The sequence below is a fragment of the Elaeis guineensis genome, chromosome 8 (assembly GCF_000442705.2).
Source record: "Elaeis guineensis isolate ETL-2024a chromosome 8, EG11, whole genome shotgun sequence".
Classification (NCBI taxonomy): domain Eukaryota; kingdom Viridiplantae; phylum Streptophyta; class Magnoliopsida; order Arecales; family Arecaceae; genus Elaeis; species Elaeis guineensis.
Window position 1 is genome coordinate 16871055 of NC_026000.2, and position 72089 is coordinate 16943143.

Sequence of the window (72089 nt, forward strand, 5' to 3'; positions counted from 1 at the left end):
GGAGGACTTCCGGTCCTCCGACCGATACCGGGAGGAGATGCTCGAATCGGGCTTCGCCTCATACCGGGTCGGGTTCGAGGATGGTCGGGACGCCGTCCATGCCTTGTACCCGGAGGTGGACGTCAGCCGCGTCGTCCCGCCGTTCGCCGAGGAAGGAGCCGAAGAAGAAGGAACGGAAGAGATGGCCGACCAGCCATCGGGAGGCGTCATCATGGTGGAGGAAGCCGTCCCGGAGCAGGTGCCGACCGAAGTTCCTTTGTCGACCGAAGCCCATCCCTCGGCGGCCGACCAAGCGTCGCTTATTGCCGAGACGCCGATCATCCCCGATCCTCCGTCGGTCGAAGAGATCGACCAGGACGGGTGATCGGCCCTGCCGACCATCTTTATTTTTGTCTTTTTTGAAAATACATGTAATCGGGCTTCGTCCCGACTCTGTAATTTCCTTTTATCAATGAATGAAATTTTCTTCTTTTCCTTCTTGTTTGTAATGCCGACCGTTGCTGCGATGTCGAACTTTAGTTGCTAACTTAAGTAAGCCACTAACTCACGTGAGTCGGTAGGACTCCGACAACTTGCATAGCCCTGAAAGCGGAATGGGTCCCGACTTTAGGTCAGCTTCGGGTAGTCGAAGTTGCCAGTCGGGTCCATCTGTTGAGTCGGAAGCCGACCGAACCTGCCAAGGTTCGGCAGCCGGACCTCCGAAGATGCACTTAGTCGATCATCGTCCGGCGCAGTGTCGGGGGCACGATAGTAAGTCGGGTCCCCATGCTCTTGCATCGGGTTTCATGTCCTTTGACAGACGGTGGCAAGCCGAGTGTCGTTCAGCCGGCCGTAGGTCGGTCGGCGAGTAGTGGGTGCGACTAAGGTCGCGTCATGTGATAGACGGTGGTAAGCCGAATATCCCTCGATCGGCCGTAGCCTGGTCGGAAGTCGCGGCAATAGCCGCGTGGGCTTTTAGCCTTTCTTCGGTCGGGGCCCGATCGGCCAGTCGGCCGATGGATTCTGTCCGAAAATTTGACCGTAGAAGGAGTATGAACTCCCGTCATCATAGATGCATCGGTCCGTGTAAGGGGCCGATGTGTCGTCGGTGCCAGGTCCGCGTCGATGCGTCGGGGCTGAGCGCCGATCAGTAGTCGAAGAGTTAGAACTCCGATTTTTCAAACTGAACTTGTATTCCGACGATTGAATTACAGAATTCACTGGTAATACAGCTTCAAGTTGTCGGCGTTCCAAGTCCGGGGAATGGGCTTCCCCTCAAGGGTCTCCAACCGGTAGGCCCTCGGCCCGAAGGTGTCAGCAACCTTGTAGGATCCTTCCCAGTTGGGAGTCAGCTTCCCTTGGTCCAAGGGCTTCGACACTTCTGCCTTCCTCAAGACTAGGTCGCCAGGCTTAAAGAGCTTTGGTCTGACCTTGGCGTTGTAATACCGGGCGACCCTCTGTCGCTATGAGGCCATTCGGATTTGAGCCTCATCTCGCAGTTCGGGGAGAAGGTCTAGGTCGGCCCTCCGGCTTTCGGAGTTGTCCGGCTCGCGGTACTGCTCGACCCTTGAAGATGGCAGGCCAATCTCGAGCGGGATCATAGCTTCTGTCCCGTAGGCCAAACTGAACGGCGACTCTCCGGTCGGGACGCGGGGGGTCGTTCGGTAAGCCCACAGGACGGAGCCCAGCTCGTCGACCCAGAGACCTTTGGCTTCGTTCAGTCGGGTCTTGAGTCCATGGAGCAGGGTTCGGTTCGTCACCTCAACCTCGCTGTTGGATTGTGGGTGCCCGACTGAAGTTAGTCGGTGACGGATGTGGAACCTGGCGCAGAAGCCTTTGAAGTCTTGGTTGTCGAATTGCCGTCCGTTGTCGGTGATGATGGTGTGCGGCAATCCGAACCTGAAGATGATGGACTTTTGGATGAAGTCCTCCATCTTCCGCTCGGTGATCTGCGCCAAGGGCTCGGCCTCGACCCACTTCGTGAAGTAGTCGATGGCGACAACGATGAACTTCCTCTGGCCTGACGCCGGTGGGAAGGGGCCGAGAATATCGACTCCCCACTGAGCGAAGGGCCATGGAGCGAAAATGGGAGTGATTTGGCTGGCCGGTTGGTGCTGGATATTGGCATACTTCTGGCATGGCTCGCACCTTCGGACCAACTCCGCCGCATCCTTCCTCATGGTCGGCCAGTAGTAGCCCTGTCGCAAGACCTTGAAGGCTAAGGACTTGCCCCCCAAGTGATTCCCACAAATTTCTTCGTGAACCTCTTGGAGAGCGTAGTCGGCGTCGGTCGGTCCCAAGCACCTGAGCAGAGGGAGGGAGAACGACCTCTTGTAGAGTCGGCCGTCCATGATCACATATTGCGACGCCGACCATCGGAGTCACTTGGCCTCCGCGGGATCTTCGGGACTGGTCCCGTCGGACAAGTACCGGACGATCGGGTCCATCCAACTTGGTTCGGACGTTAGCTGCTGCACTTCTTCGACCCGATCAATGCTCGGCTGTTGGAGGTTTTCGACGAACGTCCGACCCAAAGAATCATAGGCCGACGTTGCCAATCTGGAGAGAGCATCAGCACGGGCGTTCTCCGTCCTGGGGATGTGGGAGATCTCGAAATACTCGAGGCGGGCCACGAGATCCTTTACCTTCTGAAGATACTTGATCATGGTCGGATCTCGCACCTCGAAGTCGCCCTTGACCTGCCCCACGATCAGCTGAGAGTCGGAGAATGCCCGGAGGCTGTCGATGCCCAGCTCCTTCGCCATCCTCAAGCCCACGAGGAGTGCCTCGTATTCGGCTTGATTGTTGGAGGCCTCGAAGTCGAACCGGAGGGCGTATTCGGTGACTACCCCATCCGAATTCGTGAGCAGGAGCCCGGCCCCACTTCCCTGAGCGTTGGAGGCTCCGTCAATGTGGAGTACCTAGGTGGAGATCGGGTCTGGCTCAGAGACCGAATCTCGTCCCGGGCCTTCAGCTCCCGACCCTTGGTCGGTCGTCGGGCATTCGGCGATGAAGTCGGCCAGGACCTGGGCCTTTAAGGCAGGCCTTGGCCGGTACTGAATGTCAAACTCGCTAAGCTTCATCGCCCACTTAGCGAGTCGTCCGGATGTGTTGGGTCGGCGCAGTATGGCCCTCAGGGGCTGGTTGGTGAGTACCACAATGGCGTGGGCCTGGAAGTATGGTCGGAGCCGTTGTGCGGAGACGGTCAGGGCGAAAACCATCTTTTCCGTCTCCGAGTATCTGGCTTCGACGCCGTGGAGCACTTTGCTGGCATAGTAGATGGGCTGATGAGTCCGACACTCGTTTTCCCGAACGAGCACCGAGCTGATCGCCTCAGAAGATGTGGCCAAGTAGAGATACAAGGTCTCCCCGACCTGCGGCTTCACGAGCAGCGGCGGGGAAGCCAAGTACCTTTTCAGGTCTTCAAAGGCCTGTTCGCACTCATCCGACCAAGAGAAACCGTTCGCCTGGCGCAGGGTCTTGAAGAACGGGAGGCACCTTTCAGCTGATCAGAAAATGAATCGGCTAAGAGCGACGATTCTTCCGTTCAGCTGTTGGACCTCCTTCTTGGTGTTCGGATGACGCATGTCGAGGATTGCCTTTATCTTCTCAGGGTTGGCCTCGATCCCTCTCTGAGAAACGAGGAATCCGAGGAACTTCCCTGAGGTCACCCCGAAAGCGCATTTGGTCGGGTTGAGCTTCATTCGGTGTCGTCGAAGGGTGCGGAAGGTCTCCTCGAGATCTTGAACATGGTCCGGGATCTGCGTGCTCTTTACCAGCATGTCGTCCACGTACACCTCCATGTTACGCCCGATCTGGTCTTTGAAGACCTTATTGACGAGTCGCTGATAGGTGGCGCCGGCATTCTTCAATCCAAAGGGCATCACCCGATAACAGTAGAGGCCCTTGGGGGTCACGAACGCGGTGTGCTCCTCGTCTTCAGGCGCCATTCGGATCTGATTGTACCCGGCGAAGGCATCCATGAAGCTGAGCAGTCGAAATTCGGACGTCGCATCCACCAGCTGGTCGATCTTCGGGAGTGGAAAGCTATCCTTCGGGCATGCTCGGTTGAGGTCGGTATAGTCGATGCAGATCCTCCATTTCCCGTTGGCTTTCTTGACCATGACGACATTGGCGAGCCAGTCGGGATACGTGGATTCCCGAATGAAGCCTGCTTCGAGCAGCTTGTCCACTTCTTCGTCGATGGCCTTCTGCCTTTCTGGGGCGAAGGACCTTTTCTTCTGCCTCACCGGCTTCATTGTCGGGTCGATGTTGAGTCGGTGAGTAATTATTTCTGGAGGGATGCCCGACATATCTGCCGCCGACCATGCAAATATGTCGGCGTTGGCCGTCAACAGCTCCGCCAGTCGATGGCGTTCGGTGTCGGGCAATTGAGACCCGACCCAAACTTTTCTGTCGGGATTTTCTCCTATCGGGATCGCCTCGAGCTGCTCGGCCGGCGAACCCCGCTCTTCCTCCTCCCGTTGATCCAGTTTGTCGATTGTCAGGGGATCCTTTGTCTCGTCGTTTTGGACGGAGATTTGGAAGCATCGTCGGGCGAGCTGTTGATCTCCGCGCATCTCCCCGACTCCATTTTTGGTCGGAAACCGAACAAGGAGATGGTACGTCGAGACGATCGCCCTGAGGGCGTTCAATCCGGGTCGCCCGAGTATGGCGTTGTAGGCCGAAGGAACTTGGACGACCGCGAAAATGAGAGAGACTGTGCTTTGCCGTGGTTCAGTACCGACCGTCACGGACAGGGTGATTTCTCCTTCTGTCGTGATGGTGTCTCCGGCAAAGCCGATCAAGGGCGTGGAGACCCTACTAAGCCGATCAGTTGGTAGTCGCATTCGGGAGAAGGTCGAGTAAAACAAAACATTTGTCGAACTTCCATTATCAACAAAAATTCGTTTTACATCATAATTGGCTATTGTCGCCGACACAACAACAGCGTCGTCGTGGGGAGTCTGGATGCCCCGAACGTCGTCTTCTGAGAAGGTGATCACATCGTCCGGGCGCAGCTTTTTCGTCGGCTCCCCGCCTGTAGACGTCCCCGATCCCAGCCGCTTGGAGATCATGTTGATGACTCCAGCCGTCGGCTGGTTAGTCGGCGCCTCTTCAGTCGGCTGGGGGCATCGATCGGCAGTCGGTCGGGTCGGCGGACCCTTTCGAAACTTGCCGAGATACCCCCGGCGGATGAGATTTTCGATCTCATCCTTCAACTGGATGCATCGCTCGGTGTCGTGGCCGTGGCTCCGATGGAACCGGCATTACTTCCGATGGTCGAGGCCCTTTGCCTTCAGAGGCGGAGGCCGTCGCAGGTATTCTTTTCCTTCGATCTCCATCAAGATCTGCGTACGGGGAGCGGAGAGAGGAGTGTAGGAGTCATACCTGGGACGCACCGGCCTCGGAGTCTGTCGGCGGGGTGATTTTTGGATCTGTCGGGGTGGAGAAAGCCGACTATTGGCCGGGGGCCTGCTTGGTTCGGCGGGCTCCCGACCTTTTCTCCGCTTCTCCTTCGGACCTCTGGGCTCGACCAAGCGTCGGTCGGACGCCCCTTCGTCCGCGCGCATATACTTGTACGCGTGCTCCAGTAGCTCGGCGTATGTTCGGGGGAGGATCTTGTCCAGAGAATAAGTAAATCGGGACGACCTCAGGCCCCGCTTCATGGCTGAAACCGCCATGTCTTCGTTGAGGTCCCGGACCTCAAGCGTGGCCGCGTTGAATCGCGCCACGAAGTGTCGGAGCGTCTCGTTTTCCCCCTGCTTGAGGGAGAAAAGGCTATCCGACGTTCGCGGCGGCTTTCGGCTGGTGCTGAAATGGGCCACGAACGAGTGCTCGAGCTGCGCGAAGGAATGGATACTGCCCGATCGAAGACCGGAGTACCAAGCCCTGGCAGCCTTGCGGAGCGTCGCGGGGAAGCCGATGCAGAAAAGAGCGTCGGTTGCTCCTTGAATCGTCATGAGAGCTTTGTAGCTCTCGAGGTGGTCGACTGGGTCGGTGGAGCCATCGTATGGCTCCACGTTCGGCATTTTGAACCGACTGAGAATCGGCTCGTCGAGGACCAGTCGAGAGAGAGGCTGGGCGGTCTGGAAGTCGACGTCGTTCGAAGACTTCTGGCCGTCCATCTGCAGTTGGGCGAGTCGGCGGTCGATCTCCTCGAACCATCGCTCGTAGTCGTCCGCTCGTCGATGCTGGGAGACCCCAGGGGTGGAGCCTCCGGAGGATTCTGAAAGAGAGGCCGACGGTGTGCGCGGCCGCTTTTCCTTCCTCGCCCGTTCCAACGGGGAAGGAGAGGGCCGCTGGGACCGTCGATCGTCGCGCCGTGGTCGCCCCTCCTCCTCTCCGTGGGAGCGCTCGCATGGAGGCGACAGGGGCCGGCGCGGCCGTCGGCGGCTGCTCCTGGAAGGCATAGGTCGGGCTGCCGGTTGTTGCTGGAGGCTTTTGACTGCGTCGGTCAGTACGGTCATCTGCCGCACGATGGCCGCAATCTGGACCTCCGTGGTCACTGCAGGGCGCGGAGAGCTAGGCTCCACCGCCGGTGGGGCGGGGAGGCTTCTTCCCGGCGGGAAGAACGCCTGGCCGACCCAGTGACTCTCGATCGTTGAGCTCTCGTCTTCGTCATGCGTTCCCCTACCTGGCGCGCCAATCTGTTGCGGCCAATCGCCTCGTCGCCCGATCGCCGGGAAGCGTGCACCTGCAAAAGGAAGTCCGCACTGACCGGAGGCGGCTCCGGCGGGGACCCTCCGACGGTCAAGTCAGAGAGGTGACTGGGCAACAGTGAAATGCAGACAGAGAGCTCTGAGAAAGAGAGAGGGAGAGAGAGAGAAGAGCGAGCCTGCGTATGTGGGAGAGACGGGCGGATCGACCCCTTGCACTGTTGCCTTCCCCGGTTTATATAGTGGAGCACGGTATGGCGCCGTCATTAATGGCGCGGACAAGTGAGGAACTGTCAACTCACTGTAGACTGTCAGAGCCGCCGTGAAAACGTCATGTCGCCGTGTAGCCGTCTAATCGCCAGGGTTGACCCGGCCCCGGGCGGGACAATGCCCCTAGGTAACTGTGCCGCATGTCCGTGTCAGAGCTGACAACGTCTGGCGGCTGTACGGCGGTTAGAGGAGTCAGCCGATCCTAGGTCGGCAGCCAGCGGAGTGGCGTCGGGTTCCTCCGGTCGGTCGGCGAGCTTTATGTAAGTCGGGCCTCAGGCCCCCCGGGTTCAGTCGGTCGGGATGGATACGCCCGACACACCCCAAGTCGGCGATTAGCCGCTGGTGGCTCCCGTCAGTCGGTCGCCCCGACCGACGTTCGGTCGGCCTATCGGCCAGTCGGAGTCGTCCAACGGGGGTGGTCAGGCTGTCAGGCGGTCGGACGGTCGAGCCGTCCAGTCGGTCGGGCCCTCCGGTCGGTTGGGCCCTCCAGCAGTCGGTCGGGCCCTCCGGCAGTCGGTCGGGCCCTCCGGCAGTCGGTCGGGCAGCGGGTATTCCCCAACATATATATATAAAAATAGAGTTCTTTCAACGAAGAAGCCTCCGTCCCATATATTGAGTTGTAGGATAAAAGAGAGAAAACCACATGGACAAATCAAAAAAAAAAAAAAAATCCGATCTGGCATCTGTGCTTTTCTCCACGCGATGGAGAGAGAGAGAGGACCACTCATCTCCCCCTACCATGACTGTTCCTCCGTCGGTGCGTGGCGCTTGATGAAGCTCAAGAAGATGACCCGATCGGAGATCTCCGTCGACAAATCAAACCCCACCTCGCCGGCGGCCATGTCCGCAATCAGGCTTAAGAGCTTCGTCGTGAGTAGATCGGCCTCAACATTGAAATTGACATGTACGTGTCCATCACCCCACAGTGGCATCCAGCCAGGCTCCACATCAGTGTCGCCAATAAGGGTGCCACGATAGAGGAGGATGGTGTGGCCCTTGGCATAGTCCAAGGCGGCATAGTTGGGTTTGTGGATAAAGACCTCGAACTCGAGGGTGATGTTGAGTTCGATGCGAATGACGAGGAGAGTGACACGAGGGGAGCCGCCTTCGATGCAGGTGGAGATGAGCTTCATGATGGGGTCGCGGGGCTTGAAGAGGGTGAAGTAGAGAACAAGCACGACGATGCTGAGGATGAGGAGGAGGCAGGCACAGCCCAAGATGAGGTAGCTGTGGCGACAGAGCAAGGTGAAGGAGGATTGGTTGAGGTGGGTGCTAGAGTCGTCGGATTCAATCATGAGGGATGGATGGAGAGAGAGAGAAGTACTTGGAGTTATAGTGAGAGTGGGGTATAATTTTTCGAGGATAGAAGATGATGGCATGGTGGATGCCTTCAATACTGTGATGTAGCTACCGGCGTATCCTGACCAGCAAGGCATGAGAAAAATGAAGGATAAAAACAAAAAGCACATAAGATTTATATAATTTGATTATTAATCTATATATATAAATAAAGATAATGCAAAAACTATATCATAACATTGAGGATCATAAAATATGAGATTTCCTTACGAATCCTAACTCCCAATATATCCAATCTCTAGATACTCAAATATTAATTTTAAAATTATAAAAAATATATAATAAAATAAATTGATTTAGATTTTTTCAATGTTCCCTCTTTTTCCTCTATTTTTCGATTCCTAGCGGTCCAACTGGGTGGGAGGCTTAGAGCGATCGAACAGGATGGTTGGACATTTGCGTTGGGTATTTTCTTTCTTCTTTCCATTCTCAAGAGTCTCAATTACGAGGGAGGCTTGAAGCGGCTAAATATCTTAAAATTATATAAATATTTCAATTTTTTTTTTTTAAAAAAAACATATAGGTAGCATGTGTAGTGATGTTTTATGGTTTGTTTTCCATTATATTTTTTGCATTATCTCAACTTATAGATAAGTTACCTTAATGTTAATTGAGAAATGGCTTCTTTCTAATAATGGATCCTTATTAGCGGCCTTCTATTTTATCCATGTGCGCTGTACCTATGGTGAAATATTCTGGCCACCAATTATGGTTCTATATGGATCTGTATAGTATATACTTTATCTATCCTTTTATCCACACATGGAATGGATCAGGTAATCTAAGATTATAATTCTATACAATTCTATATATTGCCATACTGATTCTTGAGTTCCTACTTCATCATTGCTCCAATCCTCGATCGTGCTTGCGAAACAACGTGCGATGACGATGGAGAGGCGGAGGCATTCTACAAGCGTGCGGCGTGTTAAGTGGAGCTTCTGCGAGCACATGGAGATCCTGTCACTGTAGAGACCACTGTTTAAATATATATATATATATATATATTGTAGCCACATATTTTTTAGAGGGAGACCTTGCAGGCCGGTATTTCTGTGTCAACTTGACGTTTTTTTTTAAATATTATTTTTTTTAATATTTATTTTTCAATCTAACTTTTTTCCCAACTTATTTTTTAAAAATATGATAGTTTAGATGAGATGACACTGATGAAGTGAAACTGCATGTTGAACATGCGATTTTAAATAATATAAATAAAATATTTAAAATTTAAATTTAATTTAAAATTTAAAATTGAAATCGTATATTGAACATGCGGTTTCAATTTTTCAGATGAAATCACTTTTTCGAAATGCAGTTTTATTTTTATTTTTTATTTTTTTTTCATTTGAGCTCTCTTTTTTCTCTATTTTCGCATCGGACAACTGGGGGTATGATGGGAGCTTCGTCGAGATCGGGAAGGGAAGGGAGGGGAGCCGCTGGTCGGCTGGGGCAATGATCGGACGGTGGAGGTGGTGGGTTGCGGTGCCGGGGGGTATGGGGTGTGAGCCAGGGGAGGGTGGAGGTGGTTGTGAAGGGGAGGACTTTTGTGTTGGCGTGCATGGCCATCAGGGCTCGGAGGAGAGGGGAGGTGAGGTGGTAGTCGCGTAAAGCTGAGGGTGGACAATGGGTGCGGACAGCTGCGGCAAAAAGGCGGGATGGCCGCGCAGTGGCACGGACGGCATGGAGGACAACGAGGGGAGGGGGGCTGGGCTACGGGTGGTCGTCGCACGGAGCTGAGGTTGGACGGCGGGCACAGCGCAGACGGCGGTGGGGTGGGGCCGCGGTGGATCGGCTTGGATGACCGCAGTAGAGGGGCGGAACAGCATAGAGGATGGCGAGGGGTGCAGGGCCGTGGGTGGTGCGTCAGAAGGGGTGGATGCGGGTTGGCTACCGACAGAGGAAGGTCGGAGGGGCGGTGGGAGGAAGGAAAGGGAGAAACGAGGAGAAAAAAAATTATTATTAATATTTAAAAATATATTATTATTTTTAGTAGTAAATATATTTTAGAATAATATTATTAATCAAATAATAATAATAATAATTTATTATTAATCAAATAATAATATTTTATTATTTATAAAATAATAATTAAAAAATTTATTATTTATTTTTTTTTCATTTCTCTTTTTTTTTTTTTTCCTCCCACCTCCCCCCCCCCCAGCTGATCTTTCTCTACAGCTCCACCCTCGATCATCTGTTGTGGGCCCCACATCGGTTCCATCCCGCTGTCGCAGCTGTTTGCGCTCGTTTCTACATTTCGTCCCTCTGCTATGATCGTCTGTATCGCACCCACAGTCTGCCTCTAACTCTGCACGATCACTATCCCACCTCTTTTCTCCTCGGGGCCCCGACAGCTGTCCATGCGAATATCAAAATCTCCCTGAAACTCCCTCCACTCTCCTCTGACCGCTACGCCCACACCCTGGCACCGCACCCCACCACCCTCACCACCCGATCATTGCCCCAGCTGATCGACAGCCCCCATCCCCTCCCTCTTCGATCTCGGCCTCCACTCGTGCTTCTGAATGTCCGGTATGAAAATAAAAAAAAAAAAAGCACTAACAAAACAAAAAATGAAACAATATCTTGAAGGTGCGAGTCCATCCGAAAAATTAAAATAACACGTCCGACATATAATTTTAATTTTAAATTTTAAATTAAATTTAAGTTTTAAATATTTTAAAATCTCACGTTGAACATTCAGTTTCGAGAAGAAACCGCACCTTCAACATCCGATTTAGATTGGGAAATAAGTATTAAAAAAATAATATTTAAAAATAAAATCCTCACGTCTCTCGCTTGTGTCCACCGTTTTAGGTCCGCTGAAAATGCCGAAACGGCCATAAACCCGAGCGAGAAAACCCTGCACACCCCGTAGAAGAGCTCCAAGCTTCGAATTCGTCGTTCTCGTGGAGGAAGAATCCCAGTAAAGACATGCTTCCCTCCTCACAGAGAGAAGAAATTCAGCAATGTTGACGACGATCGGAACCCTCCTCCCCCGCCCCCTCCCTCGCCTACTCCCCTCGCTTTCCTCGACCCCCACTTCCCTTTTACACGACACCGCCGCCTCTAGGGTTTCCGATCCCAGTACGCTTGTCGGCGGAATTAGGGCCTCCCTCGCCCGACTCTACTCCGCGTCCTCCGGCGGGTGGGGCGGTGGAGGCGGAGGCGGAGGTAAGGACGCCTGGGGCGACTCCGACCAACCCAGATCTGACGGCGGCGCCGGTGGTGGAGGAGGAGAACCGATTCCCGGCCTCGATTGGGGCGAGTCCTCCTCTTGGTCCACGGGCTTGACCAAGGAGCACTTCGATGGCGAGGCCGTCGGGCGCCAGGTCGCTCCCGGAAGCGAGCTTAAGGCGGTGGCGAGAGCGATGGATGAGGAAGATGAGATCTTGAGGGCGGTAGAGAAGGATAACCGGGAGAACAAGGCGTTCGTGGATGGGTGGGGGGATAGGATGATGGAGACCTACCAGCTTCTGAAACAGGTGAGGGAACCTGGGGCGAGGGGGGCTTATCTCAAGGACTCGGAGAAGGCGGAGATGTACCGGCTTCATAAGGAGAATCCAGAGGTGTACACGGTGGAGCGACTGGCGAAGGACTACCGGGTTATGAGGCAGAGGGTGCATGCCATCCTGTGGCTGAAGGAGATGGAGGAGGAGGAGGACAAGAAGCTAGGCCGGCCTTTGGATGACTCTGTTGAGATCTTGCTCGATAACTTTCCAGAGTAAGACACAAAAATCCATGCTCTTTGGTTAGTTTTCTTGAGCTGCATGTTTTGAACATACGTTTTACTGATATCATTTTAAAATCTTGATCTTTTGCTTTGGTTGGAAGACTATCTTTTGGTTGGAAGACTATCATTTTAAAGTGGGGCATTGGTGGCTTGTTTCGACATGAAAATGCTGATTAGGTGTACGAACAATGGCCATATGCTTTATGATCATTTTGGTTTTAGATCAGTAAGTATAATCACAAATGCAGTTGGGAACATGTGTTGCTCTTATATTAGGTGCTGCTGTCAATCACTGAACATGTTGCTTTTATAAACTATAATATTGGATGGACGTTAATGTAATGTGACAATTTTTTTTCCAAATATATTTGATAAAAATGGATTGTAGTGACAGTTATGAAGTGAGAGGAGGAGTTTAGGATATGAAGTGATTTCCCTTTTCATTAAGTGGAATTATTGGTTATAATTGAACTTATGCAAGTAGGATGGCACAACGTAGAATCCAATCATAAAATTACAAGCACTACCCGCTGAGGTAGGAACTGATAGTCAATTAATTGGTTATTCTAGACTAGTGTCTCACCTATGAAGAACTTTAGCATGGATGTTGTTGACATGTGAAGAAAGAACATTATGGGTTATGATGGGTTAAAAGGATAAGAAAACAAATTACTCAAGAGTATCACTATCCATGAGATGTTTGATTATTTTTATTTTCATTTTCATTTGAAGAAGAAGCTGCTATGTTTCATAAGGTGGCTTAATTACATTCTAATAGCCACTATAGATCAGCTGTATTTTCCATCTTTCTAGTTGTAGAGTTGAAATTTGAGCACACTACATTTACAATACGAATTAATTATTTGGCCTCCAGTGAATGATGACTTTTTTTTCAAAAAAAATATATATAAGCTGACCTTCTTGGTAGAAGTGTCTGTTGGGTCATAAACATCCATACATGAAAGGGATTAATTGAGACTTACAAGAAGTTAAATTTCAATTCTCTGACTTGCCTTTTTGGTATGGATTTTTAATTTAGGAACATGCTTTGGAAGGATGGAAGTTACATATTATTTCAATTATGAAGGAGGAGTGTATTCACGTGGTAAAGATGCAAGCAAGGTCTTCTATGAAGGAAAAGTTTCAAAATGGAATGCAATGAAGAACCTTATAAAGCATAAATTCCACTAATGATTGGTAAATTGTCACAATTCATCTAACCCTTGTTTCGAGGCATAAAAATTATTGATGAATCTACCAAACATCTCTAGACCCATCCATGATGGTTGGTATTTGTTAGGCAAAAGAAGTAGTTAATTACAAGGTACTGCATTGGTCTAATGATTTCATCCAAATTGATGTAGCTCTTTTTGGTCTCTGGATGGGGGAAGAAAGCTACCTGGTTCAGACATGGTGAGAATTTATGGAGGAAAGCATTGACTGCAGACCATCTAGTCAAATGCAAAGAATTCTCCTTGGAACCTATCAAGGTTGTATTAATCAACATTTTAGTTTGTCATGTGTATATTCTTTCCTATCAAGGCTGTGTTAACCAACATTTCCGTTTATTATATGCCCATTGTGAAGCACATAATGCTGTACTGTTCTAGCTTAAAGCAAATGCAATGATATTATTTTCCATAAACTTATAAGGGCATATGTTTGGTGGCTTAGGATACTGTATAAACTAAAGGTTGAAGGTGGTTAGTTGTGAGGGACTTCGTGGAGATTGATAAGGCTCTCCTATAGAAATGTTATGAAGATCATACAATCAAAATTATAATTTATGTCACATGCAAATAAAACATTATACATATATGTTGGAGGTGGATTGTACTAATCTGATATTTAGAATTTATAAGGATGCTAATAGAGTTGATGAAAGACGGATTGTGATATATAAGGAGGGTTTCAGAATTTGATTTTGATTGGCATTGTTGCAGAGGGATGACCTTGGCCTCGTGCTTTGTTAGACCTTCTATTTCAGCATCCAATTTAGTGCCTAAAATGAGCTGTTTTTTGTATTGGGAGGCTGGAGGGTTGAGAGTGTGTTCTTTATATTGAAAAGCAACTTGCGTGAAGAGGTTTGAGATAAAGAAGTAGAAAAAGCTTGTACTTGCTTCTGATCATTATGATCAATAGGAGTGTTAGTGGAGATCAATAACCTCTAACCCAATCCAAAGCTGACCTGAAACATAAGGTTTGGGCATGAAAAATAAATCCAACAAGCTATTGGGCTGTGTTGGGATTTTGAAATTAGACCCAAAGTCTTATCGAGTCAAATTTGGGTTATGGTAAATCCATACCCGCAAATACCAAAACCTGATCCAACTATTTGCATGCATATATACACACATACTGGCAGAGATAAGCATATAGATTGTACGCATACATGTCTATATGTGTATCTATCATTTTTATTTTTAATCGTCAAACAAGAAATCAAATAGAGTATAGTGAGACTGTAACTTTTCTTGTTCCACCAAATTCCTATCTAATGTCATGTATGGTAGTCTTTTTGCAGTATATTTATTATAATTTAATATTCATACAGAGCTTGATAGTTGTGGTATCTTTTTCATAATTTTATTTATTTATTTTTAGTGAATGTTTACAATAAAAAGATAGTAGTTGAATAGAGAGCCTTTATTCATTTATTTTTAGTGAATGTTTACAAAACAAAGATAATAGTGGAATAGATGCTCTCTTTTAGATACAATTTTTTTATATTTTTATATCATTATTTTTCCATATTTCATAGTTTATGAGGTTGCATTTTGATTTATTAAATAATTTGAAAAAACTGTCCAAAAATGCAGCATAGTAGCTTGTCGAATACCCAATTTCTAGCCAAAACTGGAACCAATATCCAACCTTTCCTGGGTCCAATATTGGTTACGGTGTAGAGTTTAGTTCAATTTGGATTTGGGTATGGATCTAGCAAGTATGTTTTGGGTTTGTTTACAGATATGGCCAAACCTGATTCGAAACCCAGGCTGCTAACACCCCTAGTGATTAATCTGTTAAATGATTCTGGATACCCTGGGCTAGTGTTGTCAAGAGCAATGGTGTATAGGGTGTCTCTTCTGTTGAGGTGCTTGGGCATATTATTTTTGGTGGACATGTGTTTTATGGTTTTTGTAAATATTAATTGTTCAAGTTTCATATTATGTTGTTTGGAAACTTTGGAATATACATTTAGAAATATAAATAATAACATTTAAATAATCAAAATGTATTTTATATAACGGCCTGGTTGTATAGGAATTTTGCTTAGTCCATCTAAGATGTCTCTTGCTTTGGATGGCCTAAGCAGTTTGATAACCTTGTACTAGGGCAGCAATCGGGTCAGGTTGGATCAACTATGGATCATGTCTGATATAGATCGGGATGAAAAATTGTCAACCCTAACTTGACATTTATCAAACATGTCAGGGTTTGAAACTTGGATGTAATTTGTTTAATAAATAGGTAACCCGACCTGGCCTACTTAACCTGTTTGATAAACAGATCGATAAATCAGGTCTGTATGACCTGTTGACCCACATTAACCTGAGTAACCCATTTTCATATGTAAAGAAATAACACAAGGAACTTGTTTGATATTATAGCCAAATCATGAAAAAGATCATCTCAAAATGAGAGGAAAAACTAATCTTAGAACATGAGTTTTAGTTCAGGTCACAAATTTAAACATGTTAACCTAGATATTACAATGAAATCATGCAAAAACCATGTCGTAATATTTATTTCAGATTACAAATTTAAGTATTTTTTAAAACTATACAATGATAAACAAAGAAAAGGATTTGCTTTGTTCTTCTAACATTTGCTTTTTTTTGTTCCCCTTCTATCATCTTCTTTATCAAAGATGGAGCACCTTCCTCATCAGTGACTTTCTGCTCTTTTGCTACTTCTGGATCTCCCAATGCATAGTCCAGGCCAATAGCTTTGGGGCTTCACTCTCCCAGTCGTTGGCATCAATTTCCTCACTGTCGTCATGATGAAATTGAAGAAATACGGCAAAAGGAGATTAGAATTTTGAATGAAATTTTGTGATATAATAGGTGAAATCTTTGAAAGAAAATCAAGAACTAGATCAAGAATGAAGACAACATTTTGATCAATCCGAGAGAGAGAGAGAGAGAGAGAGAGAGAGAGAGAGAGAGAGAGAAGGAAATTGATTGATTGCGCTAGCAGTGATGGTGGGGAGCAGCCAAGGTTAAGGATGGAATTGGTGGCATTAGGGTGGCTATGGTCATCATAGCAGGTGATGGGCTAAGACTTGGGGAACTGACACCTTTTTGGTCTTGGAGTGGCTGAATGGAGAGAAGGGATTTGGGAGAGGAAAATGGTATAAAGTGAGAAGGGAGGGGGAACTAGGGTCGGCAGTTTCAAAAGCGGGGTCTCCTGTTGCTAACAAAAAGGGATGGGATGGGATATGGATGGCTGTAGATTTGTTTGAAGACGCACACAATCATGTGCTTTTGTCTTATTGCTTGAACCTTTGGGGGCAAGATCGGTGACTTGAGGTGCCTGGACTCCTCGAAGTGTGGCACACATTCTGCACCCGAATATAAATGGGTTTATGTGGTTTAAATGGGTCAAAACTCATGAATCCAAATCCGATCTGTTTAACAAATAGGTTGAGAGAGTTGACCTCTTTAACATATTTATCATAAACTTGGACTTGTTTAATGCAGGTCGGATATGTGTTGGGTTGATGGGTCAGGTCATAGATTGCCACCCATATCTCGTACTTGGGTATGGAATGGGATAGTAGTGAAGTTTTTCATTGCAACCCTTCCATGATTTCTTTCTAGAAGACTTATCTCCTGCTTCTTATATTTTTGTATGACGATTTCCAATAATAGATCTGAGGCTAGTGATTGTGGGTGCAGGGAGGATGATGGTGTATGCCTTCCTATATTAGGCTTGCACGAAGAGAAACTTGAAGAAGCTTGTTGCTTAATTTTGATCTCTATGATTTCACTGTGATCCTTTGCTAATTTAGTTCCAATTTGGGAACTTTTTCCTGCTAACATTAGAAGCATTCGCCTTGTGAGACCCTACAGCACCTTCTAAGATTCTAGCTTTTGTATGGATGGCTATTTGTGGTGGGAAGTACTTGCAAAAAATGGGAACTATATTAGATAGGAAATTCTCTTATTCTTTTGGTAAAGGTTGAGTCCTTCTGGCCTTATTTTTCAGTTTCAACTTTTTATGATCTCTTTTGCCAATGTTGATGCTCTTGGTACCATCGTCGGTAAGAATGCTTCTTTGCTTTTGGCTTAGATGCCACCTCCAAATGGAAAGATGATTATGGAGGATGTAAACTTCATATAATATCTAGTCAGAGGTGTGGAAGGATATGACAAAGGTTTTACTTGAAGTACCATTAAGAAAAGGCACTAAATCTTGGCCTGGTTATGATGTGTTCAGTTCCTGTTATTGTTATCATCTTGTTAAGGATTAGGAAGTACTTTGTGCTGCTTTCTTTTCTCCTATCATAGCCACCATTTCGAGACTTTGGAAATATTTCCTTTGTTATTTTCTAAAATAGTTTCTTACAACTGGTTAACTTCTCAATGTATTGAATATTAATTTCAAGAAGCATTCAGCAGTGCCTCTATCACTTTAAGACAATATTGTGCGGTGGACTAAGTTCTGATCCCACTTCTCCCATTTATGTAGAATATAAAAGGCATCTGGTATTAGGAGCTCAGTTTGGGGTGTATCCTGAAAAGTCACAATTTCTGCACACAAGATTGTGATCCATCTTTAATTTGTTTTTCATATTAATAATAAATTTGCTGAATGCACTTTCTTTTTTCCTCTTGCAGATTTTTCAATTCCCATGATAGGGAATTCCATGTAGCTTCCCTTCCTTATAAACCTGACTTCAAGGTCATGCCTGAGGGCTGGGATGGCACCACAAGAGATCCTGATGAGGTTCTCTATGAGATCTCAATCAAGGAAGACCAAATGCTATATGAAGAATTTGTTCAGCGGTTGAACTTCAACAAAAAGAAAGTAAGTTGTATTTTCTTTCCATCATTTGTACCTGTATTTAGCTTAATTAAACCAGTTGGTTCACAAAAACCTGAAAAGGTCACTTTACGTAAACCAATTGTTGTATTTAGCTTAGTTAAACCAGTTGGTTGACATAAACCTGAACAGTTCACTTTATTTAAATTTGCTAATATGGAAGTACTTATAATGAAGGCGCGAGTTGTTTTTGGGATAAGTAATTACTCATATGAAATAATAATTGGAATTTTGAGTTTTTACTGATAAACATGCTGAGCCAAGATCTGAATTAACACAATTTAAGCTCCGCTGATCAGATCAACTCCCAATTGATACTAAGTTAACCTGGAAACTATTTTATGAATTTTCATATTTTTCATATTTAATGCAATATCAAGAGCACATAGACCTCAATGAACAGTCCTTGGCAATCCTTTTTTTTTTAAAAAAAAAAAATATATGCTTAGTGACAATCAGCCAGTTTTTGTTGATTATATCTTTCTGGAAATTGCCTGCACACTGTTTTAGGCGGATCAAAGAAACTGAGTTTAAGATGTTGTGACATGCTTTGAAAGGATAGCTTTTTGTTTTTGGTAGAATTGAAAGGATAGGTTTTCTACGGCACTTGCACGCTGAAATTTGCTTTGGGAGTGGGAGCAAGCATACTGATCATTTGGTTGAAGTTTGTGTCTATGATAGCATTACATACACATTTATGTCAATCGATATGATAGTTGATTTATGAACTGAGTAGTAGCTCAGCTGTAGCAGGGTTGAAGTCTCTTGAGATGTGTTATCGCTCAAGAAAATTTGGCCCAAATACTCTTCCGGGGAAAACTCAGGTTTAAATCCCCAATGGGGTGGCAGGACTTTGATGCCGCCCATTCTTTTAAAAAATGAGAGAGAGAGATTTCATTACTATGTTTTAATTTAGTAATTATATCTCCACCCTCTCCAGTCTATGTTCATTTACTTTTCCTTCCACCCACTCTTCTCAACTATAGTACAATGATACGATGTATTTCCATTTAAATATCTGATGCTGAGACTAAGAAAGGGTGAGAGCAGATACTGAAATTGGATATTTTTGAAATCCTTGAGTATAGTGAATCTAGTTCTGAGTTGACCACTGTTAATGTGTGTGATTGTGTTTGAATGATGCCAGAAATTCTCTTTCCAAAGCAAGGACTTGTATTTACACTAGCCAGTATGATTTGAGTTTATATTTGATCAGTCCAGGCTATCTATGTATTATCTATGGGGGGATCCAGAAACATTTGTAGTAGGACCAATGTTTCAATCTATGTTTCTATTACATAATATATTATGTTTTGTTAGGTTTTAACTATAGGTACAAAATGGAAATTTTGAACGAAACAGCTTCAGAAGATACTACTTGATTGTTCTCTTGCAGTGTTATTTTCTGAATATGAACATTTGGTTTAAGGTTGGAAAACAGAGGCATATTCTCTTGATAGGCTAACATTGGACCAAGCTTGCCTTAAGAACTGCAAACCATACACTGTATATCTATTGGATCCTTTTCAAATTGTTCTGAACCTTCTGCTCTCTGTAAAACCTTTTCATCTTTTCCTCTTCTTTCTCCAGGTGGCTGGGGAGGTAAAATGCCACAAATATAGCAGGAGGCGACCATCAGAAGGATGGAGTTTTACCATAGAGAAGCTGGGTCCTCATGGAAAACGTGGAGGTGGTGGTGGCTGGAAGTTTGTGAGCTTGCCTGATGGATCGAGTCGTGCGTTGAATGATATGGAAAAAATGTATGTGAAGAGGGAGACACCAAAGCGCCGGAGGAGAATTATCCCCCCTTTTAAATAACTATGACAAGTTATTAATCGGTAAGTTATGCCACCTCATCTGAGTTGTATGCCTGGAAACCAGTTTTAACACATGACCTGTTTGAAGGCCTAAAATATACTATCATTGGACATGGGAGGAAAAGCTTCACCTCTCACGGCGAAACTGTGGGTTATTTGAGGGGCATGTTGTGCTGCACTGAGTTATCCAACTTGCATCTTGCATCTGATAATGTGAAGTCAAATTTCAATGTTATTTGATGGAAATCTTATGCTGGCTGTAGGTTGACTGTAATATCAACCTCCATCATTGAATTCTTGCTCTCTAACTCAATTAAACAGATTTTGTCTCCAGAGGGAAGAACTTTCATGCCCAGTTGCTATAGTAATTTTTTCAAAAAAAAAAATGCTGTACTAATCAATTGTGAATGGCATTAAAAAAATTAAATTGCAATACTATATTTTGGACAAACTACTTTCAACCATTATTTTGCTAAAAAGTGGACAGCCTTAGGGGCAAACTTAATCTTATCTCTATCAACTTAGCAACCTTGTCCCTAAATTTTGGGTTGGTGTTAAAACGGTATCTCTTCATCTTCTGTCAATTCGATGCCAATTATTCCACATTTGTTGTTTAGGTGGTATCCTCCTTTTTGCCTTCCAAGACAATTCTGAACCCATTATGTTAATGAGAACCTTTGGATCGTTTTTCACAATTTAGGTATTTTCTTTTGTATGAAATAAGAATACCCTACAAACTAATCGTATGAGTGATGCGATAGAATTTTTCTTTGTAAACTTTCAACTTATGTAATGATATTATTCATTTGTTAATGAAATGATGTATTAATTCATCATTATAGCTGCATCTTATCATGTTTAAGATTATGATGAACCCTATGGATTAGGATAATGGTTTTAGGACCATGAAGAGTTCATATCTGGGAAACCTAAAATTTTAAAATTTTAATTCTAAATATTTTTGATTGTAAGAATATTGAGTCGGGGATCAATGTTTCGGATAGACTGGCACATTCTATGTATGTTTGATGGAGAGGGTGGCTGATTTCACAAGTTACTTGTGTGAGACACTAATACAAGGATGTGGGTGCTCATTAGAAAATGAGTTCACTGAATTGACTCGTCGATTGAGAATATTTTATGGAGCCTTACTTGCATGTCAAAAATAGTTCTCTGTGAGAGTTGTGCAAGTGATCTTTAGATCTAAAACCATCATAGAATCTTGTGCACATGAATCCATATTTTGGTTCATATCTAGGTATGACATTAAGAACATATACGGGATGTTCTGGATATGGAGTGTGTATGGAGGTTGTGAGTCAGTTAATAAGGAATCGATCACTCTCAGTAAGAGGTGATGATATTTTGTGCATTCTCATCTGTAGATGACTCAGAAAGTCTTTGGCTAAAACAGGATGAAGAATAGAAAGGATTTCTAATACTTCATCATCGAAGTCATCACTGATTGATGGAGAATCGACATGAATATATATTTGAGTTTGACATGATTCCATACTTATAAACATATTCGGGATGCGGGATGATCGAGAGATTGAATTGCACGGTAATTTGCTACTGAAAGATATATTTGGTATTTTTATCAAATTCTACATCTTATGAATAGTCATGATACGTTGTTAGATGTTAATCTTGACTTGTAAGTTTGATCGAATTAAATTCATCAATTAGAAAGAGTTCTAATTGCTGAATTTAGATTAGCACGATTTGGATCTTAATCGATTAGGAGTCTAATTAAATTAGGTCAACTTGTACTTGGATCTACTGCTGGCTAGATGTGGAACCCAATGGATCACACAGATAAAGAAATTGATCAAGGACTCATTTGATATGGTTGATTGGAATTTTGGATCTAATCGGGTTTCCGAAAAACATGTTAGCATGTGTGGAAATCCTAGCTCTTTGAATTGGACTCGAATTTGATTTGAATCGGATTCGAATTTGATTTGAATCTTGCTTCTTGATCAAACCAAATTGAGCCATGGGCTAATTTGAATTTGGATCTGAGTGTGGCCACCATTGGATGGCGCTACATAGCCTTGTCAGGTGCCATAACCAAGAGTCCAAGCTTGGTTGGACTTTAGGCGCGCAAGTAGTTATGGGCGTGCATATTTTGGCATGAGGAAGGATTGAGAGTCCTGCTTTGGGTTTAAGACCAATGTGGTAGCCCACATCACGCTCCACTCTCTGACACGCATCTCAAAGGCTGAGATGGATTTTTTTGAATTTTAAATGGCGTGAAAAATTTTTAGAATGAAGGCTGCACGTACGAAAGGAAAGAAATCACGTGACTCATCACGTGAAGAGTCCTTCTGCCATGAGGCAAAAGATGGCGTTCCATATATGATATATCTGTCATTTGAATCTTTATTTAAATAAAGATAAACATGACAAAATCTCAGAATTATCTGAAAGTGGAAGGATGCCTAAACACCCCTTGTTTGTGCGCATGCGCAGTGAAAGGGGAAGGGTCACATCGCTTGGAAGAGTTTTTCTGTTTGAAAGGTTTCTTCCTCTGACACGCAACCAACTAGAGGGGCGTGAGGAAGAGATGTGACTCTTCTCCTTGATAATAATACCTAGGTGCACCGAAATCCTAAAATTCAGGAACCCTTGATAATAACAATCAAAGTATAGATCTACAAGAAATATTAGGAAGCATACCTTTTGAATTCTGATTTGGTGAAGAATCATTTTCACAAGGCATACAAGTGTCTGCCCTCCAACAATGATCCATACAGGACTCGATCCAAGGACAGCACTCCCTCTTGAACTTTGCTTCAAGAGTTCTAGCTCCTAGAACTCGAATAGCCTTGCACCGATCTGATTTCTTCAAGAACCTGATCTTACTCTTTCGAAAACTCCTCTGGACTTCTTAAACCTTTCTTTTAGACCTTCTTTCTTCCTTATTAGAACATCTTTTAGGCTTTTCTTAAATATAGAAAGCCTTATTCTAAAACTAGAGAGATGTAAGAAAGAAAGGATAGGACTTAGACTGTTTTTGGAAAGTTTTTTGAATGATCTGAAATCCAGCACCGTGGGCTATTTATATGAGAGATAAGGGCGCATGGGGAAGAGTCACATCTCTTCCTCACGCTCATCTAGTAGGTTGTGTGTTAGAGAAAGAGACCCTTCAAACAGAAGGACTCTTCCAAGTGATGTGACTCTTCCCCTTTCACCGCGCACGCGCACAAACAAGGGGCATTTAGGCATCCTTCCACTTTCAGATAATTTTGAGATTTTGCCACGTTTATCCTTATTTGAATAAGGATTCAAATGGCAGATATATTAGATATGGAACGCCACTTTTTGCCCCATGGCAGAACTCTTCACGTGATGAGTCGCGTGATTTCTTTCCTTTCATGCGTGCAGCCTTCATTCCAATAATAACACCTAGGGTTTCGGTGCACCTAGGTGCAACTAGGGTTTCGGAACTCAACAGTGGTATCAGAGCCTACTGTGATGAATACAATCAAAGGTTGGAATGTGGTTTTGATTGTGATTAAGCTAGGGTTTCGGTTTGGTTCAAGTCGGATCAAGAGTTTAGTCCAATTGAACATCCAAATCCTAATCTATCTTAGAGATATGTTTAGATGCCTTACTTTAAATTATTTTATCACGATTTAAGTATGTTTATGCATCATTGAGAATGGTTAAAGATAAGATGTGCATGAGACCATAACGTCCTCGAAAAAATTATATTAAGTCGTAATGTCGGGAAACCAATAGCTAATCGTATTTTGGATTCATTGATTAATTGGTGTCTAAGGCAAGTGCCAAAAATGGTTATTTAATTAGGACCGTTGCGAAAGTACAGAAAGTCTCCTACCTATTTATTTAGCCAATTTGGTCAATTAAGTTTCGAATTTGGATTGCTTAATGTTGAGGGTACTACATATGTCTTCTTTCATGCTAAGCCAATATCATGTCAAAAACTGTAGTAGGTTTGTTGTGCAATCACAAGGCTTACTATGGGGATTAATGTGGGGTTGTCTTGGTGTATAGTAAATGCTTACGGCATATTTGGATGTGTTGCTTTGTTGTACAACTACAAATACAGCATAATTCAGATATGACTATGAAAATGAAGGATTTGACTTAACTAAAATATTATAGTTTATTGTGCAACCACAAAGTTATAGATGTTTTAGAGGTAAGAATATGTTGAGAATTGTATGAAATGCAATTGGTAGGGCTGGAAGTGGGTCGGACCAGATTATACCCCCGCCTGGCTCGGCTTGAATTTTTTTCGGGCGTCGGGTCGGGCTTAGGCCCGAAATTTTCTAAAGGACTCAGGCCCGAGTCCGACCTGAGTGTGGGTCCGAGCCCGATCCGAACCCAATTGGGTCGGCCCGCTCGAGATCGAGACCAAGACTCGACCCAAACCCCTCCCTCTCCATCTGTTTCTTTCTCCTTCCTCTCTCTCTCTCTCTCTCAACTTCGATACCACCTCCAGATCTCTAGGTCGAAAGGAGATGGGGACTTGGGAGCGACGATCAAGGCCCGAGGGAGGGGAGGAACGGCGGTCGCGGCCTGAGGGAGCAATGGTTGGAGGGAGACGGGGGCTTGGAAGCGACTGTTGAGGTCCGAGGGAGCGATGGTCGGGGGGAGAGGGGGTCGGGGGGGGAGCGGGGGAGCGACGGTCGGAGGGAGTAGCGGTCGGAGGGAGTAGCGGTCGGAGGGAGACGGAGGTTTGGGAGCAGCAGTCAGGGGGAGAATGGGAAAGACCGGACAGAAGAGGGAAGACTGGAAGAGGGGTTTTTAATTGAGATGGAGTCACGGACGAACAACGGGATGGAAGAACCGAAGAAGGATTTTAATCGGATTGCCATTCAGACCGGGCCAATGGTCTGCTCGAGCCCAGCCCGAAAATAAAATGGGCCCTAAAATCAGGTCCTAGTCCGACCTGAATGATTTCGGATCGGACCCGAAGTCCAACTTAAAGCCGACCCGGCCTGATGGGCCTCGGGCCGGTCCGAGCCCACTTCCAGCCCCGAGGCCCGAGCCCACTTCCAGCCCTAGCAATTGGAAAGAGTTTTCTACTTATGAACTCATTAAAAATTTGTTGTGCAACCACAAGACTTTTATGAAGAATTAGGATCTTAACCTCATTAAGAAACAAATAAATTTCTCGCTTGCCATAGGTGAGGGCTATGGTATCTAATAAAATAGTGGGAGATAATTAGACAGAAGACCTCATCTAGTTATGCATGTCATCATGAGTGGTCTGCTTATACTATTGTTCTTAATTCATGTAGATTTAATTATACATTATGGCAACTTCACTCTCATTGCATGGCATCATTGATAAAAATAAATTGACCGGTTCGAACTATGTGGATTGGTTGAGTAACTTGTGAATTAGATTCGCATAGGAGAAGATCTCCTATGTTTTGAAAATTTCTGATCCTGGTTTAATCAGTGAAGATGCTTCTGAGGAGGATCAGATCATATATCAGAAATGGCAGTCTGACAATATGGTTGTTAAAGATATTATGTTGGCTTCTATGAGCAAAGAGTTGTAGAGGCAATGTAATAATCTAGATCCTTATTCCATACTCCTTAATCTTAAGGAGATATATGGAAAACAGAGCTAGAATGGTAGCATCTTCTGAAGGAAGAAGACAAATAATGTTATTTCAAATTTTATCTGTTATTTTTGTCGTAAGTTAGAACATTAGAAGAATAATTGCAAGAATTATCTTGCAAGCAAGGTGTAAGTCTTGTACCAAAAGGTGTATATATAATATAAGTCTGTTTTTCATAGAGTGCTTTTGACTTTGATATTTGGGTATTGGATACTGTCTGTGGTTCGCATATCTGCAATTCATTGCAGCGACTATAGAATATCAGAGGGCTGAAAAGAGGTGATCTTAAGCTTTTTGACGTAAGTAGAGAGTCCATTAGCGCAAAGGCTGTGGGAATCTATTTGCTCAATTTGCCTTCGGACAAAACTTTAGAATTCGAATAATGTTATTATATATCTAAGATCATTAAAAATATTATTTTTGTACTTTTGTTATTAAAACAATGTTATAAGATAAAGTTAATGGGCAATGATTGCTCCATTTTCTTTTCTAATGAATATTATGGCAGTGGTTATATTGATAATAATTTTCTAAATCTTGCACTCAATGAAAATATTTTTCATATTGGAAGAAATATGAAAAGAAAGAGAGAAAATGTGAATATCACATATCTCTGACATTGTCGTCTTGATCACATTAGTGAGTTAAGGATAAATAAGTTGTAAAAAGAAGAGTTCTTTGACCCTTATGATTATGAATCATTGGAAACTTGTGAATCTTGTCTTATAAGTAAGATAACTAAGACTCTTTTCTCTGGACATGGAGAGAAGGCAATGGGCTGTTGTCCTAGTACATTCAGATATATGTGGGTCGATGACAACTCAAGTCATAGGAGGATACTCCTATTGCATCACCTTTAAGGATGATGTATTAGGGTTCGGTATGTGTTCTTGATGAAATATAAATCCGAAGCCTTTGATAAGTTCAAGGAGTATCAAAGTATGGTCAAGAAATAAACTAAAAAAAGTATCAAGGTTCTTCGATTTGATCGAGAAGAAGAATACTTATCCAGTAATTTTTTTGATCATTTTAAGGATAAAAGTATTCTTTTTGAATAGATCCCTCCTTGTATACCACAGTTAAATGGTGTAGCAGAAATGAGGAATTACACTTTGATGGATATGGTGCAGTCCATGATATGCTTCACCGGTCTTCCAATATCACTATGGAGATATGTTCTAGAAACTGCTGCATATATATTGAACAGGATGCTTTCGAAGTCTGTTGCTGATACTCTATATGAGGTATGGAAGGAAAGGAAGGCAAATCTAAAACATCTTAAGATCTGAGGCTGTCCTGTTTATATCAAAAATATCTTCGAACATAAGCCAAGTGCTAGATCAGACAAGTATAGGTTTGTAGGATATCCCAAGAAAACTAATGGATACTACTTCAATTATCCTATTGAATAAGAAGTGTTTGTTAGTAGGTACGTTACTTTCTTGAAAAAAATTCATTCGAGGTAGTGGAAGGAATGTTGAACTCGAAGAAGTTCAAGACCTATAAACCATTTCAGAAATACTTGTGGTTGGATCACAAGGAGATCCTTAACCAGAAGTACCTAAGGATGAGGTACATCCACAATACACACCTCCTCTCCGAAGGTTAGATAGAGTGCGAAAGGTACCTCTAAGATATGGTTTTGTTATTGGGAATGACAATAAGATCAACATCATTAAGGATGATGATCCACTGATCTATTTAGAAGCTGTCATGGGTAGGACTCACACAGGTGGCTAGACGTCATGAAATTCAAAATAGACTCAATGTATATCAACTAAGTGTGGACTTTGGTTGATGCGCCTGAGGGTGTGGCCTCAATAGGATGCAAGTGGGTCTTCAAGAAGAAGATCGGAGTAGATGGCCAAATCGAAATCTACAAGGCTAGGTTGGTGGTGAAGAATTTCAGCCAAAGGCAAAAAATTGACTATGATGAAATCTTCTCACCAGTGGCTATGCTAAAGTCCATTCGGATTTTGCTTGCTATAGCTGTATACTATGATTTTGAGTTCTGACAGATGGATGTCAAAATCGTTTTCCTTAATGATAATCTTGAGAAAGAGGTCTATATGACTCAGTCAGAGGGATTTGTCTCAAGTAGGAAGTTAAATCAAGTATGCAAGCTGAGAAAATCAATTTATGGATTGAAGCAAGCTTCGAGGAGTTAGAACATCCATTTTAATATGACAGCCAAAGAGTTTGGCTTTATCAAAAATAAGGATAAACCATGTGTGTATCAGAAGACAAGTGGGAGTGCTATTGTCTTTTTAGTTCTATATGTCGATGATATACTAATTGCGAATGATGTCTCAATATTGCAATCGGTTAAGACTTGGTTATCAAATAAGTTTTCTATAAAAGATTTGGGTGAAGTATCCTATATACTGGATATAAAAATCTATAGAGATGGATCTAAGAGGATGCTAGGCTTGTTCTAGTCTCGGTACATAGATCTTGTGTTGAAGAGGTTCAACATGGAGGCAAGTAAAGGAGATTATTTGTCTGTAAGACATGACATACGTCTCTCCAATAAAATATGTCCTAAGACACCTAAGGAGAGGAAGAGAATAAGTGAGATTCCTTATGCTTCGGCTGTGGGATCGATCATGTATGCCATGCTATATATCAGGCCTGATGTAGGTTATGCTTTAAGCATAGCTAGCAGTTTTAAGCTAATTCAGGGGAGGATCATTGGAAAGTTGTGAAAAATATTCTTAAGTATCTGAGGATTAAAGATATTTTTCTTGTATATGGATGAGGATTAGAGTTAAAACTAGAGGGTTATATAGATTTTAGTTTTTAATCTAATCCAGATAATAGCAAATCAATATTAGGATATGTGTTTATTCTGAATAGTGGAGCAGTGAGTTGGAAGGGTTTCAAGCAGCAGACTGTAGCTGACTCAATCACAGAGTTAGAGTAAATTGCTGTTAGTGAAGCCATTAAGGAAGCTATTTGGATGAAGAAATTCATCAGAGAATTGGATGTGGTTCTTAAGATAGAATGATCAGTGCCAGTTTATTGTGATAACATTGGGGTCGTTGCTTAAGGCAAGGAACTTCGGTCTCATTAAAGATCCAAGCATATCCTCAGATGCTTCCACCTCGTTCAAAAATTTATCAAAAGATAAGATATTAAAATGAGTTGATACTAAGAACAATATAGCAGACCCATTCACTAAGGTCATACTGCAACAGCTATTTGATCGCTATCTCGATTATATAGGATTGTGATACAAAGACGATTGGCTTTAGTGCAAGTAGAAGATTGAAAGAAGAGTATCCTACAAGTCAATCGCATGAGTGATGCGTTGAAATTTTTGTTTGTAAACTTCTAATTCATATAATCACATTATTCATTTGTTAATGAAATGAGACATTGATTCATCATTATAGCTGCATCTTATTGTGTTTAAGATTTTGAATCCTATGGATTAGGACAATGATTTTAGAGTCATGAAGAGTTCATGCTTATGAAATCTAAAATCTTAAAATTGTAATCTGAAACATTCTTGGTTGTAGGAATATTGAGTTTCAGATAGACTGATACATTTTATGTATGCTTGATGTAGAGGATGGCTGATTTCACAAGTCATTTATGTGAGACACTAATACAAAAATGTGGGTGCTCATTAGGAAATGGCACATCCTATGTATGCTCGATGGAGAGGGTGGCTGATTTTACAAGTCACTTGTGTGAGACAGTAATACAGTTTATTGAATTAACTCACCGACTAAGAACATCTTATGAAGCCTTGTATATCAAAAGATGGTTCTTTCAGTGAGAGTTGTGCAAGTGATCCTTAGACCTGAGATCATCATGAAATTTTGTGCACATGAATCCATATTTTGATTCATATCCAGGTATGACATTAAGGACATGTACGGGATGTTCTGAGTATGGAGTATGTATGAAAGTTGTGAGTTGGTCAATAAAGAATCGATCACTCCTAGTAAGAGATGACATCCTGTGCATTCTTATCTATAGATGACTCAGAAAGTCTTTAGTCAAAGCAGGATGAAGATTAGAAAGGATTTCTAATGCTTCATCATCGGAGTCATCATTGATTGATGAAGAATTGATATGAATATGTATTTGAGTTTGACAAGATTCCATACTCATGAATATATTCGGGATTTGGGATGATCGAAGGATTGAATTGTACGGTAACTTGTCACTGAAGGATATATTTGATATTTTCACCAAGTTTCACATCTTCTAAGTATTCATGATACGTTGCTAGACGTCAATCTTGACTTGTAGATTTGATTGAATTAAAGAATTTAATTCGATCATCAATTAGAAAGAGTTATAATTGCTGAACTCAGGTTAGCACGGTTTGGATTTTAATCGATTAGGAGTCTAATTAAATTAGGTCAACTTATATCCGAACCTACTGCTGGCTAGATGTGGAATTCAATGGGTCACACATATAAAGGAATTGACCAAGAATCCATTTGATATGGTTGATTGGAATTTTGAATCCAATCGGATTTCTAAAAAGCATGCTAGCACATGTGGAAATCCTACCTTGAATTGGATTCGAATTCGATTCGAATCTTGCTTCTTGATCAAATCAAATTGAGTTATGGGCTAATTTAGATTTGGATCTGAGTGTGGCTGCCATTGGATGGTGCCGCATAGCCTCGTGGGGCGCCATAACCAAGAGTCCAAGCTTGGTTGGACTCTAGGCACGCAAGTAGTTGTGGACGTGTGCGTTTTGGCTTGAGGAAGGACAGAGAGTCTTACTTTAGGTTTAAGATCTATATGGCAGCCCACATCACTCTTCACTCTCTGGCATACATCTCAAAGGCTGAGATGGATTTTTTGGATTTTAAATGGCATGGAGAATTTTTGGAATGAAGGCTGTGCGCACGAAAGGAAAGAAATCATGCGGCTTATCGCGTGAAGAGTTCTTCTGCCATGGGGCAGAAGGTGGTGTTCTATGTCTGATATATCTGCTATTTGAATCCTTATTTAAATAAGGATAAACGTGGCAAAATCTCAGAATTATCTGAATGTGGAAGGATGCCTAAACGCCCCTTGTTTGTGTGCACATGCGGTGAAAGGGGAAGGGTCGCATCACTTCGAAGAGTCCTTTTGTTTGAAGGGTCTCTTCCTCTAACACACAACCAACCAGAGGGGCGTGAGGAAGAGATGTGACTCTTCCCCATGCACCCTTATCTCTTGTATAAATAGCCCACGGCACTGGGTTTCAGATTATTCCAAAAACTTTTCAAAAACAATCCAAATCCTATCGCTTCTTTCTTACATCTCTCTAATTTTATGACAAGGCTTTCTATATTTAAGAAAAGCCTAAGAGAGATCCTAACAAGGGAGAAGGAAGGTCTGAAAGAGATGTTTGATAAGTCTAGAGGAGTCTTCGAAAGGGTGAGGTCAGGTTCTTGAAGAAATCTGACCGGTGCAAGGCTATTCGAGTTCTAGGGCTATAACTCTTGAAGTAAGATTTAAGATGGAGCACTATCCTTGGATCGAGTTCTGTGTGGATCACCGTTGGAGGGCAGACACTTGTGTGTCTTGTGGAAATGATTCTTCACCAAATCAAAATTCAAAAGGTATGCTTTCTAATACTTTTTGTAGATCCATGCTTTGATTATTATTATCAAGGATTTCTGGGTTCTAGGATTTTGGTGCATCTAGGTGTTTGAATGAAAAATTTTAAACATTTGGGCTTTCCGCTGCATCACCAGAATCTAACATTATGGTCTTGTATGAACTGAACTCTGTCACACATCCATTATAACTTGTTTTATCATCGTTGACTACTAAGGATTTCGCCTATCTGGCTCACTGGATTTGCCATGGCCCTTCGAAATTTGAGAATGGATGACCGAACGATAGAAAAAGGTTTGCGTTTGACAACAGGTGAATCACAGTGAGCCAAGGGGCCATGTTCATCGAAATTCAATACTGTTGCTTTTTTGGTTTCTTGAGCTTAGGACTGTTGGGTTTGTATGTTGCTCGATCAACAAGCATTTGGCCATCCTTGGCATTCTAAATTTGAACTTTGAGTTACTTTACCTAGCAACAAATATAATTGAAAATTTCCTTATCTGGAAACATGTAAATACAAAGTCTAGTTTTGATAATTGAGTGACTAGCTTCCCGACCCAATTATATCTGGAAACATGCAGGACCTTTTTGATTTTTCATGTCCTTTGATTACATAGATATTTTGCTAACAATAGTTGAACAGCTGCCCTTTTTTGGATTTTTATTTTTATTTTTGATATTTTGCTGTTTCATAGTTCATGAGTTAGTATTTTGGGTGCATTAAATGATTTTTAAAAAAAATTCAAAAATGTAGTAAAATAACCTGTTAATTAACGATTCCTACCCGATGCCTGACCTTTTTTTTTAGGCCAATATTGGGTATGAGGATAGAATTTTAATCAGGTCTGCGTTTGGGTTTGGTTCTAATAAAATATAATTCAGATTTGGGTATGGATATGATCAATCCTGCTGACACACCTAGCTGTTCAGTTCTCAAAACTTAACAAGAGGTTTGCAATTTCCCTCACCTAGTGGTCTATCGGACCTTTCTCAAAGGCACAATCCTGATGAGGTAATTAACCGTGTCTTGTGACTACGCAATTGGGGGACGAGGTGCAATAAATCGTTTTGGTGGACTCAGAAAGCAATGGCGATTGACTTGGAAAGCAGTGGATGATAATCCTCGGTGTCTGCATTGGAAATTTTTTAGTTGTCTGGGGATCAGACTACTGCTTGGGTGGGAAGGGAAGGAACGGCATGCTCCCAATTTTGTTGGATGATTGTGGGCATCCAGTCATAGCTAAGGCTGTATCATGCAAGTTGGCTTCCCAAGGGTTTGAGCCTGGTAATGTAAGACTCTGTACCATGGAACCGAGCTAGTGTAATCATTTCTACTGGTTAATGGTTTATGGTGACACAGGAAAGTTATCAGCATTTCCTAGTTTTCATCAAGCTCTGCGCTCCTAAAACTTGGTTGGCTATGGACTGCAGTTATTGGTTTGGAAAGGTTTTCAAAGGATATTTGTCAATCCTCTCAGGATTGTGCCTTCCTAGCTCAGGCTAGTAAATAGAAATCAAAGAGCTACTCTTGTATGAAGAAAATCCTCTGGTTTGGGATGGCTCTATAAGACACCAACAAAGATATCCGAGACTACGATATATCCATGGGCAAGGTCCATTTATATTGTACTTCAATGACAACCACCAACTAAAATTTGTCATCTGTTCATGGTTACTCAAGACTTTATACTCTGCAGTTGGGCCCCTACAGGTCATGGAAGTAGAGGTTGCAATGTCTTGATAAGCTGATTGAGGCATGCATTGCGAGCAAAGACGTGCTTGAATTCGTCACCTGATTGGATTTATGGCTTGAGTGGACGATAAAACCAACTACAAAGGAGTCCATTCGTATGATAGCAGGACTGATAACAATTTTCTAACTCCCAACAGAGGTTCCCTTGATTAGAAAGAACAAAGAAGGTCCTTGATAGATTGTGACTCCACGCTGTGTTGGCTGCGGACATGGTCATTTAAATTTTCTTTTGTAGGTGAGTTGGCTTTTTCGCCTTGCATTGAAGTGGACCTGGCTGCCTTCTTATAGTGACAGGACAAGGAGGGTCCCATTGGACTTGTCTTGTTTTCAGTCACAAAAACAAACTTATTTCATTCATTCTTTTTAGCTTCCCATGATCTATCTGTTAGCCGCCATTTTTGCTGCAGTTTTCTTCGTCTTCTTCTTTTTTTTATTCCTTTACTGTTGCTAATCAAGTTACATTCCATAAAATTCATTTTGTTTATTACTTGGTACGTAAATTTATCCCGTATAATCTGCTAGGAACATGTATCGTGATCCATTTATATCAGTAGTTAAGTTCATCTGTGGTGAATATATGTTAATAGATGAGGATTTTTTTCTCCTGGCAGACCAACCAGAATATTACCTAAAATCATGACTGCTCTTTACAGTACTCTGACACATCCTGTTCATTTCCATATTTGGCCAAGTTAAAAAGAAACCAATTAGAGACTTTACTGAAGATGACTGTGACTTCATTTTACCTTTTTATGCTTTAACTTGAACTGGAGTTTGTGAAAGAAGAAGATGATATGTCTAAGATGCATTACCAGGACCATCACCATGGCCAATCAAACTCGGCCCACATATGTGCTCTGAGCATTATGAATCTTTCTCTTGTGATCTTTTTTTAAAAAGGTTTTTGTTCTCTTTCAGTGCAAGAAAACTATGTGGATTGCTTCTGAGGGAAAGTGAAGTTTTTGGGAATATGTGTGATAAAAGTGGAGTGCTGATCCTTTAATTACCAAAGCTACTATATTCGAAATGCTTCATGGCCCTTCTCGGTCATCGATGTCAGGGATTTCGGTAAAAAGATGTTTAATTGGGTATGGATCTTTGTGCTCTGGCCTCGCTTGACATATGGCCGATCTGGCTCCACATGACATGGGAAATGGATACCCCACCAACAGGGGCTAACATCAAGTCATCACTTAGTGGAATGATTAAGTTCCTTTTGTGAAGGTTACGATCCTCTCTCTCTCTCTCTCTCAAGAATCTTGTGGTTTGGTACAGGCCAAAATTAGTGCTACTAGCAAGAATCCATTTATGAAAGAGACATTGACATGAGGTGTCACTACCGGCGTTGATAAATTTTAAATTCATCAGAATTGAGTGCATCAGATAATTTGAATTTTTCTGCGATTCTAATCAGAGATGGACGCTTAAACGAAATATTGATTCATTAATCAATTCCCAATTCTTTATGTATGTGGAGTGTGGGCTTTGAGAGTGAACTCTGGTCATATGCCTCTGATCTGAACGCAACCACCTGTCCATCAAACGTGTACCAAATCATTTCGCAATCAGAACGGTTAAATTAGAACATCTAGAACATCAACCATCACCTAACTCATTTATCTCCATCTTCTATTTCAATCTATCCTTACCTTATTTTATGGCAATTTTGATGATGCATGGCTTGGAGTGATATCCACACATGCTTCCCATATCTTGGTTCTAATCATGTATCTGCAAACATGAAGTGATTCTGATCACCAACCACTCACCTTTATAGCCACTCCAACAAGTGATGGACAACTAACTATATTCTTTTGATGGGTGATTGATTTGACATCCAAGATTCCTTCATCATAACCACAACTTTTTTTCTATGCTCTTCTCTTGGCATCTGATTAGTGTCGCATTTGCACACCCTTTCTATGTGGCGTTGGGATTCCATTCATGTGAAAAATGTTATAGATGAAGCATTTGTATAATTTTTTTTAAAAAGTGCTTAAGCTTGAAAATTTTTGATGGAAGGTGACTGATAGCATGGTAAATCATTTGTTTTCTAATGGAAACTATTGTTGTGGCTCGAGTCCTCTGAACAGTGTGACCACGCCTTTTTTATATGTTTCAACTCTTATTAAATGGTTGCGAAATTTAGGCAGCAGTATATGCAAGGTCTGTATATTTAACAAATTACTGTTTGATGTGTTCTTGTGATAACCAGTGAAACCAGTCAGCTAGGTTGTGTCTGTGACTGAAGACAATGATTAATTACCAAACGCTCAACTGAAATGTTCGGATAGAAAGTGATTAATTACTGAGAAAACACTCATTTAAGTGACTGTTGTTTCTTCTGCAATTTTTACAAGGTAGCTTCCATGACAAAATCATCCGCCTAGTCTAATTGCTTGGTCAGCTCAATCTAAATTTTATTGTGATTTCTTTGATTAAATCCATGTGGATACGGTCCACACTAACACACATCGAGATTTGTTTTACATATTTTAATTGGTTTAGACTATGATGAAAGATAAATCTCCGATAAAATGATAGGGATGTATTAGATGGTTTGATAAAATTGAGCACTATAGAATTATTGTGGATAAAGTCCAATTTCAATCTTTGTGACTAATTCAGAAACTCTATGATGGATAAGACATGTTATAAAAAGACTTCAACGAATTTGGTCCCCAATCCGATTCGAGAGCTTGTGAGATTCTCTCCATCGGGTATATTCGGATAAGGAATTGAAAAATTAAGATGCTGCTCGAAGATAATGAGGAGCATCCAGAATTGATTTTTTTATGATTGCAGATCGTTGCAATTTTTTGATCGTTGATTAATTTGAGATTTGAGCAACAATCATTGGAGGAATGATTATTTCCGCATTAAAGATTAAGATTTTTATCATTAATGGTATCAAAGATATCTTTATGCTATTTTGTTCAGTCTATGATCTTGATACGATCTTAAAAAAAAAAAATTGTATATATAATTATGAATCATTGAGATACAATTAGAAACCTAATCAGCTTCTGGGGCCAGGCCAACCTATTCAAGGCGGTGAATTATGAACAAACAAGCAAGCAAGAAGAAGTCGACCATGCGAAGAGCAACAGTAGTAAACAGATTTAGTTTGCAGATATAAATTGCCGAAAATTCAGACTTTAAGCGCTTCCAAAACAAGCGAAGTATTGACTGTTTTGTCTAACATAATCAATCCTTGTCGATTGTTTTCCCACAGATCCTTTCGTTATCACTTCAGGCATTGGTGGGTGGTGTCCACTGGTGTCTGGTCCTGCCAACATCTCACATGGTAGGTGATGCCTCGCTTTTCTATAGATTAACCACATGACCCTGTTATTTTGATGAAAATTAACCACATATCTTGTTAAAATTTTGGTATGTCGTAGCCATACATGCATGTCCTGGGTCACCACCACATAACTATATTGTGCAGATAACTAATTATGCTGATGCTGATGCATGCTTCTAGGTATACAGTACATGAATGGCCGCCACATACTCAAAATTTTAGGAGCTGGGTGTCAACACAGGGTATACATCCCCTGCCTAATCAGTGGAGCTTATAATTTCATCGTGCATTCCTAAGATTTAGAGATCTAGGATCATCCATGGTGCGCATTTTGCACCATAAGGGTGGTACAAGCTTGGATGGCCATCACATCATCCATTTTAGAGATGGATGGCTCTCTTTTATCTCACCTACATCTTGTATTGCATTAAAAAAGAACTCGTTCAGTTTCTCAAGATAAAAGAGAGCTATCCATTTGGGAAATACATCATGTAGCAAAACTAGGACCGAGGCAAATAGTGTTCAACCAAGTCGCATCAGCAAGGCCTTTTTGGAATTTACTTGTGTTGGTTGTAAGGTGAACTTAAGGTCCATGCAAGATCAACTTGGAGTGGTTACATTCTGTAAGATTGTCAATAATCCCATAATGGACCATAAGTATTATATGTGTTGAGAGAGAGAGAGGTAGATGGTTGCATTTATTTTTTTTTAATAATTGAGAGCGTTTAGTAGCTGATCCGTTGATGAGTGGGGGGAGGGGGATGGTGGGGGAATTAATTTTGTGGGCTTTTCTAAAGTCTTCTTTTCTTAAGGTTTTTCCAGCCACACTTATTATTATAAAAGCTATGGTAAGGCGTCTTCACCTAAAGAGGGTGCACCGTGCCCTCTTAGAATCTCTATATAAAGAGATCAAAATGGCTCAGCACCAGAGCACCTCCAAAGGTCTTATGGAGATGGGGTTGCTTCTCTTTCTTGCTCTCTCTTTTCTCCTTGCAACAGCATCTTCTCTCATAGACGCTCCCCTCAGCTCATGCTCTTCCAAATTCAAGAGTAATCTTCTCCACCTTTGCCTTCTGATATATTGATGTTTCTGAACTAATCATGTCTCTTTTTATAAGATACTGAAACCAGAGTTGAATTTTTCTCTGATATCTCTTTCATCCTGTGTCTCTTGTATTTTTTTTTTTCTCTTTAAGCTCTATATGCTTTGCTCACTTATTTATAAAAGTATGAGATTTTAGCTAGTTTAGCTGAGATTGTTGTGACCCAACCGAGGCCCCTCCTCTCTCTCTCTCTTTCTCTGATGAAATATAAGAGTTCTGATCTGCCTTTGATAATATAATAAAAACAGAGCCTTTTGTAGTTTGAATTAAATTAAAAAAAAAACATGCTAGTGTTTTATAAAGCCTAAATAAAGGGTGATTTTGCTGGAAAGAAAAAAAAAGAAGCTAAAAAACAATGGGTAACCTCAGCAGCAACTTAAACATCATCATCTCGCCGACTATATCTGATTTCTTGGATTGGCTAAATCTTGATGAAGCAACGAAAATATTTTATCAGAATTTCGTTGCTAGAAAGAATTTTAGGTAGTATTTTGGAACATTAAAAAATATTCACAACGTAAGAAAAAAATTATATCCTGTTTCTTTATTGGAAAATTGGTTGCTTTCTTTTTGAGAAAATAGAAATCTTTAGAAAATCTCTGGATTTTTTATTGTCTAAATGCGAAGTCAGCATAGTAATCTGGTGCTTAGTCAGGAAGCCATCAAAGACTTGACATAAAGTAAGCTTATCATGCTAAAAGAGATCATTCCCTCTGGAGACTTTGAGCTATTTATTTCTATGGTATGAATCATCGGGCTATTAATAGGGCAGGTCTGGAGGCAGCACTTTCAGATCTTTTACCGCGCCTAAGTTGAAAGACCTAGCCAGAACAAAGTTAAATTGGTCGGAGTCCCTGAATCTAGCCACTTGGAAGTCACAAACTAAAAACCCAGCCATGTAAGGTAAAATTCTTTACGACATAATGATGTGACAGCATGCAACGTGACAAATCTTCCTAACAAAAACATATTACCCTGTGGGTAAAGCGGCCCGCCCTCTGTAAGCAATTTTTTTACATTGAGATCGTGAAGGCTAATGATTGAGATTTGCCAACTTATACGTTGTGATAGTGGTGCTCTCGCCGCTAAAGCTCATCATCAAATAAAACATAGACGCATGTACATAAATACTTAGATAATGTATATAGTGAACCAGAGGGTGGTTGATTGGATTTTAGGGTAGATACCATCAGTTCTGGTAAGATAACTGTTGGATGTGTCCTACAATTTTTAAGTTATTTACATATCAAAAATCATATGATTTAGGGACTACTAGTTTATATATAGGATGGTTAAAATGATATATATTATTTTTGTTATTTAAACTGTGGATTCTTTGTCAATAGATATACAGAACATGACCTGATCTTTTTTGGTATGTAAACATTTTAGAGGATATTCAACAGCTTAGATTATTGAAATTGGCCCTTTGTCACTTGATCAAAATTGATTGAAGCCAGTTGAAATCTAGTCAATCAGATTCTAGTTCACATCTTTCTTTGTCTCTATATGTTTCTTAGAGAAATTAAGAGAGGTCCCCTACAAAAAGTTATGGATAGGAGCAACATAGAAAGTAACCTCCGCAAAAAGTTGCAAACGGGGATTCAATAACATTATTGGTGTAAAAGCATGCTACTTCATTGTAGACACCTAAATGGAATCCACTTTTCTTAATTGAAACAATTTATGAGAGAATAACTGAATCACAAGATACCATTGCAGTGCCGAGAAATTTTATGTGGATATGAGTGGGGTGTTAAGAAATTTCCCCTTTTTTTTTTTTAAATTCCTTTTCGAAGTTAAACATTCCGTGATAAACATACTCATGAAGCATGCATTGTTCTGTCATTATATTCAGAATTCATATCATGAACATAGAGTTGGACCCAACTACCTATTAAACTGATGGGTGTGTTTACTTCCAAGCCAACTTGGTAGCCTCACGCTATAATGTAACCCACCTAATTCACCAACTAATTACTTGATGTCCTTGCATCACAGCGGACCACCACCACAACCACCATCTCAACGGCTCCGGCCTCCACCTCGTCCTCCACCACCCGCGGAGCCCCTGCGCCCCCGCCACCCTCCACCACCTCCCCTTCTCCACCGTCCTCTCCCACGACGACTCCCGCGCGCAATTCCTCGCCGCCCGGCTGACCAAAACCTCCCACCGGCCGAGATCCCCCCTCCTCAACCCAAACGCCGCCAGCGTCCCCCTCAGCTCCGGCATGCCGATCGGCGCCGGCAACTACATCACCCGCGTCGGCCTCGGCACCCCCTCCACCTCCTACGTCATGCTCGTCGACACCGGTTCCTCCCTCACCTGGGTCCAGTGCTCCCCCTGCCGCGTCTCCTGCCACGACCAGGTCGGCTCCCCCTTCGACCCCTCCGCCTCCGCCACCTACCGCTCCGTCTCCTGCTCCGCCCCCGAGTGCGACGGCCTCGAGTCCGCCACCCTCAACCCCTCCGCTTGCACCACCTCCAACGTCTGCATCTACCAGGCCAGCTACGGCGACAGTTCCTTCTCCGTCGGCTACCTCGGCAGGGACTCCCTCTCCCTCGGCACCGGCGGAGTCTTCCCCAGCTTCGTCTACGGCTGCGGCCAGGACAACGAGGGCCTCTTCGGTAGGTCGGCCGGCCTCATCGGCCTCGCACGTAACAAGCTATCCCTGCTATCCCAGCTCGCACCAAAGTTCGGCAACGTCTTCTCCTACTGCTTGCCCACCACCGCGTCCACCGGATATCTCTCCATCGGGTCATACCCGCCGGCGCCGTATGTATACACCCCCATGGTCTCCAGCTCGTCGGACGACTCTTTGTACTACGTCAGGCTCACCGGCATCACGGTCGGAGGGAAGGGGATCGCGGCGGCGCCGTCGGCGTACACCACTGTGCCGACGATCATCGACTCGGGGACCGTGATCAGTCGGCTGCCGTCCGATGTCTACTCGGCGTTGAGCAAGGCGGTGGTGGCGGCGCTCGGGGGGCGTGCGCGGGCGCCGGCGTACTCGATACTGGACACGTGCTACAAGGGCAGTGCAACGGGGCTGGTGGCGCCGGAGGTGGACATGGCGTTCCAAGGCGGCGCGACGTTGAAGCTGCCGACGAGGAACGTGATGATCGACGTGGATAGCAGTACGACGTGCCTGGCGTTCGCGCCGACCCAGAGGGTGGCGATCATCGGGAACAGGCAGCAGCAGACCTTTCGGGTGGCGTACGATTTGGCGAGGTCTAGGATTGGGTTCGCCGCCGGTGGGTGCGGGTGAGGGAGTCGTGGCTGTGATGGTGGTGTTGGTGCTGGTGGCGGTGGCGGTGGTGGGGATAGTCTGGTAAGAAAGACGGTTGTGCATAGGCTATTCTTACTGTGAGGAATAGGGGAACTTAATAAAGCACCAAAACGGGGATATGGTATCATCGGGATATGGTATTCCAAATGGAAGGTGACCATGTCCATGACTGAGGGACTATGTATCGCAGGCCAGTGAGCTGGCCAATATCTTAGCCATTAGGTATTCGAAATCAGACTGCTGCAACGTGTACAAATGGGGTTACCATTTGTGTTTTGTGTGTGGGAATAATGGTTTTTGTCACGTACAAAATGACGCGTAGCTAACGTGTATGATTTTATTGTTTATTTATTCTTGCTTAATTTTATGGTTGGAGGATGTGGCCGTTTCTCGCTCTTGTATGGATAGTGGATACTCTGCGACCGTTGGTTGAAGAAAACTCCTATTTTAAAATTTTAGGATCATCTGCTAAGAATTCTGCCACTCAAATTCTAGGATTAATAATTCCTTCAAAGAATTAAAATTTTAATTTTATAAATATTAAAATTATGAGATTATTGGCATCTCAAAAAACCCTTCATATATATCAACTCATCTTGTCTTACTAGCAAATTACTTGCGCTATACAATAAGCCGATATTAAACGATCATAAAAAATATTTGATAAAAATATAATAATAATTTTAAAATAATAATAATTTTTAGTTGGAATTATATTTTTTTAAAAAAATATCATGATTTTATTCCTCGTTCTTGGTGACATATTGTCATTCAACATAAAATATATAATACTATCCGATATCATAAACAGTTATATATATCAAGTATAAAATACTTGAAATTGTTATGTATGGTAGGATTCAATCAATGTAGGTCAAAAAATCAGAAAATACATCATCAATATTTGTCAACAAGGGCTTTTTTACTCAAATTGGAAAAAATGCATAGAAAAATTAATTTGAAAGAATTAAAAAGAATTAAAATATATATATATATATATATATATATATATATATATAATTAACATATCATATTATCTTATTGACACACTAATTTATACTAATATTATATAATAATTAGATTATTAAAATATTATCATTTTTTCATAAATTAAAGTAAAAGAAAAGCCAATGTAATATAATTTCCTACAATTTCTACATAATATTTATATAAGGACGCCCACAAAAGAAAATTAAAAATATCAAAAATATGCAAGTGACTGCAGACAATTTCTATGCAATCAAGCATTTTTAAAATTAATTTTTGCATAATTTTTCTGTGGGGACAAGTACGTAATAAAAAGGTGTATGGAGCTTTTATGTGTTTGAAATGCATAAAAAAATATTAAACGATCATAAAAAAATATTTGATAAAAATATAATAATAATTTTAAAATAATAATAATTTTTAGTTGGAATTATATTTTTTTAAAAAAATATCTTGATTTTATTTCTCGTTCTTGGTGACATATTGTCATTTAACACAAAATATATAATACTATCCGATATCATAATAAATAGCTATATATATCAAGAATAAAATACTTGAAATTGTTACGTATGGTAGGATTCGATCAATGTAGGTCAAAAAAATCAGAAAATACATCATCAATATTCGTCAACAAGGACTTCTCTACTCAAATTGGAAAAAATATATAGAAAAATTTATTTGAAAGAATTAAAAAGAATTAAAATATATATATTTAATTAACATATTATATTATCTTATTGACACACTAATTTATACTAATATTATATAACAATTAGATTATTAAAATATTATCATTTTTTCATAAATTAAAGCAAAAGAAAAGCCAATGTAATATAATTTCTTACAATTTCTACATAATATTTATACAAGGATGCCCACAAAAGAAAATCAAAAATATCAAAAATATGCAAGTGACTGCAGACAATTTCTATGCAATCAAGCATTTTTAAAATTAATTTTTGCATAATTTTTCTATGGGGACAAGTACGTAATAAGAGGGTGTATGGAGCTTTTATGCGTTTGAAACGTATAAATTACTCTATGTGACCACCCCTTTAAATAACCAACCTCTCTCTCTTCCAACTCTTCCATTCCACTGATTATCCACCTTTGCCCTTTATCTCCTGATGTCTCTTCGATTTTCTTCTTCTTCTCCCTTTGACAGCCTATTTCTATGTCGAATTAACTCCTATCGTCCCTCGTCGGTCGGATCCCGTCGTTATGGCTCGATTTTACCATTTGAGGATGCACACCAGAGAGGCTCATATCTATGGCTGCGGATCCGTCATTTTCTCTGCTAATGAGGAAGTGCGCCATCGGCAAGATGTGCTACCCATGGGTCGCTGTGAGGGTTTCTGTCTCTGATACCATCTCTTATCATGTTCTCTTTTCCCTTCATTCATAGTCGGCCACTCATGATTCACTTTTTTTCTTCTTTATTTCTCTTTTCATTTTTTCTCTTGTCACCCACCTCGAACCCCAATCCTAGCCCTCTTCATCACCATCCCCATCTCCATAATACCAACCCTGACCCTAGCCCTAACCGTAATCGAGAGCTCTCTACAACCCTATCACCATCTCGATCTTTGCAACCCCAACCTTAACCTTAACCTTATCCCTTCCCTCTGCAACTTTCTCAACCTGAAATCCTAGCTTTCAACACTGTCATCCCCATCTCCGTGGATCAAACCCTAAACCCTAGCTTTCTCAACCCAAAACCTTAGCCATCCATGGACCAAACTCTAACCTAACCCAAACCCTGGTGCTAATTCTAATCCTCCCCACTACCATCCCGATCTCAGCCCTAGCCATAACTTGAACCCTTACCATCCCAACCCTAACCGTCCGCCATCTCCACCTTTGTCATCCAAACCTTAACCTTGACCCACTGCCATCCCCACTTCCGTGGACCAAACCCTAATCCTAACCCCAGCACTAATCCTAACCCTCCCCACCACCATCCCAATCCTAGCCCTAGCCTTAACCTAAATCCTTACCATCCATGGCTCTTCCCAATTGAAGACCCTAGCTCTCTCCTCCATCATCTCCACCTCTATCGTCCAAATCCTAATCCTAACTCTAACCCTAATCCGATTGCTGATCCTAACCCCAATAGGAATCTAACCCAAACCTTAAATCTAACACAAACCCTATTGGTAATCCTTGCCCAAACCTAGCCATCCAGGCAAATCGAAACCAAAAACCAACTCAAAAACTCCCAACCCAAAACCTATTAGCTCAATACCCGACAACCCAACCATCCAATAGCCCGATACCCACAAACCAAAATCCAAAAATCCGACATCCCAATAACCCACTATCGGATAGCCCAATATCCAACAACCTGGATCCTTATACCCGAATCCATAGATCCGAACCTGTTAGCTTGATTAATTAAATTGGAACTACTCAACCTAAATCTAAAATTCTAAACTAATCCTATTGAATCCAATCCCCAATCCGAAACCTAAACTAAAGTAAGAGACTAAGGGGCTATTGAGCTTTAGCAACAACCATCCTGATGCCTCTTCTCTTTTTTTCTTTCCTTCACAACACTATGAAGGGCTGCTAAAAAAATATCCATGGTGATTTCTAGGAATGGAAGGCTGCTGTATGCAGCAACCTTTCCAAATGATGATCAATAGTAGCCACATATACACGTTGATCATCATAACTCTATCTTCCACATGATGTAGCATGGAAAAAGGAAGGTTGTCAAATGATGTAGCAACCACCTGTAGATTTGATGGTAAAACATAGATAAACCTTATCTCGAGTTGGATCAAAATCCTTCCTTTCTCAAATGGAGCAGTAAGGGGAAAGGATGGCTACAAAATACTTATAGTAACCACCCCATACAACCTAAAGAGTTCAAAACAAAGAAAAAATTTTTTACAAATAAAACTGTAGCTACAATGAAGAAAATTCATCAAAGAATTCCTTCTTCCACACATGCTTGCTGCTTATGATCCAAGAAGGACATATATAATCGCCCTCTCTTTTACGAACTGTCCACCATCTGATGGGATCTTTTGCTCCCCTGCCTGAATAGTCTCCTCCATTGAATGGAATAGAGTCACCAGCACATGTGATTCTCTATCTAATTAAATCCATTAAATACTTTTCAAACAGCGTATCATCTAACAATTCAAAAACCTCATTTCTCTCGACCATCAGTCAGAAAGAACTATCCGAGAATCACTCTATTTCAAAAGTAATCCCATCCTACAATCAATATCTAGTCCTATCTCCCATCCTCTTAAATGATAATCTTTGTTATCAAGCAAGTAGATTCAGAGCATATATATATATATATATATATATATATATTTTAAGTGCTAAATGTAAGCTTCTAATATTTTTTTATTATTTCTTAAATATAGTGGGTTCAGTTGTAAAATGAATTGTGTAGGCTATTTGATGTATGACATATGGCATCTTAGATTTGTAGCATGTGGTATCTTGCATGTGCAGTGTTTATCATATTAAAAAATTATTAATTTTTTTTTAATATATTTGTATAGATTTGTATGGAAGGCAAAAAGCAGCACACAAATAAGCCTTTTGGTTTGGAGAGGACGGTCCGTAATTAATTCTAAGACTTGTGATGTTGGCTTGATAAGACGTTTGCATTAGTTTTAATACTGGTGTTTATGAATGATTGGAATGTGAAGAAAATGTCTTGCCAAACTATCGTCCGGTTCTTCTGTTATTGATTGCATTAAGAGCCGTAGCAAAATATGTAACGCAACTGAAATCACTAGCAGCCATCATCACATAACCTCATGTCCACAGCAATGGATGGTGATGTGATGCAAGATATTCATGGGCCTGTTTGGACGGTTACAAACACTGTTCTCGAATAGCTTGCATCTCACCTAAAAAGAGTGAAACTAGTAAGGCGGCTGGGCAACGGTAGGACTGAGCTATATGTATGTATGTATGCAAGGCTTGACTAACCTGACTAATTCCAATCTGTAATAGTAAGACCCTATGTATATAATCGGGTGTATATTAGAGTTTGGAGATTAATGATTAGAAAAATGCTAAACACCCCACACCATCATGATCATTATATTCCGTATCAATTCTCGACTGCCATACTGGAGAATTTGAATAAATATTGGATAATAAAAGAGAATGATCGGCGAAGAACTCATTATCTTAAGGTTGTATTTGGTAGCTGACAATCTATCCAGATTGTTGATAATTTAATATGATAATCTGAATTATCTTATGGAAGATAATCTGGATTATCTTGAGGAGGGGTGGTTATCTAGATTAACACTTCTTTGACAATATTACAATAAAAATTTTGAACAAAATTATTCTTCAAAATAATCATACAAAATCCATTACCCAACTCTCCCTCTCCCTTTTACCCCCCTCTCTATGTGCGCCCTTGGCCCACGGCTCCTCGATTTCTCTTTGCCTGCCCGTGGCTTCTCCACTCTTATCCCCCACCATCACTTGTGGCTCCTCTACATCCGTCTCCAACACCCTTATGGCTCCATACACGTTTGCCCCCTCTCCACTTCACAGTGCCCGCAATTCACGACTTCCCTCTGTCCATCATTTTTTTGTGCAACCACGACACCAATATCATTTTCGTTACTTCTCATCAGAAAAAAAGAGGAGTATTAGGATAAAATTATTTAGGATGTTTTAGAAATTTGATTTTATATTTTCCATAATCTGATTATCATATCAAATATAGTAATCGATATTACTGATAATTTAATGGTGGTAATCTATCTTGAAAGCAATCCATATTATTTTTTAAAATTATTTGGCAATACACCAAATGCAACATAAAAATTTTATAAAATAAACTGTAATTTTCCATGTCAAGATTAAGGACGCACAAAAACTTGAATGACGATAAAGTAGGATAAATTATAAAAATAAAAAGTAGAATATCCAATATCCCAATGGCCTGGGTAGAAAGGCACCTTGTGTACAAGATTTAAAGATGGTATAAATACGAATAGTAAAAGTCTATAAAGCAGGTGATGCACCAAACCCATTAATAACCAGTGGTTGAAGGGGCCGCTACCTCTACCGTCCTTTGCAAAGTGTGCTCCATTACGAAGGATATGAGAGCGACTCCTAGGTGATTGGTGTCACGTCGACGTCGGCTCTTGTCGGATTCCATGCACCCAGCGGAGCCCATGCACTCCCAACGGTGGTGGCTGGAGATTCTTGACCTGCTCCTAAAACGCCATCAGTGTGGCCTTTGAGCTAGGTGAAGTATATTCCAGAGGATTTGTACGCATGCAATCAAATCGAGTTTGAGCCAAGCGTTTAACTATTCGAGTTCAATTTAAAAAAATATTCGAGCTTAATAAAATTTTTTTGATAAAATTTTTTTTTACAATAATTATCATATAAAACTCTTCTAGCAAGAACAAAAATAATCAATGACTCTACGATTGTTTGTGATTTATATCCCAATATATAGAAAGATGTCAAACATGTTCTAATCTCATGCCCCATTGCAAAAGATTCCTGGTCCCTCATTCAAAACAGGATCCCTGCTATATTTATAGTTGACTCTTTCCAGAATCTAGTAGATATATTATCTGCTGCCCATATAGATGATAACTGCAAATCTGTTATAGCAACCTTCTGTTAGTTGTTATGGGAGAATCGCAATCGAAGGATCTTCCAGAGCCAATCACAGTCAGCTGTTTAATTAATCAAAAGAGTACATACTTATTTATTTGTGCAGGATACAGAGGATAGTATTAGGTATAATGCTCTTCCGCATCGTGGTGACTCTATACTGCTCAATTTGGGCAGGCCAACTTCTCTACTTATTGCTTGGTCACCACCTCCTTATGGAAGCCTTAAGATAAATTTTGATGCATCTGCTTTGAATGGAAAGGTGGCCGTGGGTTACGTAATTTGTGATAGTAATGGTCATCTTATCAAAGCTGCTGATAAGTCACCTTGCTACCCCATTGGCTATGCAGAAATTGTAGCAGCTTGGATGGGATTATATGATGCGCTAATTGAGTTAGGGGCAACTTATATCTATATTGAGAGTGATTCTTCTTATGCCATTGATACAATTAATAAAACACATCTACTGGTTGATCAGATTAGTCCTTTGCCGTTAGATATTTATTGCCGAAAATAATCGAATCCTAACATTCTTTTCAATCATATTTATAGACAGACAAATAAAGTAGCTGATTTTGTTATCAAATATGCTCATCAAGGTGACTGTCTCTGAAATGGATCAGTGCTAATTCATTCTGAATTGCTTTTCTTGTGGCATGCAGATAGAAGTGGAACAATGTTTGAAAGGAATAACTAGCAGATGTTTTGGTTTGCGCTAGGCCATTGGCATCATTTTAAATCTGAAACAGGAGAAAATATATGCGACAGCCGGTAATATCAAAAATTTTCTGCCTGAAGTTTTCTGTTTTTTTTTTTTTTGTGAATATATAGGAGCCAGTGGCTATACACTAAAATAGGAAGAAGAGAGTTTACATAAGAGGTAGGAGAAAAGCCAACAAACACTTATGGCACCAAATAACCAGGGATTATAATGTAAACAACATAGCACACAGTACATATATTAGCCTCTGCTAATAGCTAATAAGATACTAGAAACCTGGCATCCTAGTAGAACATGCAGCCTTAGCGAAACCAATTCTCCAGAGCTCTCCAATTCAGAAGCGCACTCATCCAACTATGCTTGGCAACCTGCCTGAGACTGCTGAAATTGAAACAAATAAGCATGAAACTCCCCAATCAGTAGAGAAGCTGGAGAAATTATAGCATTGATCAGAATTAGCTGTTGCTCTGAAGAACAGGGAGCTTCTGAATACAATGATGAACTTCTAGGAGGTTCAAACTATTAAGGACAGCAGCTCTCGCAATTCATATTAACCTGGGAACTGAAGTAAGTAGTATTGTGCCCTCTACAGGCATAAGCATCTCCCCATGGCCAATAGTATAATATCCACTGAAAAACCCAATCTAAACGCCTGCAAAACAGCAAACGAGTTAAATAATCAACTGTACCCAACTGCAGGAAGGAGCCCCTGAAAATGCTCACAGGCAACCCCGGAAAACAGAGCTCGCCCTCCCATTAGGAAACTGTAAGCAGAGTATTTGTCCACTGAGACCTGAAACCCTCTTGGAGATTGAAGTATGCTTCTCAAATTGATCATCAAACAAAAACCATAACCAGCATAGAAGACCTTGAACTCAGAGCCGATGTCAATAAAAGCCCCCCAACCATAAAAACCACACAAGCATATAAGAAAGCAGAGCTGATAATGACATCGAAAGCCTCCCAATCCCGCAGCCACTTTAAACATCCAACAGGGACCAAACTACAATATGAAAACAGTGGACAAACAAACATCATAAAGATATGGAAGGAATACATAGTCCACAACATCGGCATCATCATCGTTCATAGGCAATCCCCCAAGAATCCGCTTGAAGGATCAGAATAAAATCTACGGAAAAAGGGCTAAAAAGTTTGCAAATCAAAATCCGATTGAATAGCCAACTTAGCGAGAAAATCAGCCACCTGATCACCCTCACGAAGAGTATGAGAAAATTGAATGGTCTGGAAACAAGTTTTCCAAACATGGAAATCTCTCAATAAAGGCTCTGAATGATTGGACCCCGGAGCAGTCAGCCACTGAATGACGGTAGAAGAGTCCTCTTCAACCTAAAGCTCACTCACATGCAAATCCTTTAAAGCCACAGCAACCCCAATCCAGGCCGCCACCAACTCCGCATGGTACACCGGGCCACCATGTAATTCCCCCCCCCCCCCCCCCCCCCCCCCCCATCCTTAAAACGCTGCCTTGAAAGTCTCTAATTATGAAGGCAGCTCCTGCCTCTTGAGGTGTAACAGATGCATCAAAATTTAGCTTCAATACACCCATGGGAGGAGGGAGCCAACGAACCAATTTGGTATTTTTAACTGTCGGAAGGACTGACATAGAAGCTCCCAGCGCCACGGGTTACTTTGAGTGCATAAGAAAACCATCCCCCACAGATCATTGTGCAACAAATATAAGGCTCGGCACAGAAATTCTGTTCTTAGCTCTATGGATGGTTTTAATATTTCTGTTGTTAGTAGTCGTATGGTATTTATAGTTGAATAGTCTATATATAATCTAGATGGGATGTTGGATACTGTAATATGGGATGGTGTTTCAGGTTTTTATTAAAAATCCACCTCTTTATCTTAAAAAAAAAAAAAAAAAAAGTTAAGTCGAATCGAGGAGCTCTTTTCCCGAATAATACAAAAAAAAAACTTTTTTACCAAAATATATTCAAACCAAACTTATTTACCAAAGTGATGTAAGAGGGAAAAACGCCATTTTGAATGGCGTTTTTCCCCCTGCCACGTCACTCTCCATTTCCACGGTGGCATCGTCCCAAAAAAAAAAAAAAAAAAGGAAGAAACGCCATTTGGAATGGCGCTTTTAAAAACGCCATTCCAAATGGCGCTTTTAAAAACGCCATTTTGAATGACGTTTTTAAAAACGCCATTCAAAATGGCGTTTTCCAATTTTCCCACCCAAAAATAAAGGAAAAAATCGTGGGAAAATGGAAAATTTTGTTTTTTAAAATTTGAAATTAGTAAATAAATTAAAAATTTTAATTTTGATTGAATTTTAAAATATAAAGATTTGAATTTGTAATTCATTAAAAAAATTAATTTAGATTTTTTATTTCAATTTTTTTTTAAAAGATGTCCAAAAAAATCTTAAGAAATTAAAAAAAAATTATCATAGAAAATAAAAAAAGAGAAAAAAATATGAAAGAAATAAAAATTTGAAATTAAATTGAAAAACATCATTCGAAATACTTGTCTTCAAAATTTTTAAGAAAATTAAAAATTATAAATTTTTTTTAAAAAAAAAAAATTATAATGTAAAAATAAAAAAGAATAAAATTTTAAAGATAAATTGAAATTAAAATATTATTTCAAATTACTTTCTCAAATAAAAAATAATAAATTAAAAAAAGATTCAAAAAAATTTTAAAAATAGGTTAAAAAAATTTTATAAAAATACAAAGAATTGAAAAAAAATAGAAATTATAATTGTAATTGAATAACAAATTTTTTATTTTTTAATTTTAAGAAATAAGAACAAAAATTTTTAAAAAAAATTTAAAAATGACCTTAAAAAATTTATAAAAAGATAAAGAATTGAAAAAAAATAGAAATTGTAATTGTAAGGAAAAAAAGGGAGGAAAATTTAATTTATAACTAAATTAATTTAAATATTATTATTTTAAAAATATTTTAAATAAAGAAAAAAAGGGAGGAAAATTTAATTTGAATTAAATTTTGATCAAAAAATAAATCCAGTGTAAAGTTAAAAAATAAGAAAAAATGTGGAAAAAAAATTTTGTAAATTGAACTTTAGAAAAAATAATAATTTTTTAATTAAAAAAAAAGAATACGTAATAGAATGCTAAAAAGAAAAAATGGAAGAGAAATGAAATTATAATTTCAAATGATAACTATTTTAAAATAAATAAAAAAAAGTATCATAGGAAAATAAAAAATAACAATAAAATAAGAATTATAATTATAAATTTTAAAAAAATTTAATTTTAATTTAAATTAAAAATTATCATTTAAATTATTATTTTTATTATTTAATTTAATTTATTTATTAAAAGATTACAAATACATAATATAAAAAATTGTAAGAAAAGTAGATTTATATTTTTTAGTCGACCCCATGAATCGACTCATGGCTAAAAGAGTTTAACGGCATGCAAAATTTTTGACTGCGACACTCTGTGAGTCGATCCCTTGACTTTCTTTCTGGTAATTTTTATTTTTTAAATTTTATAAATAGAGGAAGAGAGAGGAAGAGGGAGAGAGGAGGCAGCTCACCGTCGTGCTGTCGGAGAGACGCCGGAGTAGGGAGAAGAGGGAGAAAGAAGAAGAGGGAGAAGGAGAGAAGAAGGGGGGAAAAGGAGAAAACGCCGTTTCCTTCGGTGTTTTTTTATTCTTTTTCTTTTTTCTAAATTTTTTAAATTTTTTTTCATAATTTGTTTAATTATTTGTTTTAATTTATTAAGTTTTTTAATGAGGATAGTAATTTGAATGATAATTTTTAATTTAAATTAAAGATAATTTTTTGTTTTAAATTATAATTTCTATTTTATTACCATTTTTTATCTTTTATTTACTTTTTTTATGATATATTTTTTAATTTAATTTGTAATTTTTATAATTTAAAAATATAATATTACTTTTCTTTCATTTTTATGATATATTATGTATTCTTTTCCTTTACTTAAATTTGTAAAGGAAGAAGGAGAAGATCGAGAAGGGAGAAGGAGAAGGGAGAAGGAGGGGAAAAATGGGTTTGGGGAGGGGAGAGAATGGCGTTTTCTCTTTTTTTTTATTTTTTAATTTTTTTAATATCTTTACTTATCTATTTATAATTTTTTAATAAATAAATTTAATTAAATAATAAAAATAATAATTTAAATGATATTTTCTAATTTAAATTAAAATTAATTTTTTTTAAAATTTATAATTATAATTTCTATTTTATTATTATTTTAATATTTTTTTATGATATTTTTTTAAAAATTTATTTTAAAAATTTTATCATTTCAAATTATAATTTCAGTTTTCTTTTATTTTTATCTTTTTAGCATTCTATTACGTATTCTTTTTCTTTACTTAAAAATAGACTTATTTTTTCTAAAATTCAATTCAAAGAGCAACATTTGATATATTATTATTTACGTTATAATTTTTATAATCCTTTCAGCATAACATTTTCTCTCCTAATATTCTGAGACACGTTCGAGTATGTGTATCCATATGCACCAATCATAATATCCAATCATTTAAAATTAAATAATATAAAATAAAATCAATATTTAATATTATTTAATAGAATAAAAATGTCAAACGTAAAAAAAAAATATAACAAATATGAAAAAATACTAAATACAAATACAACAAAGACTAAGTCCCACAAGAACGTCGCGGCGCCCATGATCGTCGCGGCGCACAGGTATGTGGATCAACACCAATCGCCACCAATGTTCCGGAACCTGTTCTCTCCATCTCCCGCAATATCTGAATCCGCTCGTCCTCATCAGTCGTAGATAAAGCACGACGAGCGTCCAACACGAGATCCGACATAGAATAAGTCTATAAAATAAAAATAGAACAGTTAGTATAAAACAATCAGTATAGTGTACAATATAAAACAAAAATATAACACAAATAACATAAAGTAATTTTCATAATCTTACCAAAAGACGTACAGTAGAACTCTCGCCCTCGTATCCAGAAACTGCATACTGAGACTGTCCAATGACTCGCACCGTAATGCTAAAAATCAAGTCATGTAGTCATCAGTATATGAACGACCTCTCAAAATAGGATCACCATGAACAATATGATCTCGACGTGCATCCCAAATATCGATGTACTGTGCATGTCTGATACGCCAGTCGATACGAACTCTCCCTCGTCGATCAATACGATGAAGTCCCTGGCTGATATCAAACTGCTCTGGACCCACAACCAATCGAGACGGGACCCACCGCCGGGAGAGACGGGGGCTGAGGACCGCCGTCGGGGCGCGGGAGCCCGCCGTGGCCATCGGGATGCGGGGCTCGGCCCCGGGAAGTACGGCCCGCCGGCATAACATTTTCTCTCCTAATGTTCTGAGACACGTTCGAGTATGTGTATCCATATGCACAAATCATAATATCCAATAATTTAAAATTAAATAATATAAAATGAAATCAATATTTAATATTATTCAATAGAATCAAAATGTTAAATATATCAAAAAAAATAATACAACAAAAATGTAAAAATACTAAATACAAATACAACAAAGACTAAGTCCCACAAGGACGTCGCGGCGCCCGTGGTCGCTTGGACCTTCTCAGGAAGGTCCTCGCCGGCTGCTCCTGCTGTGATAGCTCCTCTCCTATATCAGTGGAGGAGATCTGCTGATCATGCTGCTCAGGAATAACTGATGCTGTCGGATCATCTACGGACTGAGAGACCCGTTCAACTCTCTCATCTGGATACACAGATGGACCTGAAAAAAAAGTATCATACTCATGTGGCCAACTGGTACCCGGTGATGGCATCTGGGGGATGTAGGACGAAGAAGACGCTGCCATCTGTGGATGAAAAGACGGTGGCATCTGTGCAGCATCGAATGATGACATATGCGGAATATGCGGTGATGGCATATGTGAAGCATATGGTGACGGCGTATAACTCATATCTGGCGTCCGAACTGCTCCATACCAAGGCGCACAGGTATGTGGATCAACACCAATCGCCCTCAATGCTCCAGAACCTGTTCTCTCCATCTCCCGCAGTATCTGAATCCGCTCGTCCTCATCAGTCGTAGATAAAGCACGACGAGTGTCCAACACGAGATCCGACACAGAATCAGTCTATAAAATCAAAATAGAACTGTTAGTATAAAACAATCAGTATAGTGTACAATATAAAACAAAAATATAACACAAATAACATGAAGTAATTTTCGTAATCTTACCAAAAGACGTACAGTAGAACTCTCGCCCTCGTATCCAGAAACTGCATACTGAGACTGTCCAATGACTCGCACCGTAATGCTAAAAAACCAAGCCATGTAGTCATCAGTATATGAACGACCTCTCAAAATAGGATCACCATGAACAATGTGATCTCGACGTGCATCCCAAATATCGATGTACTGTGCATGTCTGATACGTCAGTCGATACGAGCTCTCCCTCGTCGATCAATACGATGAAGTCCCTGGCTGGTATCAAACTGCTCTGGAATGCCCTGAGTCTGACCAAACTGCCGCAGGACACGATCGGGAAGATGCCACTCTACCACATCAAAACAAATAAGCGGCACCCTAGCAGTCCATATGTCGTGTCCAACTGTACACATCTGCGGCAGTATAGCCAATATCCCATCTGTATATGGCTCCCACAAAAACTGATATAATATAGTTAAAATAAAAAAAATTAATAAAAATTTATAATAGATTATGAATACTGTAAATTGATATTTGTAAAAAATTTAAAATTTACCCGTCTAGATATATCAACTAATGTATCCAACTGGCACCTATAAACCCGTGCCACTCTTGTCGATACGTGATGAACGTTGAATGCAACGTTCCATCTGTTTCACAATGTACTAATATTAAATAAATTTAAAATAAAAAAATTTAAATAAAAATAATAATATTTCGATACCTGTATCCTAATGGTCCGTCTAGTCTGAATGGAACATCAGGATCCTGCTGCTCTGATGGCATCTCGAGCAACTGTCGTCGTAATGGACTGATAGTCGGCATACGCTCCCATACCCAAATCTGCAAATTTTAAAAATTAAATAAATAATATATTCAATATCAAATATAATTAAATATTAAAAATAAAAAATTTTAATTCACATACCTGCAATAATACAAGATAACCGCCAATCTCGCTCTGATCAGCATAGGCCCCCCGACACATAGCTCGGTATAGACAAGCTAGTACTGCACTGCCCCAACTGAGTCGACGAGCGAAGTCTAAATCCTCTAATAATGACAAAAACATCAACTTCATCTTATTCGATGAAGTATCAGGTAACAGGACACCACCTAACAATCGCAGCACCTGACCCCTAACATATTGCTGCACCATCTCCTCCGGTGCATCATCCGCAATATGAAAATGACGATAACGATCATCCAAACACTCAATCCTGAGTCGTGAATGATCGAAAAAATGTGCGTCGGGCTCAAACCCTAACAATCGCAAGCACAAAGCCTGCCACTCCGGAATGGTAAGTGCGGGATCAACTCCGGTAACTGGATCTCCATCAACTGGTAGTCCAGTAAGGATGCTGACATCCTGTAAACTGATGGTCGCCTCACCAAATGGAAGATGAAATGTGTGTCTCTGGACGCCATCTCTCAAGCAAAGCAGTAATAAGACCAACGTCCATCTGTATACGACCGATCCGATATACTCCATAAAATCCCAGATATCGTAAATAATCTAACACTCTATCTGGGATATCCTCTGTCCTCCAGAAATCTGCATCGGATCGTCGTAGACGAAGATGTCTGGACTCCTGCAATAAAATATAATAATTAGATAACGTATATGATTTTTAAAATAAAAATTTAAAGAGTAAAAAAGATTGTAATGCTTACGCCGCCATCTAAAATAGTCTGCGATCGATGATGCTCCTGCAATGTAAGAATACTGCTGTCTCGAGGACCGGGATATCGTGGATCGTAAGCCATAATACGCTGTCTCAAGCAATATTATCACAGATATATTAAAAAAAATAAGATAATATATTTAAATTTTTTTTTAAAATATAATATTATCACACAATACAACTTAAACACAAAATTCAGTTCATTTCAACATATTTTATATATATTTTATACGGATAACGTAGAATATTATACATTGATCAATTGACAGGTCTACATTTTCATGAAATACAATATATTTAAAAATTTAAAATATAATTGAATCTAATTAAATAAAGATAAAAATAAAAATAATTAATGAGATAAAAAAAAACGAGCGTCGGAATCCATGGACCCCACCGTCATCGCAACCCATCGCATCGGAGCCATCACCATGCGGGGCCCGCCTTCAGGGCATGCGGCCCCACCGACCGTCTGGGCCCACCGCCGAGACGCGGGGCCCGCCGTCAGGGCATGCAGCCCCACCGGAAGAGGCGGGGCCGAGGACCGTCGTCGGAGTGCGGGCCCGCCTTGGCTACCGGGACGCGGGGCCCACCGTCGGCCGTCTGTGGCCAGCAACTGAAGAGAAGGGAGAGAGAGAAGAAGAGAGAGAGGAGGGCGCGGGGCCCGCCGTCGGGGGGAGCTCGCCACCGGCCGTCGGCCAAGGAGAAGGGAGAGAGAGAGGAAGAGAGAGAGGAGGGGGCCGGGGTCCACCGTCGGGATGCGGGGCCCGCCGCCAGGATGTGGGCCCCACCGTCGGGAGGCGCGCCCCGCCGCCGGCCGTCTGTGGCCGGCGGCCAAGGAGAAGGGAGAGAGAGAGGAAGAGAGAGAGAGGAAGAGAGAGAGGAGGGGGCCGGGGTCCACCGCCGGGACGTGGGACCCGCCGTCGGGACGCGCGGCCTGCCGCCGGCCGTCTGTGGCCGGCGGCCAAGGAGAAGGGAGAAAGAGAGGAAGAGAGAGAGAAGAAGAGAGAGAGGAGGGGGCCGGGGGCCACCGTCGGGACGCGGGACCCGCCGCCGGGACGCGCGGCCCACCGCCGGCCGTCTGTGGCCGGCGGCCAAGGAGAAGTGAGAGAGAGAGAGGAAGAGAGAGAGGAGGGGGCCGGGGGCCACCGTCGGGACGCGGGACCCGCCGCCGGGATGCGCGGCCCGCCGCCGGCCGTCTGTGGCCGGCGGCCAAGGGGAAGGGAGAGAGAGAGGAAGAGAGAGAAGAAGAGAGAGAGGAGGGGGCCGGGAGCCACCGCCGGGACGCGGGACCCGCCGCCGGGACACGGGACCCGCCGCCGGCCGTCTGTGGCCGGCGGCCAAGGAGAAGGGAGAGAGAGAGAGGAAGAGAGAGAGAGAGGAAGAGAGAGAGGAGGGGGTCGGGGCCACCGCCGGGACGCGGGACCCACAGCCGGGGCGCGCGGCCCGCCGCCGGGACGCGCGGCCCGCCGCCGGCAGTCTGTGGCCGGCGGCCACGGAGAAGCGAGAGAGAGAGGAAGAGAGAGAGAGAGGAAAGAGAGAGAGAGAGAGGAAGAGAGAGAGAGGAGGGGGCCGGGACGCGCGGCCCGCCGTCGGGACGCGCGCCCCGCCGCCGGCCGTCTGTGGCCGGCGGCCACGGAGAAGGGAGAGAGAGAGGAAGAGAGAGAGAGAGAAAGAGAGAGAGAGGAGGGGGCCGGGAGCCACGGCCGGGATGCGGGACCCGCCGCCGGGATGCGCGGCCCGCCGCCGGGACGCGCGGATCGCCGTCGGGACGCGCGGCCCGCCGCCGGGATGCGCGGCCCGCCGCCGGCATGAGAAAAAGAGAGAGGGGAAGAGGAAGAGAGAAAGAGGAAGATGGAGAGAGAGGCGGGAAGACCTCACCGCCACCGAGACCTCGCCGCCGTGCCGCCGTGCCGCCGTGCCGCCGGAGAGACGCCGGAGAAGATCAAGAAGGGAGAAGGGAGAAGGGAGAAGAGGAGAAAGAGAAGAGGGAAAAGGAAGAAGAAGGGAAAAAGGTCCTGGGAGGGGAAAACGCCATTCTCTACGGCGTTTTCTCCTTTTTTTTTTTTTTCTTTAATTATTATTTCTAATCTTTTAATAAATAAATTAAATTAAATAATGAAAATAATAATTTAAATGATAATTTTTAATTTAAATTAAAATTAAATTTTTTTAAAATTTATAATTATAATTTTTATTTTATTATTTTTTTTAGATATTTTTATTTATTTATTTTAAAATATTTATCATTTGAAATTATAATTTTAGTTTTCTTCCTTTTTTATCTTTTTAGCATTCTATTACGTATTCTTTTCTTTTAATTAAAAAAATAATATTTTTCCTAAAGTTCAATTTATAATTTTTTTTTTCATATTTTTTCTCATTTTTTAACTTTACACTGTATTTTTTTTTATCAAAATTTAATTCAAATTAAAATTTTAATTTTCCTCTCATTTTTTTTTCTTCATTTAAATTAGTTTTTTAAATAATAATATTTAATTTAATTTAATTATTTAAAATATTATTTTTTATTTCAATTACAATTTTAATTTTTATTTCTTAAAATTAAAAATTATAAACTTTGTTCTTCAATTACAATTACAATTTCTTTTTTTTTTCAATTCTTTATCTTTTTATGAAATTTTTTAAGGCTATTTTTAAATTTTATTTGAAAAATATTTCAATTAATTTAATTTTAATTTTACAAAATATATTTAAAAAATTTTTTATTTTAATTAATTTTTATAATTTTTTTTAAAAATTTTAATTTATAATTCTTATTTTTGGTGACTTCTTAAAAATTTTCACTATTTAACTTTTCCTCATTTCTTTAACTTTTTAATGTATTTCTTTTTTATCAAAATTTAATTCAAATTTAATTTTTTTAAGTCACATTGATAAAATACCCTAACAAAGAAATTATAATTAATTTAATTTTATTTTATTCTTTTATGATATATTTTTTCAAATCTTTATATTTTAAATTTAAATCAAAATTAAATTTTTAATTTATTTACTAATTTCAAATTTTAAAAAACAAAATTTTTCAATTTTTCATTCAAAATGACGTTTTATATTTAAATTAATTTAGTTATTTAGAATATAATTTTTAATTTTATTTATAATTATAATTCTTATTTCTTAAAATTAAAAATTATAAACTTTGTTCTTCAATTACAATTATAATTTCTATTTTTTTCAATTCTTTATGTTTTTATAAAATTTTTTAACCCTATTTTTAAAAAAAATTTTAATTTTTTTAAAATAAATTATTTTTAATTTCTGAAAGTAATTTGAAATAATATTTTTATTTCAATTAATCTTTAAAATTTTATTTCTTTTTAATTTTCAATTATAATTCTTTTTCTTTGATTACCTCAATTTTTTTTTAAAAAAATTTTTAAGACAAATATTTTGAATGATGTTTTTCAATTAAATTTCAAATTTTTATTTCTTTCTCTTTTTTTTTTTACTATGATAATTTTTTTTTTCCTAAAATTTTTTTTGACATCTTTTAAAAAAATTTTGAAATAAAAATTCTAAATTAATTTTTTTAATGAATTACAAATTAAAATCTTTATATTTTAAATTTCAATCCAAATTAAAATTTAAATTTATTTACTAATTTCAAATTTTAAAAAACAAAAATTTCTATTTTTCCACGATTTTTTTCTTTTTTTTTTGGGTGGGAAAATTGAAAAACGCCATATTGAATGGCGTTTTGAAAAACGCCATTGAAAATGGCGTTTTTAAAGTCGCCATTCCAAATGGCGTTTCTTCATTTTTTTTTTTTTTTTTTTTTTGGGATGATGCCAGCGTGGAAATGGAGGGTGACGTGGAAGGGGAAAAAACGCTATTCAAAATGGCGTTTTTCCCTTTTGCATTAGATTGGTAAATAAGTTTCCTTTTGATATATTTTAGTAAATAAATTTTTTTTTTATATTATTTTGAAAAAGTACTCCGAATCGAGACGAGCGGAATCAAATAATATTCCCGTATGAAAGCTGCAAGCCTTGATAAGACTTTGATGCAACTATTTGAGATCACAAACAACTATGGTACACACCGCATGCCAGAAATTTTCGCCCACCAATGGTCCCTTTCTTTGTGCACCAATCAATAAGCCCAAAGAAAGGCCCAAGTAATGTAAAAATCTCACGTAAAAGAGTTATAAACCTGATGTACTAAGTTCTCTATCCTTGCGCCAGACGGGTGCTTCATCCTCTCCACCGAACCAAAAAAAGATTGTCAAATTTTGTATGGTGTATAGAGTGGCATTTGGAGAATATTTTTTGCCTATTGTATTGCTAGTGATCTCCGCTTTACGTATACACATCGGCTCTAAATAAAATATAAGTAGAATTAAAAAATTCCATAATTTATTAGTGTATTCGCAAAAGAGAATGCTATTACAAGAAGATAAGATATAAATGGAAAAAGCTATCACAAATCCTGTGGTTATGTCGTACAAAAGAAGAATCAGTCAGAGATTCTTTGATACCATGCAGCAGGGAAAGTTGTCCTAAATGGACTAGCGGGCGAAGGCCCGTTTCAACTGGACTACCGCTTATACGATGATATTATAATCTCTTAACTAAAAAGATGTAAAAATACAATATTTTCAAGATAGAGATAGGATGTAGAGGTGTAAGATGTTAGCTTTGTATTTTCTTTCTATCTAAGATGCCCATTTAGGCCTAGAATAAGAAATTAGATAATCTAACTCCTATAGGTTATATGTGTTGGATTAGGGTTTAAAAAAATTTCTGATATAATTTAAAAAACTAAACAAAACTAACAAAATTTTATTGTAGGAAAATTATAAGTGACTTATAGAACAACAAAAAAAAAGAATGATAAAATCTAAAAGCATATTGGATACTATCCTAAGGGCCTACATATGTATTTTGATTTTTTTATGAAAATTACTAGAGATAGCCTATATTTCATATCTGTGGTCATATATAGATATTCTCATATAGATGAGCTCCTTTAGGGATGTGTATAGTGTCACATCTCGAGGAATATCTCTTGGATCTCATTTAGAGATAAACTTTTTCTAACCACTATATAGGAGTACTAATTACTATAGAGATGGGATGGAGTTTATGACTCTTGTATCAGATAAACTACATAAGCTCCTTGACTAATCAATCAGCTTGTTATTACTATATTGAATCTTCTTCAAGGGATCTTCTATCATAAAAATTGGATTTTCATTATTGGAAGGTCCTTTATAAGCTAAATTCTATCTCTTTCGATGACTCTAGAATCTTAGTCCTATTTAATTTTAGTTTGTCTATCAAGCATGATACTTGATAGGTTTCATCAAGAGTATATCCTCCTTTATGGATCTTTCGGATTAGATTTTGGAACTGGTGAATCTGATCATTGACGGATATATTATCCATCATTTTAAAATTATGAAAGTCTGAAATGATGAATCTCATAGCCTCCTCATTATATCTGATATAGGTTTCTTTTAAAGCTTGTCAGAATTCTTTCAAGATTTCATATTTCCTATATATGTCATATAATTTATCTGATAAGCAATTAAATTGAGTTTTGTAGAAGATTGTTGGAGGAAATTCAAAAAAAAAAAATCAATTTTTTTTTAAATTTTTTCTCTAAATATTTTAATCTTGTCTTTTGATTTATGGTGTCATTAATCTCTTCATTACCATGTTTTTAATTTCTGACCGTTAGGCTCTTAATTACAAACCTTAATGAGTTCGTACAATTCCAAATGGTTATGTGCATTTAATTTTATTTTTATTTTCTAACTATTGGGCTCTTTATTAAAGGCCTTATTGGGTCAATAAAAATCTAAACAATCATATTGGATGGCTATAAAAGGATCATCTTGACATTTAATTTTACATATCCCATTAAAGCCTCTCGCTCTTTTCTCTTCAAGTCTTTTTTCTTTGTGATTATTTTCTGGGTGCTAAAAGGATTTTTATTAACCTCCTCTATGGTCGAGCTTGTAGACGGAAGATTTTGATCGTATTTGGAATGATTTTTCTAAAATTTTCTATACAAAGGATGGGAATACGTCTCAGATTGTTGGAACACGGTTTAAAGAATTTCTGATGTGATTTTAAAAACTAAACAAAATTAACAAAACTTTATTGTAGAAAAATTATAAATGACTTATAGAACAGTAAGAAATAAAAATGATCAAATACGGAAGCACGTTGAACACTGTCCTGAAGTATATTCCTATCCCTCATGTAGGAAAATCTAGAAAAACCATCTTAAGATATGACCAGAATCCTCCATCTACAAGTATTATCATGGAGGAGATTGATGAAGATCTTTTCAGCATCCAGAAAAATAATCACAAAGAAAAAAAGACTTAGAAAAAAGTTAGAAGGAAGAGAGGGAGAGGTTTAGATGGGGTATGTAAAATTAGATCTCAAGATGGTCTTTTTATTGCTATCCAATATAAGCGTTTATGATCGTTTGGATTTTTATCGACTCAATAAAGTTTTTAATATGGAGTCCAATAGTCAGAAAATAAAAAAGAGATTAAATGCATATGATTATTTTGGACTTTTGTTGAACCATTAAGGTTTGTAATTAGAAGTCTAATGGTCAAAAATAAAAAACATGATAATAAAGAGATTAATATCATTATAAATATTTAAATACTAAATTAAGAGATAAGGTTAAAATGTTGAAAGAAAAATTTTTAAAAAAATTAAAATTTTTTTTTTAAGATTTCCTCCAACAATACGATTACAGTCGAGGCCAAACTGTGCCACTGGGCAAACAATAAGCTGGTCCAAACTTCCGTCTAATCTAACCTTTTATTTTGTTGGCCCATCTTAAGAAATGGGTGAGATGGGCCATGAGATTGCCTGGGCCTTACCTGTGGAAGGGTATCATCACTTTAAAGGTCAAAGTCTAATTATTTTATTAGTTTGATGATGATGATGATAATGATGTGATGAAGAGTAGGTTGTTGTAGAAGGACAAATATATTGAAGTTTCAAAGTAAACTAAGAATATTTAACAATTTCTTTTAATAGATCTTATTTTACTTCTTTGTTATTTTTTCCGAGAAAACATGAACAAGATTAGAAACATGATTATCAGAGCAAACAATGCTAAATCTTAGATGAGAGCAAACCCCAAAATGACATAATGAAGTAATTGTTTCAGCTAACAATGGATTTGCCGTTCCGGTATGAACAAATGATGTACTAGGGACGGGTTTTATCTATTGTGTCAAAGAAGGTTTCACCTTCCTTTGCACAGATCCACCATTGAATTATACAATGGCCACTTCAAGATGAGTGCAGTGGCTGAATGACAGATTCCCGAATGCTTTGAGATCTATACAGGGCACAATCCAATGGTCGACATCATGAAATAAGATCAACCATTCGGATACAACCTGAACCCGGTGTAGTAATTAGATAGATGCTTAACAAGTTTTATCAACAAAAAACTGTCACCCACCGAATGGATTATCTATTTGGGCCCATCAACTCTCTCACAGTATTGGGCTTAAGGTTCAAGAAGCCCATAAGAAGACGACACCACGCCGTGGACGCATGAATTCCAAGTTTCGAGTAGTGCGACTTCATACTGGAACTTTACCATCCTATGGAAATTTATTTACATATACTTACGCATTCCAAGTTTCGACTAACATGAGTGCATTGGAGTGGGTATATCTCAATGTGCCAGGTGGCTCACCCTTAGGGATGGCAATGGGTAGGGTTTGGGTCGGATAGTATACTACCCATCCCCAAACCCGAACTTAATATCCTATACCCAAATCCTACCCGATACCCAATCGGATAAGAAAAGAGATACCCATTCCCATACCCAACAGATTCGGAGATACCCGTGGGTAACCCATTTCCCCATATCCAATCCATACCCGCCCCATACCCAATCCATACCCGTCCATTCTATACCCAAAAAAAAAGTAAAATAATTTGATGCATATTATCAATCAAAAATAGAATTACGAATTATATATATATACATACATACATACGCACATACACACCTATAACACACACACATACATGCATACATATATGCATGCATACATATACATACATACATATATATAATTATATATATATATATAGAGAGAGAGAGAAAGAGAGAGAGATCATATATGTGTGTGTGTATATGTGTGTGTGTATATATGTATATGTATGTATATATATATATGTATGTATGTATGTATGTATATATATATATATATATATATATATATATATATATATATATATATATATATATATATGTATATGTGTATATATATATATATGTATATGTATATATATATATGTATATGTATATGCATATGTATATGTATATATATATTCGGATATGTGTGTATATATATATATATATATATATATATATATATATATATATATATATATATATATATATATATATATATATTCGGATATGGGTTCGGGTATTACCCATACCCATAGGTTCGGGTCGGGTTCGGATAGAAAATAGCACTACCCATACCCTACTCATATCCGTACTATAATTTTCGGGTTTTACCCAAACCCAGTCAAACTCTATTTTTCGGATTTGATCGGGTTCAAGTAGGGTGTATATCCATCGGGTCGGATTAATTTTGCCATCCCTACCCACTCTTATTACATGGACCAGGCCCGGTGGAAATCTCAGGGCATATATACACGGTGGATAACGGGAGCCTCTCATTTGATCTTGAATTATTTAAATACAAAAAGATTGAAAAATTTTTTGTGCCTTATGGGCGTAGAAAATTCGATGTGGAGTGCACTACTTTATGTGATTGATCCATGTAATCATCATTTTTCAATACGTATTTAATGTCTGTAGTTTTATTTTTTCGTTTAAAAATTTTATATGATGAAAATATCTACGCCATTTGAAAAAAATTATGACATCCTATAGTATATTATGACTTTTTATATGTAGGGTGTTATAATATGGCTCAAAAAATTATGACATCTTATGCATATTATGATATTTGGCGTCAAATTATGACTTTTGGTACGTAGGATGTCATAATATAGTATAGGATATTATAATATGGAAGGGGCATTTTTGTCCAACCACTTTTCAACGTGCATTTAATATCTGCAGCTTTATTTTTTCATTTAAAATTTTTGAATGACGAAAATATTTCTATTTTTTGAAAAAAATTATGACATCTTATGCATCTTATGACATTCTGTGTTATATTATGACATTTTGTGGATAAAAATTATGATTTTTTAAAAATAAAATATCATAATATGAACATAAGATATTATAATTTTTTTAAAAAATATATATATTTTTATTAATCAAAATTTTAAATAAAAAATAAAATTATATATATTAAATATATATTAAAAAAATAATAATTATATAGATTAATCGGATAAAATATTATCCTTCACGTGAGGTTTTCTGCACCGTGGAGCACGAAGAATTTCCCCAAGAAGGCAACGTGGTGAGTAACCATCGTATTGGTCCAATAGGTCCAATCCATCTAATAATTAGATTGGGTACCATTGCAACCATATTTATGTCGTACCACGGGGTCATGCCCATCTTGAGCTTGTACCATGCAAGCGGCATCGTGTTGTCCTTGCGGGCTGAAAGAAACCTTGATAGCTCCCTTGATGTTCACGAATGACCCTCCAAACTCAAGATCTTAGAAGTACCATATTAGATTTTGAATCATCCAAGTTTTGACAAGCGTTTAATTTTTTTTTTTTTTTTGCCATACATGTTTAGTATAAGTACATTTATTAAAATCAGAAAACCAAACATCATGAAAGAAAAAAAAGAATAATCTTATAGCTAGCCTACAAAACTTCACCAAAATTCTCCGTCACATTGGCAAGCATACGAATCCTTGGCCAAGGAGAGTTACTACAAGTTCCAGATTCACTCAATGAGCATTTGAGAGATGATTACGGTCTTTATTATCAAACTTTGATAATAGATTTCGTTAGATGTGCTATTGAGGTGGGTTGGATTGGGTCCAGATATCACCTAATGAAAACCTTAACACACAATGTATTAGTGGGTCTGGGTTTGTATTTGGACACAAACCTTAGCCATTTGGATCGGGGTCATACTTGTATGATTGTAAAATTGTAAAACCTATTTGATTTATATGTTGTGTAGACAATTTGACCTGGGCAAGAGTACTAAACAGGTTTATGTGTTGTTTATAACAAGTTGGAGTAAAATGGTGTAACCTTTTAGTGGAAACTGACATAGGATTGATCGCTGATGGTAGGATTTTTATTTTTAGGAAATTATGATCCAACAACCATCTGTCTATCTGCCGATCCTTTTCAAGCAACTTTAATCAAGATTCATGTCTTTTTTGAGACATCCTCCATCGATAATTTTGATCAGTGGTCAAACTACACCGTAACCTTCTACATCTCCATCTTTGAGTTCTTAAGAGGACCATTAAAGTATAAATTTTTTATTCTACCCAAGAAGAAAGTATAAATCTATCATCAAACCTATAAATCACCGATTCATCCTTTACTAAATTTGTTGAACAAGTTTGGTTGGGCCAAAAGATGCTTGGAAGCTACCTTGTGATCAAAATCCAATTAAACTGGAGCATAAGTATGTTGAGATTTGACGTATCAAAATTCAGTCTACATTGAACCAACAACGAGATTCAGGATGACGAACGGAGTCTAACGAGCTCAAGAACAGTCCAATCGAAGTGCAAACGGAGAAGATACGCATGAAAGAAGGATGGCATAATGCACGAGGCAACGGCGGCTGGTGGGGACCAGCGAAGTGCCGTCGGGTCCAGCGGAGATGTGTGCGCGTGCAGGCATGCGCGGCCCAGTGCGGGCATGCATGTGGGCCGGCCCAACGCGTGCGGGCGCTCAGGCCAGCATCCCCGTGCAGTCCATCGTGGACCGCGGGGCGCTTGCGGTCCATGGGACTGGCATGGACCGAACACGCAGTCCACGCACGGTTTAGGTTGCTTTTTGAGCAATCAGAGGGTCCAGATCGCAGTCGGTCATGATCGGACGGCTGAAGATGATTTCGAGTTTGATCAGACATGATCAGAGACTGTTTTCTATGATCGGATGGCTCTGGTGCGAGCCGATCACGATCGGACAACCACGGATGATTTTAGGTTTGATTAAGACTCTGTTTTCTACTGAAACGATATTTTTATGATTCTGTAGCCTATGTAGCTCCGATTGATGAACCGTTTATTGCATCGGAGAGCTGGTGACGTTCTGGAGGTGTAAAAAGGCTTCAACAAAAATTTTAGAGAGCTTTTGTGAGAATTTTGAAGCTTTGTTGTGAGAAACTCTTGTACAAGGGTTGAGTGGTAAGTTCCTCTTGTATTGATTTTATTTTATTCTCTCACAGTGAAACTTGCATGCCCCGTGGAGGTAAGCTTGAGGCCGATCTACGTATTTGTATCATATTTCTTATTTTATTTCTTCTTTCTTCTTGCTGTACCATGTGGTACCGGATCCTGGTGATGCAACAATTGGTATCAGAGCAAGGTGATATCAGAGCGTAGATTGCAGCGGTGGTGAATGAGATAGAAGATGAAAAAGATAAGTACAATCAAGGTGAAGATCAATAAGTTTAATGGAAAGAGCAATTTCTCTTTGTGGCAGGTAAGGATGAAAAACGTGCTCATCCAGCAAGGGTTGATCGTTGCTCTCTTGTGCGACGAGAAGCCGACTACCATAGAGGTGCAGGATTGGAGGTGGCTTCAGATGCAGACGGTGAGTACGATCCGCTTATACCTAATAGATGAGGTGATGATCTATGTGTTTGATGAGATTTCTCCGACGATACTGTGATCGAAGCTCGAGGAGTTGTACATAGCAAAGTCTTTCATCAATACTCTTTTTCTTTGGAGGCAGTTCTACCAGCTACGGATGACTGAGGGATAGAACATGCAGGAGCATCTCAACCACTTTCAAAAGATTCTCACTGACCTCCTCAGCGTTGGTGAGAAAGTTAAGGAGAAAACTAAAGCACTGGTCTTGCTAGCATCGCTCCCCCCTTCGTATGAGTTCTTGGTGACTGCTCATCTAGTAGGAAAGAGCACCATCAAGATGGATGAGATCACCGCGATGATTCTCTAAAACAAAATTCTTAGGAGGGAGAATCCAGCTTCGAGCTCAGATGGCAGCTCAGCTTTGATGATTTTTGGAGGAGCAGGAGGTGGCAGACAGGGCGACAGGAGATTGCAGCGAGGGCGGTCTAAGTCCAGGATGAGAGACCTGAGCAAGATCAGATGTTACCAGTGTGACGAGTTGAGACATCTAGCTAGAGATTGGTCTCAACTCAGGGATCAGATGAGGGCTACTATAGTGACGGCTAGTAGCGACTCAGAGGATGATGTTCTGGATATATCTGACGAGGTATCTATTTTTTCCCAATGATGGATTTTAGATTTTGCATGCACCTATCATGTATGTTGCAGAGAGAAGCAGTTTGACTCTCTGGAGAGCAGTGAGAGCACTGTTTATCTGCTGGATGGATTGAGCTGTGCGATCAGAGACATCGAAACGGTTAGTTGGAGGACACATGATGGTGCAGTGAGGAGATTGGAGGAGATCCGATGTATATTCGATTTCAGACGGAATCTTATCTCACTGAGTAGACTGGATTTGAGAGGCTATAGGACGGTAGCTGGTGGAGAAATTCTGAAGGTGCTGCACGACGATAGGATTGTTTTGGAAGGAAAGAAGAGGATGAGAGGATATTACTACCTGACAGGGGGCCCAGTGTGAGGTGGAGCTTCAGGAGCCAGGAGGAGTCCAGAGCACGGTGGAGCTCCAGGTGGAGATGGATCGAGCATTAGACAGGAGACTCGAGAGGACGGGAGGCGACGTCGCAGGGTGAGATTCCTATTGCCGTAGGAGACTTTCCCGAGCAGATCTTTAGTCAGAGTAGACACAGCCCATGACGGAGGTGGGATCGAGCGGCCTGATTTGACTCCTACGTTTGCCCATCTATAAGACACCAGGCATGCCCCAGGGCATGAGGGTGAGACAGATCACAGGCTTTTAGAGATAGGTGGAGGTCGAATATTAAGTCAAGATGGAGATTGTTGAGATTTGATGCCTCAAGATTCGATCCATATTGAACCCACAGCAAGGTTCAGGATGACGAACGGAGTCTAACAAGTCCAAGAACAGTCCAATCGGAGTCCAAATGAAGAAGATACATACGAAAGAAGGACGGCACGGTGCACGAGGCGGCGACGGCCGGCGACGGGCTGGCGAGGACTGGCGGAGCACCGTTGGGCCCGGCAAAGATGCGTGCGTACGCAGGCGTACACGACCCAATGCTCGAGGGGGCCAGCGCGGGCATGCGCAAGCCGACCCAATGCGTGCGAGTGCTCAGGCCAGCGTTCCCATGCGGTCCACCATGGACTGTGGGGCACTGGCGGTCCATGGGACTGGCATGGACCGAACATGCAGTCCAGGCACGGTTAAAGTTACTGTTTACACAATTGGAGGATCCTGATCGCAGTCGATCACAATCGAACGATTGAGGATGATTTCGAGTTTGATCAGACGTGATCAGAGAATGTTTTGCACGATCGGACGGCTCTGGTGCGAGCTGGTCACGATCGGATGGCCACGGATGATTCTAGGTTTGATTGGGATTGTTTCCTACTGAAACGATATTTTTGTGATTCTGGAGCCTATATCATTCCAATTGACGGATCGTTTGTTACGTCGGAAGGCTGGTGACGTCTTGGAGGTGCAAAAAAGGCTTCAACAGAGATTTCAGAGAGTTTTTGTGAGGATTTTGAAGCTTTTTTATGAGAGATTATTGTACAAAGATTGAATAGTGAGTTTCTTTTGTATTGATTTTATTTTATTCTCTCATAGTGCAGCTTGCACGTTCTGTGAAGATAGGTTTGAGGATGATCTACATATTTGTATTATATTTTTTATTTTATTTTTTATTTTTTTGTTATACTGTGTGATACCGAATTTTGATGGCGCAACAAGGTAAAATGAGTAACGAAAGCTATGGTAAGTGGCATAGCTATACCACATACTCATGCCAGATACTATTTGATTGCCAAAATTTTTGGAACAAGCTGAAAATTGGAATAGAGTATTTGAAATGAAAAAAACTATTCTTGACTTGTTTTGTTTATCTGTCTATTATAAATCAATATTTTGAATATAATAACAATGCTGAAGAGTAACATTATATATTACATATTATATATTATAACAATATTTTGTCATAGCATATTTGTTATGAGTCAGTATTGGTATTTTAATATAATATCAATATTAATGTATAATTATTTATATTATATTATGATGTTAGCCTTTTACAATTCATTACATTATTTAAAGAATATAATATAAATAAAATATATTATATGGTGATACTTAGTAATAGAATATTGATATTTTAAGTACTAAGTTACTATTAATTATAATATCACATTGTAATAACTATACTATAAGTTAGTAGGTGTGCGTATGTGTGTGTGTATATATATATATATATATGATATTATAATATATTATTATAATGCTAAGACAACAGTATTTTATGATGGTAATACTATATATAATATGCTATATTATATTATATTGAAAATATAAAATTAAATTCAAGGTGCAGGTTGAATAGGTGTGTCAAGTGTGTATAAGACTATTCGAGGATTTAATAGTCTGCTGAAAAAAATGGTTATAAGACTTTGAAGGCATTGTTTGGAGTAAGGATGGCAATCCTTAAGTACGGTTTAACCCTTTAAATTGTTTCAGCTTGTTATAAATCAGATTATATTGTCTATTTAATAAAATTTTTAGATACAGATCTAAATTTTTAATCTATTTAATAAATATATCAGATTTAAATTTTTGATATATTTTATATCCGACCCAACCGAGGAATCATTTGAGGTCGACTGGACTTTTCAAAGCCGAAACCACATCAAGAGCCCTGTCCACGGACGTTCCTTCATGTCGGCAACGGCTCTCGAGTGGGTCAGGAGACCTCGGAGGGATTAATTCTTCTAGGAGCCTTTGGTCTCGTCACTTCATAAAAATAACATAAAGTTGGTGGGCACAGTTCCAAGTCCCTGTCACCCACCTTACTGGCATTTCTAAACATCAAACAAACATAGATGAACCGGTTCTTGAGAAAGAAATAAAGAAGGGAACGAGACGTGGCAAGGTGTTGCTTGACACAAAGGTAAGTCTAGGTGTTGAGCCGGCAAGTGGCATAGGCTGTAGATTTTGTCGATGCACTGCCGACTTCTGTAGCAATGCTGACATTATTTTGAGGAAAATGATGCTATTGGCTTGAAGGTGTATATGGAATGGAATGGAGTGTATGAGCTCCTTCCTTTCTAAATTGTGGTTGTCTACATTTGATTCACTAGTTTTCAAGTGCTTAGTGGAATTACTTTCCAATTAATTGAGTAGATTAGTGGCATCTGAGCTTTGCACCGAATCTAGCTGCAGTTAATGATGATACCAATTAATTTCATGTCTGTATCAGTGAGAAATTTTCAATGGAGATCTTTATGTTTTATATCAAATGCTTGTTTTTCGTTGATTGCTTTTGCTTTGTTTGTGATAAAAGCTAGATGAACATAAAATATGAGGTAAAATCATAGCAAACAGCTATCTATAGAATATCAACGTGAAAAAACTACTAGTTTCTTAGTTAAAGGGGCAAAAAATGGTAAAAAGTTTAGAAATTTATGTAATGCAGCATTTGGTCCACCAGAAATGTATGATGGATTCGTTTTCAAAGAAGCATAACCTGCCCTTTTGCTGGGGGTTGAGGGTGGTGACAGATTTGAAACATCACAAACTAAAGAAATAAGTCTGTTTATATTGAATGAAGATTATGTCCATGTATAAGACTGTTTATATTGAGTAAAGATTATGTCAATGTTGTTAGACACATCCCTAAATGTGGCCCACACAAATGGCTGAGTAGTTGGACAACTTTGGGTTGTAGGTAACTTTTCACTATCTCTAGTTATGTCTGAGGTAGTTTTTTTGATGGCAGAAAATTTTTAATATTTTGGTTATCTGATAAGGATCTTTAGTTTAGTCTATTTAAATTTGTGATATTCATCGACTTATGATTTTTGTGGAGGTATAGGTCAAAAGACTCTTTCTCTAAATTTATTTGTGGATAGATTCTAATAAAATACTCAAAGAATTATAGTGGGAGGCACCAAGATCACTAATAGTTCTGCTGTATAAATTACTTTGCTTGATATATTTTATCACAAATGTACCACCAAACTATAAAGCATCTTGCACATAGTCTTGTCATATTCATTTAACAAAATTATGGGGAAAGTGCTCCTTCCCTCATATTACACCCAAAAAAAAATTAAAATTGTCAATGCATTT

At 39.9% G+C, this 72089-nt stretch overlaps 4 protein-coding genes and 2 long non-coding RNA genes across 6 annotated transcripts; 3 read left to right on the forward strand and 3 right to left on the reverse strand.

The window, feature by feature from the left end:
- Positions 1-7642: 7642 nt before the first annotated feature.
- Positions 7643-8203, reverse strand: LOC105050057 (uncharacterized). The gene has a single exon (XM_010929912.1). It carries the CDS (start codon positions 8201-8203, stop codon positions 7643-7645), a length of 561 nt encoding a protein of 186 aa, XP_010928214.1.
- Positions 8204-11075: 2872 nt separating this feature from the next.
- On the forward strand, positions 11076-20162 carry LOC105050030 (protein GAMETE CELL DEFECTIVE 1, mitochondrial). The gene is made up of 4 exons (XM_010929880.4): positions 11076-11994; positions 17847-18036; positions 19642-19889; positions 19957-20162. The coding sequence occupies exons 1-3, from the start codon at positions 11240-11242 to the stop codon at positions 19867-19869; spliced, it is 1173 nt and encodes a 390-aa protein (XP_010928182.1). The 5' UTR covers positions 11076-11239; the 3' UTR covers positions 19870-19889; positions 19957-20162.
- On the forward strand, positions 12001-14631 carry LOC140859710 (uncharacterized). Its single transcript, XR_012143420.1, has 3 exons — positions 12001-12229; positions 13043-13200; positions 13368-14631. It is a non-coding gene; the product is annotated as an uncharacterized lncRNA (long non-coding RNA).
- Positions 20163-36975: 16813 nt separating the features above from the next.
- On the forward strand, positions 36976-40873 carry LOC105050031 (aspartyl protease family protein At5g10770). Its single transcript, XM_010929882.3, has 2 exons — positions 36976-37158; positions 39213-40873. The coding sequence occupies exons 1-2, from the start codon at positions 37023-37025 to the stop codon at positions 40478-40480; spliced, it is 1404 nt and encodes a 467-aa protein (XP_010928184.3). The 5' UTR covers positions 36976-37022; the 3' UTR covers positions 40481-40873.
- A 12147-nt stretch (positions 40874-53020) lies between these two features.
- On the reverse strand, positions 53021-54196 carry LOC140851168 (uncharacterized). The gene is made up of 3 exons (XM_073242747.1): positions 54043-54196; positions 53654-53938; positions 53021-53185 (listed from the first exon to the last, which is right to left on the reverse strand). The coding sequence occupies exons 1-3, from the start codon at positions 54136-54138 to the stop codon at positions 53021-53023; spliced, it is 546 nt and encodes a 181-aa protein (XP_073098848.1). The 5' UTR covers positions 54139-54196.
- A 399-nt stretch (positions 54197-54595) lies between these two features.
- On the reverse strand, positions 54596-55068 carry LOC140859723 (uncharacterized). The gene is made up of 3 exons (XR_012143442.1): positions 54942-55068; positions 54738-54856; positions 54596-54663 (listed from the first exon to the last, which is right to left on the reverse strand). It is a non-coding gene; the product is annotated as an uncharacterized lncRNA (long non-coding RNA).
- Positions 55069-72089: the final 17021 nt, after the last annotated feature.

Bases quoted from the DNA above. Each gene is read 5' to 3' on its own strand.
- LOC105050057 (XM_010929912.1), bottom strand. From the start codon at position 8,203: ATGATTGAATCCGACGACTCTAGCACCCACCTCAACCAATCCTCCTTC.
- LOC105050030 (XM_010929880.4), top strand. From the start codon at position 11,240: ATGTTGACGACGATCGGAACCCTCCTCCCCCGCCCCCTCCCTCGCCTA. The intron at 11,995-17,846 runs GTAAGACACAAA...TTCCTCTTGCAG, and splicing joins TTGCTCGATAACTTTCCAGA to ATTTTTCAATTCCCATGATA. The intron at 18,037-19,641 runs GTAAGTTGTATT...TTCTTTCTCCAG, and splicing joins TGAACTTCAACAAAAAGAAA to GTGGCTGGGGAGGTAAAATG.
- LOC105050031 (XM_010929882.3), top strand. From the start codon at position 37,023: ATGGCTCAGCACCAGAGCACCTCCAAAGGTCTTATGGAGATGGGGTTG. The intron at 37,159-39,212 runs GTAATCTTCTCC...CTTGCATCACAG, and splicing joins ATGCTCTTCCAAATTCAAGA to CGGACCACCACCACAACCAC.
- LOC140851168 (XM_073242747.1), bottom strand. From the start codon at position 54,138: ATGGCTTGGTTTTTTAGCATTACGGTGCGAGTCATTGGACAGTCTCAG. The intron at 53,939-54,042 runs GTAAGATTACGA...TTGATTTTATAG, and splicing joins GTTCTACTGTACGTCTTTTG to ACTGATTCTGTGTCGGATCT. The intron at 53,186-53,653 runs GCAGCGTCTTCT...AACGTGTCTCAG, and splicing joins CGTCTTTTCATCCACAGATG to AACATTAGGAGAGAAAATGT.